The 60,948-nt window shown below is 37.3% G+C and overlaps 5 protein-coding genes across 9 annotated transcripts; 4 read left to right on the top strand and 1 right to left on the bottom strand.

The window, feature by feature from the left end:
• Window positions 1–6,265: 6,265 nt before the first annotated feature.
• Window positions 6,266–8,266, top strand: LOC113313883 (histone deacetylase 8-like). Its single transcript, XM_026562663.1, has 3 exons — window positions 6,266–6,622; window positions 6,800–7,383; window positions 7,837–8,266. Exons 1-3 carry the CDS (start codon window positions 6,346–6,348, stop codon window positions 8,143–8,145), a joined length of 1,170 nt encoding a protein of 389 aa, XP_026418448.1. The 5' UTR covers window positions 6,266–6,345; the 3' UTR covers window positions 8,146–8,266.
• Window positions 8,267–10,855: 2,589 nt separating this feature from the next.
• Window positions 10,856–13,432, top strand: LOC113312218. The gene is made up of 3 exons (XM_026560974.1): window positions 10,856–11,795; window positions 11,930–12,729; window positions 12,791–13,432. The coding sequence occupies exons 1-3, from the start codon at window positions 10,856–10,858 to the stop codon at window positions 13,430–13,432; spliced, it is 2,382 nt and encodes a 793-aa protein (XP_026416759.1).
• A 2-nt stretch (window positions 13,433–13,434) lies between these two features.
• On the top strand, window positions 13,435–15,991 carry LOC113312217. Its single transcript, XM_026560973.1, has 3 exons — window positions 13,435–14,163; window positions 14,282–15,621; window positions 15,742–15,991. Exons 1-3 carry the CDS (start codon window positions 13,435–13,437, stop codon window positions 15,989–15,991), a joined length of 2,319 nt encoding a protein of 772 aa, XP_026416758.1.
• A 1,261-nt stretch (window positions 15,992–17,252) lies between these two features.
• LOC113310479 (E3 ubiquitin-protein ligase DIS1-like) lies at window positions 17,253–22,056 on the bottom strand. The gene is made up of 4 exons (XM_026559169.1): window positions 20,477–22,056; window positions 18,758–18,992; window positions 18,007–18,393; window positions 17,253–17,822 (listed from the first exon to the last, which is right to left on the bottom strand). The coding sequence occupies exons 2-4, from the start codon at window positions 18,959–18,961 to the stop codon at window positions 17,502–17,504; spliced, it is 912 nt and encodes a 303-aa protein (XP_026414954.1). The 5' UTR covers window positions 18,962–18,992; window positions 20,477–22,056; the 3' UTR covers window positions 17,253–17,501.
• Window positions 22,057–37,313: 15,257 nt separating this feature from the next.
• Window positions 37,314–43,447, top strand: LOC113310262 (translation initiation factor eIF-2B subunit beta-like). Of its 5 annotated transcripts, none has more exons than XM_026558874.1 (11): window positions 37,314–37,436; window positions 37,703–37,764; window positions 37,870–38,024; window positions 38,412–38,699; window positions 39,192–39,321; window positions 39,791–39,898; window positions 40,020–40,122; window positions 40,219–40,344; window positions 42,190–42,380; window positions 42,974–43,096; window positions 43,189–43,447. In XM_026558874.1, the coding sequence occupies exons 2-10, from the start codon at window positions 37,712–37,714 to the stop codon at window positions 43,068–43,070; spliced, it is 1,251 nt and encodes a 416-aa protein (XP_026414659.1). In that variant the 5' UTR covers window positions 37,314–37,436; window positions 37,703–37,711; the 3' UTR covers window positions 43,071–43,096; window positions 43,189–43,447. The 5 variants fall into 5 exon arrangements, with proteins under 5 accessions (XP_026414659.1, XP_026414658.1, XP_026414660.1 ...); XM_026558873.1 differs by having other exon boundaries at window positions 42,974–43,102; XM_026558875.1 differs by having other exon boundaries at window positions 39,195–39,321; window positions 42,974–43,447.
• The last annotated feature ends 17,501 nt before the right edge of the window (window positions 43,448–60,948 follow it).

Raw genomic sequence — 60,948 nt, 5'->3', positions numbered from 1 at the left:
GAGGCAAAGAAAACCTGGTAGACATGCACCAGCATCAACCTCCGTATCCTCCTGATGTGCAAAGAGTTCCTCTCCCGAGAGGATACTCTTCCCCTCATTTTTCACTCTATGATGGCACTGCATATCCAACTGGTGTGACATGGTCACTGCTTTCTACAAGAAATATTTCTTCGTGTCTGAGCAAATCACTTTCTCAGACTTGGGGAGGATGTTCCAACGAAACAATGAACATCCAAATGATTATGTCATGAGGTTCAGAATTCAGGCACTGGATTGTCACGATCCAAATATGAATGAACAACGATTGGTGGAATTATGCATTAATAGGATGGTACCTGTCTATCGTGCTATGCTGGAGAATCTGCGCTTTCAGGCATCCTCTGAACTTTGTGAAGCTGCTAAACCTTCAGCTACAATAGCACTTGCCCTGCTAGAAAGAACCAGGACTGCCAGGAGTGAAGAGCCTCATGATATTCGTGGAAGCATACATATCACCAACAGGCAATACAACCTTCAGCCTTCTGTAAGAAGTTTCACTGAAGCAGCAAGAGGAAAATCACCGAGGTACAACATCTTGCGCGTCCAAAACCGCCAACTCTAACTTCAGTACCACATGCACGACTGTCACAATGATAAAACAACGTCCAAGATATACCATATCTGGCTCGACGGCAACAACATCGGTGAGAGACGCTTTTAGAATCTCGTCTCCCGTGGAAGAAGTGGTTGCATTACCGAAGGAGGTTTCACCTGGGACTTAAGAGGTACATACGGACTCTCCATGTCAAGAGCTTCATCATATTTACACAATCTGTTAGTTAAGTTATTCGCATGAGGGAACTTCCCTACTCCTCAAAGACACGATCCAAAGATGATAAACGCAAAGGAGTGTGGCTGGGGACTGATCAGTACTACCCATCTCAAAGATGCTGAATTTAGAGAGACACAAACACGCTATCATTATGATTCCAAGATGTCCAAAGACGAGGACATACTCAAGAGAGCAGACGTATTGTCAAAGACCAGCGATATTCCCGGACGTCTATGAAACGCAACGTAGACGCAAAGACAGCCTCATGATCAGTAACTCGTACGATCCTCATCAACATAGGGTCCAACTCCAACTCTCATCCAAATTATTTCCTCAGAAACCCAGCGTGACAACATCTATCAAGTCGAAGCTCAGTGGATACTCGTGGGCAGGAGATTGTCTCCCTCTTTTCCATTCCATGAGGAAACATCAAGGAAGCTATCGGCTCCATCATTAGCTTCTCCCTCTAATAACGAGACAATATCTACCACTATATGAAGACTGCCAAGTTTGTTCCCGTAACTATCACGCCTCCCCCTGCCAATCTCTTGTGATCACATCTGCTTCCAAGAACCGTTGTTGCTCGTTTGTTGATACCAGCCCGAGCTTCACCATAGAAACAACCACTACGGACAAAGGTAATCCGAACTTCATCATATTTTATTTTCCCGTGGAGAAGTAATAGAGTCACGGAGGCGAGATGGCGATATCTTTATTATGGTAAACCCACCGACCATACAAGATAGAACCATGTAAATCACGCTTGGGGACTGAGGCTCAACACGGAATCCCTTCACTGTCAAGGACCTTTTCAACCCAGAAGAGACGGTCAACCAATAAGTCATAACCGTGACAAGGTTACCACTTTTCAAAGATGCAGCGTAAGAGTATCATCACCTCCCTGTTTGGGAGGCGCCTGACCGACAAGCAGTATTTGGTTCAACCATCCATAAGCACTGTTATCAATGAAGAATCAAAGAAGAAAGTCACGCCTCAGCAAGCCAGACCGACCGAATCATACCTTCCACAGAACTCAGTGACGCATACCCAAGGCATGCACGAAGTTGCGCATGAACAACCACATCGCCGATAAAGTCAGATTCGGTGTTTCTAGATTTCCAATTTCCTACGGGAGGGGTACATGGGCTGCCAAAAGTTTGGATAAAATACAAATCTATCAAGAGCGACTCCCGCCCATTGATCAACAAATGACGAATCTAAAAGATTGCCGCCTTCATCAATTCGTCAACCACCTTACCGGCAAATACAGTGGAAGTACGTCTTTCAAGGGAAAATAAGCTCGGGATAATTACATCTGGGGACTGCCAGCACATGATGCCTTCACGTCCCTCAACTGGTTTATTTATAATATCAGCATCATCACTGTTGAAGCTTTACGAGCCGCAGAAATTTCTCAACATGAAGACGTACATGTGCACCAAAGACTCCAAAAGTATAAGTCGGAGATATTTTCACATATCCAGCCACGCCATCGAATCTGAAGTGTAACTGGGGACTGCTCATCGCATCCCATTCCATACAACCATCCAAGATTCAGAAGACGGTTCAAAAGATGTCGCTTGGAATGAAGTCCTTAAATATATCCCAAAAAGCAGCCTGCCTCAACATTGAGACGGTTTTCTCAACCACCACCTCTTTTGACTGACATGATCCCTAGAGGAGTTTCTGTCCATTTCATTATGCAATTTTTGAATTTTGGAAATCATTTCACGGGCTGGGAAGCACTGAATCTGAAGGTGGCGCAATACCCAGTGACACTCCCAGTTTGCAATTACTTCTTCAGAAATCACGATGCACATGTCGTCAATTGAAGATAAGGCCTCTCTCATCCATTTAGCTAAAAATATGCGGCTTATTGGGTCTCTAGATTCGCGACACAACGTCTATCCTTCTACATACCTATCCGGCACGCCGCAAATCTTCAAGAAGCATGTAATCTGCAAGGGGAACATTAAACAAAAGAATGGGAGATCTCAGATTGCAAAATCATGTACACATGCTCTACTCTAACCTTACCGAGAGCGCTACATATAAAGTTTCGAGATATTGCGAGATCTTTCTAAGAATTTGGATTTCTTAGTCGGGAGATTTCATTCATTCATCCAACTGGGGACATAAAATCATAAAATCAGCATGAATGAGGGATTATTATTCGATCAAGCCTTGGCTCTAGCCGCATGAAACAAAGACTACTAAACATCAAAGAAGTGTCATCATCGCCAGGGCCAAGGGCGGCTTCACTAGAGTCCTCTCCAGGAGCTGCTTCAACATCCTCTCGAGCCGCTTCAACACCCTTTTCGGAAGCTACATCAACGTTCTCTTGGGGAGCTGCTTCAACATATTTTTCAAAAATTACTTCAGCAGCCTTTTAAGGATATTCCTCATGATAGGGCTCGTCCGCATCAGAGTCGAGGATTATGATGTCGTCATGAATAGTTTGAGATCCCAACCAACCGTATGCCTAATCTACCTGGGGCCAACCGACATCATGCTAGGGTAACGCTCACATGGACGCCTCTTGAACGTGACATGTTCCAAGGAAAGGCCGACCCATCTCTCCTGTTAACATCTAACTTTGTCTCATAAGTTTTATCTTTATTTGTCACCATCTAGTGCTTACCCCGCAACAATGTCACTGTTACGTACTAAGAAGGGGACTTAATGTTGATGGTGGTTTTTAGTTCAAGGGCTAAAATCGTAAATCCTATATTTAATGTGCTGTCATCCTATAAAGGAACAGAAGCCATTTAAAATCAATGAGTGTTTAAGCCTCTTCGCTCACATATGTATTGAGCAATTCAATATATTTGTATATATGAAATTTACTCAGAATGGTGCGTGCAATAACATTCCCAAATATTCTGTGAATTTTATCTTCCACCGGCATTATTCGCTAATGCATTTCCTGCCTAGTATTTTCTTATGCAATGTTCCCATCCGAACTCTCAATATTGGCATGACATGACGATTAATGTTCACTCGCAGTGGAGTAGCTTGAATCTCCCAAAGTGTTAGTATTGAGACCTGCATGAAAACACTCACGTAGGCCACACCACTCTCTATAAAGAGATCAGCGTGTTTACACACTTTTTAATCAAAAGTTAGCGCGATCGAACGCGTTTATATTCCTTAAGGAAAATATAGACTGTCCATATCAGTCTTAAAAAACGATTTGGCCACATAATTCAACAGGCCTAGCCTACTTCCAACGGAACTAGGTGATCATCATGATGACCACCGACAGGCCCACTAACATCCCGACCAAACGGATTCCATCTAGTACACCCGCAAGCACTTCAAACATTAACCCTAATATGGGTGTTCGTGCTACATCATGACCGTCCAACTTAGCCAGCCTAATTGGACGGCTGAGATATTCCTTGGAATGATCAAAGAGGCGTCAGCATACCCATTGGCGTCCCAACTTCTCCCTTGGTCAATCCAAAGCCCTAATTTGGGTTGCGACAACATACAACTATTTCAAATCATCACATCCATCCAACTTAGCCAGCCAAGTTGGACGACCTAGATCGTGTCCCGCACGATCAAAGAGATACCAATGCGTTCACCGCCGCCCCAATTTCATTCTCGGTCGATCGACTTTCTTATGAGAAGTCAATGACACATCAAAACGTTCGATCGAACTAGGGTGGACGCGGCCATTTTAAAACCCTAATTTATATTTGCGGCAGTATGCTACTGTCGCGAATCGATCATGACCACCCATCTTCGCCAGCCGAATCGAGTGGCTTAGATCTAATTTTAGATGGCCCAGGAGATGTCAGCGTGCTCACAAGCGGCCCGTCTTTTCACATGGCTGATCGGCCTGTTCAAATCAGCGCCCAGCACTTTGATTCGATTAGCCAAACTAGGGTTGGCAGCACGGCTTCCAAACCCTAAATCAACGAGAGCAAGTAGCTTCCGCAAAACCATCTCGTCCGTCCAACTTCGCTAGCTTGGTCGGACGGCTTAGATCAGATACTAGATGATCGATGGGGTGCCTCTATGATCACCGGTCACCCCCTCCCGTAAGGAGCAATCGTCCGAGATATAGCTCGCCCGTGCGATCCCAAACGATCGCCCAAAGATGGCCCTTCGCGCTGCTCCAACAACAGTCATTAACTACCGCAAATAGTCTCGGCCACTCAACTTGGCTAGCCGATTTGAGCGATCCAGATCTAATTTAGATCAACCGGCAGGATTTTAGAATGGCTATCATCCTCCAGTCGCCTACAGGGAGTGATCGACCAAGCAGTAGCTCACCCCTAGAGCTACCAAATGATCGCCCAAAGGTGCCGGTCACGCTCTTCTTTTTAAGACGATCGACTCGCGACTAATTTAGACAAGCTCTAAAACAACGATGCTCTATGCGCGTCGATTATTTTGAGTTGCTTGCTTAAAAGCGATGTTTTACGTGCATCGAATACATACGATATTTTATGAATATCGGCTTCACAAATAACTTAGTTATTTGACCTAATAGCGCCACGTGCTATTCTGTGACTTGCAAACTGGGGGAATCTCATTGGGGTATCGGTCTGTCGGTTTACAGCGTGCGGCGTGCAACGCGCCCACTACGAGAAAGTGTCAGGAAAGGACGGGCGGTTAACAACGATGGGAGTAGTGGGTGAAGGTGTGACTAGTCTTCCCTCATAATGGAAACGTGATGATCACCACCTCTTACACAACCCCACTACTCCACTACTTAATCTCCTCCACTTCCTACGAGATCAGGGTGCGCTCAATGACTTGTATAAATAGGTTTTCAATCTATTTCGACAATAAGAACACAAGTGTTATCAACACAAGTATCCAGAAATCATATTCTGATACAAGTCATAAAACAACAACACTTTCATAATTCAAAATTCTGATCTCAAACACCTTCTTCGCTTCCCTCCCTAAGATCAACCCTTCTCCTTCACTTTGTAACCGAATTGAATCTGGAACGACCATTTTTTGGTTTAGGCCAGAGTCTTACAGATTGATCTCTCGAATTTAAAGTACTCCCGTGCAGTGCATTTGTTTAGGGTTTGAATTCGTTTCTCATCAACACACCCAAATTTACAAAAAACAGCAGAATCAGTTTTTACCCCAAAACACCTATTTTATTTTAATACAAATTGTAGCAATAAAAACTACCTTAAATTGTTTGGAGGATTATAAATATGAAATATATAAAAAAAAAACTAAAAGATATATAATTTATGATGTATAAAGTTTATAAGGAATTTAATTTTTGGATCAATATTCTCGTAAAAGGAATGATGGATATATTTATTACCTTAATTGTACAAATTTATATACTCCGTATAGTTTAGATCGGGTCAACATACCTTTCACACTCAACGGCATCTAAAATATCTGTGCAACGAGTCGATTTACCGATCCGATTCAAAAAAAATCATGACAAAAGCATGTCTCTTGAAAGGTAGGTAGGTATAACTGCTGTATCCAAATCTCTCTAAATCCTTACTGAGTTCTCAGATTCACAAGTCCAAAACAATACAACAATGGCCTTAACTCACCCTAATTCATCTTCTTCAGTATCTGAAGTAAAGATCGATGTATTCTGGCATGAAGGAATGCTCAAACATGACACTGGAACTGGTGTTTTTGATACTTTACATGATCCAGGTTTCCTTGAAATCTTAGAGAAACATCCAGAAAACTCAGATAGAGTTAAAAACATGGTTTCCATCCTTAAAAAAGGTCCAATTTCTCCTTACATCTCTTGGCATCAAGGAAGAGCTGCTCTCATACCTGAACTCTATTCTTTTCATACTCCAGGTATTTAATGCTTCAAATTGGATCCGGTTAAAATTTCATTTCTGATTCATACGTTAATTTTAGTGTAAACCCATTGATGTCTCGGTAGTTTAACCACACTTAGGCTGATAACAAATGCCCAAAATTTGACCTTATCTGAGCTTATTTTGAGGTTTTGTTTACATATTGAAATTTCAGATTATATAAATGAGCTAGTAGAAATTGATAAAGCGGGTGGAAAGAAACAGCTCTGCTCAGGAACTATATTAAACCCTGGTTCATGGGATGCTGCTCTTCTTGCTGCTGGTACAACCTTAAAAGCGATGCAGAACATAATGGATGGTCATGGAAAGATTTCGTATTCATTAGTAAGACCTCCGGGTCATCATGCTCAGCCTACTCGAGCAGATGGTTATTGTTTTCTTAATAATGCTGGTTTAGCCGTGAATTTGGCTTTAAATTCTGGTTGTAAAAGCGTTGTGGTGATTGATATTGATGTTCATTACGGGAACGGAACAGCGGAAGGGTTTTATGCATGGGAAAATGTTCTGACTATATCACTCCATATGAATCATGGGACGTGGGGTTCGTCCCATCCGCAGAATGGATCTATTGATGAGCTTGGTGAAGGGAATGGGTTTGGGTTTAATTTGAATATACCTCTGCCTAATGGATCAGGGGATAAGGGTTATCAGTATGCAATGAATGAATTGGTTGTTCCAGCTGTTGAAAAGTTTGAGCCGTGCATGGTGGTGTTGGTTGTTGGACAGGATTCGAGTGCTGTGAGTATTTTCCTTCACTCTTTTGTCATTGATTTGCATAACATAGCAAGTTAGTTAAATCCGCTATTCCTATAAGGGGCTGAACTATTCTAACACTTGCTTTTTGGGTCACTATGTGAGATATATCTTAGAAGAGTTAAAATCATCAATTTCTAACTCTTGGTACAGTAGCATTTGTCTGCAGACTGCACATGGGCTTACTAGCTACGATCCCTAACATCTCTTTCGTGTTGAATTGATATTACTTGATGTTCATTTTCATTTACTCAAATTATCATAGACAGTTATATTTGCAAATTGTTCTTTTGTATCTATTCTTGACCATATATGGGAATTTCTAGCATTCCATATGAGTGCTTAATATTGTATCTTGTCAGTCACAATTAGGCTTATTTGCTCATGTCAAATGAAGGTTCATCCAATCTGAATGAATACTCTTGTTTTCTGTTACAGTTTGATCCAAATGGAAGGCAGTGTTTGACAATGGATGGGTATCGAGAAATTGGGCGAACAGTCAAGAAGCTAGCTGATAAACACAGCAGTGGACGAGTACTAATTGTCCAAGAAGGTGGATACCATCTAACCTATTCGGCCTACTGTCTTCATGCAACATTAGAAGGCTTTCGTAGTTGTCCTGATCCTCTATTATCTGATCCCATTGCTTATTATCCTGAAGATGAAGCATTAACAGTTAAAGTTGTTGATTCGATCAAGAAATACTGGGTAAACAATGTCCCATTCTTGAAACAAGATCGAGTTTAGCATGCGGTTGGTCTTACCTTATCAAGAGATGAAGCTGTTATTATGTGAACTGTAATTGTAAGAATGATAATCTCTTCAATAGAAAATTATGTTGGCACTGTCTGTTTTTCTTTTTGCACTACCTTGGTGTTTCCAAATTGATTACTAGTTAAAACGAGTTTTGAGGGGGTATAAGACCAAACCTCCAAAAGAGAAGATAGAAAAAAGAAAAACTTCTAGCAAAATCTAAAAGTGGGAAAGTGTAATAATATGAAACCCTACATGTCAACCATTGATGAGATCTAAAGAAAAAAAGATGCAATTGTTTTGGAATTTGTGGGAATGGGAATCTCATGTAAAGATGGCCCATGTTCAAATGATCAAGAAAAGGAGCGTTGAACGCACAAATTTTGCTGTATCCCTTTCACTAAAGTAAAGGTGGTGATCATTAGGTAGTACTTAGAGCTGGCAAACGGGCGGGCCGGGGCTTGCCCGTTACGGGTTCCACAGGTTCGGGTTAATACGGGTTGAAACCCGCGGGTTGAAATTCTTCACGGGTTGTCATTTCTTCAACCCGTGCCCGTAACGGGTTGAACCCCGGGTTCACGGGTTAGCCCGCCCGTTTCAGAACTGAAGATAAGGAACTCACATTGTTGCAGGTGAAGAAACAAGAACAAATTTTCTAAAACACTATAAGAATATGGGATTGAATTTCCTGTATCAAATTCACAAAACCCATCTATGAATTCATGAAAGAAGAAGAACCCAGAAATTAAAAATAGAAGATGATGAAGTAGTACTAGTACTAACATTGTTACAGGAAAAGAAACAAGAACATGTGGTAAGTAGAGGCTTGTATATTTATTTCTTTATAGAGCGCGTGTTAAGCATCCAGTGTTCCGGGAATGTGCTGTCCGTGTATGGGTTGTTTTCGAGCAACTAGAATCTTGATTCTGTTTTGTTTTTTTTTGGTATCAGCTGAAATAAGGTAGTCCGTATTTTACCTACAGCCTGTTATGCACTGTTAAGCAAAGTAGACTTTTGGCAGTAGTAATAAACTGTATGGCCTAATGTTGTAGGGAGAGCGAGAGTTTCAAGATTCTTCTGGGTTTTTTACACCCTTCATTTGTCAAAATTCATTTATCTGTCACTGTCTCAGTTGGAAGCAACATGATTGGAAATGGTGCTGTCAGAATTCCATCAGAGTCAACAAATAAATGGAAACGTAGAGCTCTGTTAAATCCATCTCATTGTGCTCATCTTTTACATGAAGGCACTGGAAATTCACGCGTGTAATCCTTCAACCGTCCACCAAACGAATCCATCATAACTTGTTATATGAATATGTTGTCTGTGACGTTTCAGAGTCTCTCTATGAATGTGGTCTTATTTCGGGAATTAAACAACCGAAGGTACAACCCGATGCAGGCACTGAATATCTTATTTTTGATTGCTAATTTTGATTCTGAATAAGGCGTATGCGTTCTTCTTGCATACCCATCAGGTGCAGAAGGAAATCATGCCTTTGTTAGATGAAGTACGTTGATCTTGATACTGGTTCCTTCGTGTTTTGTATTTGTCCGATGTAAGTAAGTTTCATTCTGTACAATACCTATAAGTAAGTTTTCAAGTGATAGGATTCATTCATCCGTGTCTTTTATAGGTGAAGATAGCTCAGTCACGGGTTTACGGGTTGAACCCGCGGATTCACGGGCCGGGACGGGTTAACCCGTTTACTCACAAGCCGACATTTCTCCAACCCGAACCCGGCTTGTTTCAAAACAAGCCGAGCCGGGTTCGGGTTTTCACGGGCCGGGCACGGGTTAACCCGCGGGTTTTGGCTTGTTTGCCAGCTCTAGTAGTACTCCCTACGTCCCACTATTAAGTGACCCAGTGTATACTAAATTTAGTTATACACTAGGTCACTTAATAGTGGGACAGAGGTAGTATCATTTTGTTGCACGCTGAACTCTGTGGGGATTATGGTGACCATGTGTTCAATTATGAAATGTGGAAGCTTGTTACGTACCATTTTTGCACCTGTTATTCAAATGAATAACACTTGTTTGTTCTGGAGCATACGAAAATGTAGGATCAGTGTTGTTTCATTGACGCTCAGTTCTCTTGTATTTACTTTGTTTATTTGTTGTCCACCAAAAAATACATATATACATATGAGCAACTGTAGAACTGTAATATTATTACCACATTTGGAGGTTTGTCAAAGTCAAACTGAGACGGCCAAAGTCAAGGGCGATTTGGGGATGATTTCCAAGTTAGGGTTTCTGAGTTTTTTCTTCGCATCTCCTCTGGCGAGATGCAGTCTTCTTCTCCGGCATCAAATCCTCTAGTGGTTTCCTCCATACCCCTAGAGGTACCTAGTTTGGAGGTATCTAAAGTTGTTACTGATTCTGGGAATAATCAATTTTCAGATCCTATTATTCCTCCAGGGTTTGAAAACGGCCCTTCTTCTGGTTCTACAGTTTCAAGAGCTGGGTGGTCTTCTTTGTTTGATAAACAGATGGAGCCAGTTATTTCTGCTAACATGGATTTTTATTCGTTTCCTGTAATTGATGGAAAGAAAGCTATGGATATTCCATATAAAGTTTTTGATGAAGATATTAGATTGTGTGAAGACAAAGTAATTGGAGCTTCTGTTGGATGAAGATTACCCTTCAATTGGGTATGTAATGTTGTTAATCGAGCTTGGAAACCTAAAGGTAACATTCAAATGACTATTCATGGGGAGAGTATGTTTATCTTTGATTTTCAATGCGCTGAAGATAGAGTTCGTGCATTAGAAATGGGTTTTATGTTTATTTCAAATCGATTATTCATTATTAAACCTTGGTCTAGAACAGTAGAACAAGATATTGCTGAATTGAAATCACTTCCAGTTTGGATGAATTTTAGGAATGACCCATTATTCATGTGGAACAAGAAGGGGCTGAGTATGATAGCTAACTTTCTAGGAAAACCTCTAATGATGGACACACAAACTTTGAATAAGACTAGAATGAATTATGCAAGAATATGTGTGGAAGTAGATATCACTTGTGAATTTCTTGATTCATTCACATTTACTCTAGGAGGTAAGGATAAAGTTGAGATTAAAATGGAGTATTCTTGGAAACCCCCAAAATGTACTGAATGTGCATTATTTGGTCATCGTTCTTTAAACTGTCCAAAACATGTGAAGTCTTCACCAAAAGTTGTTCAAAAATGGGTGCAAAAAAAAGTTACTACAAATATTGATGAAGAAGGGTGGATTACAAAATCCAAAACAGGAACACAAAATTCTGAAAAGGTTACTGAAGTTATAAATAAGGAAGTTTCACAGACTACAATGGATACTGACTCTGTTGTCCCAGCACAAGAATTTACTACAGTTCTACAGGAGATAAGTGCTAGAAAAGACAATAATGTTAATGAATTTATTGCTTCTAATCCATTTTTCATATTGGATAAATGTATGGAGAATTCTCATGAGTTACCAACTGAGCATAACAAAGAAAACTTCCAAGCATTGATACAAGCTGCTCAACAAAAATCAAAAGAAATTGAAGCCTCTAGTTCTGGTTCAAGGGCACATTTTCAAAGGAGAGAGGGATTACCACCACCAGCAATTAATTTATTTCCCAAGGTTGCAGATTTGAAGAAATATGCTAGAGGTAACTTTTCTTTGCCTAAAATAAAATGAGTTTCAACATGGGATGTTGGAACATCAGAGGTCCAAATGATCCTCTGAAGCAGATATAAGTAAAAAATTTAATAAGATTGAATAAGTTGTCCATGATTGGTTTAGTAGAAACTCATGTTCAAGCTCACAATAAAACTAGAATTAGAAATAATATCAACCCTTCTTGGTGTTACTTGGATAATGATAGTGTGAATAGTGTTGGTAGAATTTGGATAGCTTGGGATCCTAAAGATGTTCAAGTTTCAGTTTTGAGTTCTACTTCACAAGCTGTTTTTCTTGATATTTCTTTCTCTTCAATGATAAATTTTGTGGTGACCTTTATTTATGGAGAAAATTATTATGTCACGAGATCTTCTCTCTGGGATGCTATTATAAGTTTTGCTTCTTTCAATACAAAACCTTGGGTGCTAATGGGAGATTTTAACTCTCTGCTTTTCCCTTCTGAAAAAGTGGGGGGTGCTCTTGTTTTTCCTTATCATTATCAAGATTTTTCAAATTGTGTTCAGCAAGCTAAAATTATGGATCTTCAATACTCTGGTTGCTTCTATACATGGACAAATTATCAACAGGATGGTACCATTATCAGGTCAAAGTTGGATAGAGCAATGGTTAATATGGATTGGATTCTACAATTCCAAATATCAAAAGTTGAATTTTTACTTCCAGGTATTTCAGATCAATCTCCTTGTATTATCACTGTTGCTGATAGAAGAAAACATGGTCCTCCCCCTTTCAGATTATATAATTTTCTAACTGAGGAAAAAGAGTTTATGGAAGTGGTTAGAAGGGCTTGGAACATTGAAGTTAGAGGTAACCCAATGATTAAATTTGTTACTAAGATGAAGAGAGTTAAACATGATATTCTTGAATGGAAAAAGCTAAGGTTTAAGAATATGTCTGAGCAAGTGTTACAAGCTAAAGGAAAAATGGACTTTGTCCAACTTCTTCTGCAATCTTATCCTCTAGATCATGACTGGAAAAAGAAAAAGAATGTATGTAGCTGAATATGTAAAATTGGCAAAGTATGAAGAAGCAGCTGCTAAACAACAATCCAGAATAAAGTGGCTAAATTTGGGAGATTCAAATACTTCTTTTTTCCATAATTCTCTCAAAGAAAGAAGATCTAGAAATAGTATTATATCTTTATATGATAGAGATAATGTTAAGCTGGTTGAAGATCAGGAGATTGCTAAGGAATGTATCTCATTCCATTCTGAGTTGTTTGGTAGTGATTTACCTGAAGATGTTTCTACTCAGTCCGTGTTCAACTTCAACTTAAATGCATGTATTCAACAGGATGATGTTGCTGATTTGATAAAGCCTGTCACAAGAGAAGAAATTGTTGCTGCTCTGCACTCTATTGGTTCAAGTAAGGCACCTGGACCTGATGGCTTTACTAACCACTTTTTAAAATCTTGCTGGCCCTTGGTGGGAGATGATTTTTTTGCAGCTATTCAAAACTTTTTTCATAAATTAAAGCTCCTAAAAGAAGTTAATAGTACTTTCATTACCCTAATTGCTAAGAAGAAAAACCCTTCTACTGTGCTAGACTACATACCTATATCTTGTTGTAATGTGATTTATGCATTACTAAGATTTTGTCCTTAAGAATGAAGAAGATTTTGGAAGGTCTAATTAGCAAGAATCAATCAGCTTTCATATCTGGAAGATCTATACAAGATAACATCATGGTGGCTCATGAATTAGTAAGGAATTATCACAGGTCCAAAGGTACTCCAAGGTGTTCTTTAAAAATTGATATCAGCAAGGCTTATGATACTGTTAAATGGGATGCAATTTTCTACATTCTACAACAGTTGGGATTTCCTGCTATCTTTATTAACTGGATTGCTCTATGTATTAAAACAACTAAATTCTCTATTCTTATAAATGGTTCTCCCTATGGGTTTTTTGGAGCACAGAGAGGTTTGAGACAAGGCTGCCCAATATCTCATTACCTGTTTGTGTTAGAAATGGAGATGTTGAGTGCTACTCTGCTTAAAAAACTCCAGTTGCAGAAGTTTGGTTTTCACCCAAGATGTAAGTTAACTAGTTTAACTCACATGTGCTTTGCTGATGATGTGCTAATTTTTTTCAAAGGAACTACTGCTGCTGCCTCAACTTTAAAAGTTGCTCTTTATGAATTTAGCTCCTACTCAGGTCTTGTAATTAATAATCAGAAAACATCTTTGTTTTGTTCTGCTGTGGATGATACTACTCTGCTCCAAATTACTCAAATTCTTGATTGCACAGTGGGAGAATTTCCTGTTAAGTATTTAGGTGTTCCTCTTTTATCAACAAAACTTTCTTATAAAGATTGCTTACTACTTCTTGAAAGAGTTGATCAGAGGATTCATTTTTGAAACCTATTTGGCTTACCCTGGTAGAGCCTTACTCATAAAGTCAGTTCTTTGTCGAATGCTCTTTTTCTGGTTTTCTTGTTTTGTTTTGCCTAAGAGAGTTATAAAGGAGCTGAATACTAAGTTTAAAAGATTCTTATGGGCTGGCCCTGACCTAAAGAAGAGTTACAATCCTATTAAATGGAGCTATGCTTGTCATGCTTATGAAGAAGGAGGTTTAGGCATTAAAGATCTTGAGTATACTAATGTTGCAGCTAATATAAGGCACATCTGGGATTTAGTATCTGGTAAAGACACAATTTGGACTTCTTGGGTTAAAAGTAACCTCATCAAAGATAAATACTTCTGGTCTATGAAGATTCCTCAGGATCCTTCTTGGTGTTGGAGAATAATTTTGGATCATAGAGAGCTAGCAAAGAAACATATTGGAGTTCTCTTGGGTAATGAAGTCTCTACCAGCTTCTTATATGAGAATTGGCACTTAAAAGGGAGTTTGGTTTATTGGGTGGAGCCACATATTTTAGAAACTATTGGTGCTAATGATAATTCAAAAGTGGTTGATTTCATATCTACAGCAGGTTGGGTGTTTCCAGACTTTATGGAAGATGATACTAAAGAAGTAGTGAAGGACATATCACTAACTGAGTTTAATCTTGCTGAGGATGATCAAATTTTTTGGAAATCAAGTGCAACAGGTAACTTATCTATGAAAGATACTTATTATGCTATAACTGATCATATGCCTAAACCTGTTTGGGAGAATCTAGTTTGGTTTAAGAATCACATTCCAAGACACTCTTTTATCACTTGGTTAGTTCTCTTAAAAATATTAAAAACTAGAAGTAAGTTATGTAAATGGGGAACTATCTCAGATTCTTCTTGTATTTTATGTGGGGTTGTTGAGGAGTCTGAAGATCACTTGCTTCATGAATGTCAATTCTCATCTGTCATCTGGAAGGGCCTTATCCTTAAAATGGGTATTATTAAGAGTCTTGAGAGCTCTTGGGATGCAGAAATTAACTGGTGTGCTCAAGCATTTACAGGCTCTAACTGTGTAGTCATGATTAAAAAACTGGTGCTTAACAACTTTGTTTATCGTATATGGACAAAGCGTAATAATAGAATCTTTAGAGCTCTAAATGGGTCTCAAGATCAAGTTAGCTTACTCATTATACAAGATGTAAGATTTAAAATGCTAGCCATGCAACGTAAGGAGAATGATACTTTATCTGCTAGAGATTTCATGAGAAGATGGAATATAGACTGTACTTTTGTTCTTCCGGAGATTATCTTCTGCACCTGGTTGTATCCTCAGAATGATGAAGTTATGATAAACACTGATGGATCAAAGACTGTCACAGCTGGAGGTTTTGGAGCCATAATTAGAGATCATGAAGCTGCAGTAATAGGAGCTGCTAGTGGAGAGGGCCCAGTCAGGTCTGTGCTAGCTCATGAATTATAGGGAGTTGAACTTGGTTTAAGTCTAGCTCTGCAGAAGCAGAAGTTTAATATTCACTTAGGAATTGACTCAATAGCTGTCTATAATCTTCTTACTAGTTCTGAGCCTAAGCCACCTTGGAAGGTGCTTAAAATTTGGAGAAGAATTATGGTTCTGAAACAAAAGTTTGCAAGATGGAGGATTACTTTTTGTTATAAAGAAGCTAATCAAGCTGTTGATTACTTAGCTGTTCTACATTTGGGCAATCTTTGGACAGAAATCCGTCATGAAGAGTTTATTGCGGATTTCAGAGAAATCTTGGCTGCAGATAAGGCACAAAAAGTTTATCAGAGAAAGAAGAAGAAGTGAAACTAGTTTTCTGTTGCACTGTTTGTTTTCTTTTGCTCGTAGTAGTTTAGTTTTGTTTTTCTCTTTTGGGCCTTGAGCCCGCCGATTGTGTCAAACAAAAATAAAATAAAACTGTAAACCTATTTTGAGGCATACTGAATTTTTTTGAGGCATACTAAATAATGCCAAAACAGGGTCAGTAAATAAAAAACAACATCATCCCTTATCCACCCTTTTTGATAATGGCATAACTACCCTTACATAATTGGTGTTAATGATTATGATTAGATTTGATTAGCTAGGAATTTTAAGGATTGATTAAAATTAAATTATTAGTGGTGAATTAGTAGATAAATCAAATTTATGTGAGAGAGTTGGGATTTTGAGAGGAAGAAGAAGAAGTGAAAAAAAAACTTGGGTTTTGAATTTTGAGATTTTAGTGATTAGAAGTGACCACAATGTGTGATTCAAATCATATGTAGACTTCTATACGAGGTTTAATTTCTTTTTATAAGTTGAATCTGTCAAAAAATTGAATTTTTAAAACCCAGATCTACTGAACAGATGAACAGTTTGGCTGATAACTTTTCAGCCGAACTTCACTCTGTAACTGATGAATTTTGGTTCGGCTGATTCGAACGAAGTCTAGCAAAGTCGAATTAGCCGAACATAGTGTTTCTCTAAATCATACACTAGGTTCGGCTCAAAATTGATACTCCAAGATCAGCCGAACTGATCTTCGGAAAACCTAATTTCATCTTTGAAATCATATTATATCCATCAAACAAACTAAAATCAATCAAAAACAAGATGGGTTTGTTACACATACATTCTAAAATACATCTAAGAGCAATTGAGATTTGGATTTCGCACTCCAACATCGCTCACTTCGATTCGTGTTTGCTTTGCTTGATCAATTCCTTGATTGAATTGGAGTCCAAGATGTTTGAGTTTAAAGTTTATTTTGATTTTAGGTTTTTGAGGATAAGGGCACTCTAGTAATTTAAATTGTTTAAGGATATACAGGTAATTGTGCTACCTTTAGACACCCCTTATCAACCCACCCTAGATGGTATAATGAATGAGTATGCCTCAAAGAAAATGAGTATGCCTCAAACCAGATTTCAACTGTAACCAACAAATTCCCACGAATGAGGAACAGAACTGGAGCACTGCTGGTTTACGGTCAACAGATCGGGGGTTCGCAAAGGAGAAAGAAAGAGAATTCATTCACATGATCATTCCGCATCGTACGGGGCAGCAGTAGCCATGACAAATTAAGAATAGAAGCCTGTAGTAGATTTCAGGTGTATATATTTCACCTCATATTAGAGAACGAGGAATATGCCAATATATGGGATATTTAATGAAGTGTTTCTGATCATGCATTTGATGAAATGGACAAGCAAAGAGAGTTTGCTTTTTCTCCAATCCATAACAAAAAACAGAAAACACATGAAAAGGTGGGAGAAGTAACCGCTACAAAAGAAGATCTAATCTGGCACAAAAGAGCGAGAAGGAAAAGAAACCCTCACTGCTCTTTCCAGATCCTGCCGGTAACCCGAAGCTTCAGTTCCTTCCTGTCTCCTCCTGAGAAGAACAAAGCCATGTTCCGTTGGATTATTAGTCCGTCAAAACTATCGCGAACTTTCCTGTGACTATCCCTTATGCTCCTTGGCACCCCTTGCCACACCATTTTTCTGCCATTTGCTCCCACTTCTAGACTGTAGGTGTAGTTCTTCGCCTCATGTTCATCACCCATAAACCGTAAGAACGCCACATAAACAGGAGCCATCCCTAATTGGAATGCTTCAAAATGTAGGCAGAAGTATTCTCCAAAGCAACTGAAAACCTAGAGACACCAAAACAATTCTAAGGTTTATGCATATCCAAGAAAGATAAACATGGCAAATAAAAAACAAATCAATACAAAATTGAGAGATATCAAAAAGTTGAGAAATTTGAACTGTATCCTAGTGTGAAACAAAACCAATCACGGACTAGATAGCAATTAGCAAGAAATAGTAAATACATACCGTGAGCATCCAGGTGGCGTTTTCAACTTCATGTGGATTAGATTTGACATAGCGATGATTGAAGGTGCTTCCGTTATGCATGTCAACTTTATGATCGTCTTTAAGGTGGGTCACAAGAAAAGGAATACTGCCCATAACAGTACACTCGGAACCAGCATACGGACAATTATAGGGTCTGTATGCACACTGTAATTCATGCTTTAGCTTGCTGTAGTATGGATAAATACCCAGGCATCCAAAATTCTGATATTTACATGGGAGATCGAGAGAAGCTGCCACCTTCTCCAACGCAAGACATCTTATGTTGCCAAGTTCATGCCTGCAAGTGGGGCAACGGTTATGCACCCTAGGTTTGCATCCAGAACACAATGTATGGCCATTTGAACACTGCAAACATAATAGCAAAATGGTTTTAGATTAAACTGATCGATTCATACTACACCCTTCGAGACCTCTACGTCATAATCACAATAGAAACTGGCAACTGCAATACCATTGGTACTTGTTGGCATTAGACAATTGCATGGATGTTGATACTGAGCTTGGTTAAACCCCCTACCTACCTGGATTGCCTATATCTATAAATGGGGAAATGGTGTTTAAGTGCTTATGTTAATTATACTTCTCAACCCATATTTGTATGTCTTCAGTACTGATAACTACAGTGACCTCTAGTCCAGAAGGAGTAAATAAGGTCCACCTGAGGATGGAATTGCAAGTTAAGTGGATTATTAGAACTTTATTAGCTTACCTGATGAATAGGAGGGTACATTGCATTTAAACATACAGGGCACTCCAATAGCTCACGGACACTGCTGGTAACAACCACGTTAGGTTTTAAACACTGTAGCGGAGTCACATTTTCATTGATTTCCACCATGTCTTCGATTTGGGGAGACTCAGCAACCTCGCGATTTGTCCGCATGTCATCAAAAAGAGCACCTCCAGTTGTCATTGGAAAATGGTTGTGCCAGTCGCCTGTTTTTCTGTTAACAAATGTATTAACCAAATCAGTAACACTTGATGTAATTCATGTAGAGAGAAATAGATAATAATATCCTTGCACGTTTTCCTTTGCAAGGTGCTACAAGAATGCATCGAGATAAATCACAGGCCAAAACTTTGGGATGATCCTCACGTCCTCAACTCTATAGTCCGTGAGAGCTAGACTAGATCTAACAAGACATTGACATTTGGATCTTGTTTGATCCCTTTGATTGGTGCAATCTTTTCTGATATTTGATCCCCTTTTCATGTCCAAAGTTTAATAATGAGATGATCTCAAAAAGGCATACCTTTATTGAACTTATAGTGGATTACCAGTAGCCTGTTATGAACTATGTAATAGCCGCACAATAAAAGACTAGGTTGACCTTCGATGCACCCAGCAAATGCAATGATTCCCAAAAAGGACTCATGATGGTTAAGACTTTAAGCAACAGCGGTTTGATACAAGCCCAATCTCAAGTTTTGGGTTTTTGACATACTTCACATGATCCAAGGGTCAGTTTATATGAGGACCATTGCATGCCGAGTATCATGCACAGTCACTCAAAATAGTGTCACTGATGATTTATGCTAGTTATCATACTCCACATTGTCCACATTCAAAGCTTATCGTATTAGCTGCTAAACTATTAGATAGTTCCAAAAAAGTGAACTCAAAGATAAATAGATATTGAATTGGAAGAACTAGTAATATAACTTATCTTCTTCTAATATGAGAAGTATTGACTAAAGATACTAATGATAACCAAGGTATTAACCCTCAGATATGATGATTTTCTGTTTCAGCAACTCCTAGTCATGTTGGATATATGTTTCCGCTCCCTCCAAATTCAGATGCTTAGAATTATCATCAACTTGCGAATTACCTAAACTCGCACTGGGAATTGTGCTCCTGGTAGAGAATTGGCAGTCCATGAAGTAAAATGATTTAACTAGGAAAATGCTAGACTAATTTAAAGAGCAGATGGATATGCCTGATGACAGTCTCAAATCGAGTTGCACTCTTCTTCAAATTAGTAAATCATCACTCTCTTCTAATTGACACTCTATAACAATACAAACTCTCTCACTACTCACTAGGTTTCCTCACACCAAATTTCCTTAATTCCATTACAGATCCTGGTAAAGTCTTCTATGAATAATAAAATCAAATATTCAACCACCACATTTACCACAAACACATAGATATTAATTTTCAGAAGGATCAAAACCCAAACATAGCAAATCTACAATATTAGTAATCAATGAACAAAGATACTCCTAAATACTACAAACAAATACCTTTAACCTAACAAAGAATGTGCACGCAAATCACAAATGTAAATGAAAAGTTCAAAATAAATTCAAATATTCACAGGAAAAGCAAAATTATCCAACAGATAAGAACAAAAACAAAATGAACTCATGATACTCAAAATAAACACAAATTAAATGAAAAAAAAAAATCCTTTAAAAGTAATACCTTGATGCAATGATGATTTAATCAGATACACATGAGAGAAGAGAATATACAGAAAAATCCGTAGAAATGGAATTCGGGTTTAAACCCTAAAACCTTAATAAATAAGTGAAAGTGGGTGAGAAAGGAATTTTGAATTAAAGCCCGTTAAAGAATTGAGAGGAGCGGTGAACACAATAATTAATAACTTGTTCTTGAAGAACGGGAGAAAGAAGGAAAGTTGTTGTTTTGGGTCTCTCTCACACTCACTGTCTCAGTGGTACTGAAAAAACCTATGTCCCTCCTCTCTCCGTGCATTTAAATTTTTACCAGTAAGTTTGAATGCTTTGAATTTTTTAGGGTTTGTTTGAATACTTCGAGGAAGAGAGAGAAACAAGTGTTAGAAACAGAGGCGCCAAACATGATTTGATTTGAGGGATTTTTCAGTGCACGTAGAACACCGGCGAATTTAAGCGGACGCCAGGAGTTACGGGGTCGGGGACAATTTCGAGATATCTGTAGCAAAATTCAAACTTGCCAGTGATAGTGCCCGTGCAGTTTTTTATTTTATGATAAAAGGAGACCTAAGTAAGCCTGCACACGATTCGGTTCGGTACGGTTATTGGTAAAACCGTTGACCTAACCGTAATATGATCGGTTTTCACTTCAAAAACCGTCACCGAACTGTTCATAACTCGGTTCGATTATAAACCGAACAGAGTTGAATCGGTTATTTTCTTGTTTTCTACAGTTTTTAACCGATTCAAATTCTGTTCTTCCTTATTGATTAAAAAAAAAATATTCTCATTTACTTAACATCTGTATATTACAAAATCCATTTTTGGGATTAGATCTTCATATATACATCTATTAGTTACAAATCCCTTTGAAGATTCGTGTGAATTTATACAAATTCGTAGACTTTCTATTCAAAATTTCATCAGCAACATCTAAAAGTTTAAACCCTAATAAATCTAACAAAAACAACTTGATGATATGTGTGAATACAAAATTAGAACATACATAGCATCTTGTTGTTTCTCATCTTTGATTAAACCCCAACCCAATCCTTGCACAAAAAGCAGAAAACAACACTAAAATCATCAAAAAGTTGATCAAAGAAAAACTAAAGATGAAAACGAGATTAATAATAAAACCCATTAGAAAACACAGTAAGATAATTGAAAAAAAATTAGAAAATTAGGAATCCCAACCAACACAGAGAAATCTATTTAAAGAATTTCAGTTCCATTTTAATTTCTATCTCCTCAAGAAAACAAAATAACCCTAAAATTTTGATATACCCATCAACCCCTATAAACACCTAATTATTCTTCAATCCTTCACCAATCGAGAGATGGTGGTGTTGATGTCAGCTTGTGGCGCTGGCGATGATGGTGTGGCCGGTGTCGGTGATGATGGTGTTGCAGGTACTGTTGGTGTAGTTTGAAATGGAGAAGAGAGAAAGAGAAGAAGATGTAATCAAAGAAGAAGAAAAGAGTGATTATGGTGGTCCTGATCTTCTTGGAGGGTGATGGTGATGAGTGGTTGTGCAGCTGTGAGTTAGAGGCAAGCAGAAGAGAAGAACAAAAGAAGAGATTAAGAGGAGAGTGAAAATTCTTAGGGTTCAACTAGGGTTATATAGTATAGATGGAGGGTTCAGATTAGAGGAAATCAATGGTTACTATCAATCGGTTATTATGGTCGGTTCGGTGCGGTTTTGTGCTAAAACCATGGACAAAACCGTAGATCCTACGGTTATCACTTCTAAAACCTTAACCGACTTTTAGATGAACGATTTCGGCGCGGTTTCGGTGCGGTTTTGCGGTTTCGATGCGGTCTTGTGCAATCCTAGACCTAAGAGCAATTCCTATGGCAATGGCCAAACTCAAATATTTGTTGAGTCACGTGGATGGCCAAACTGGGTTTTCCACTATGGTAAAGCATTGGGCTTTGAAGAAACAGGCGCGCGACAGAACGAAAGACTCATGCGTTTGCAGGCAAAACGCGGGCGTTGGAAGGCCCGACGCTGGCGCTCGGTGTGCTGACGCGGGCGCTCGATGTTCTGACGCGGGCGTTAGAAACAAAGTCTCTAACGGTCGACTCTCCAACGCCTATATTTTCAACGGTCGAATTTCAACCCTTATAAATTCGTTGTATTGATTTCATTTTCAGTCACACCGCTACCATTTCCTTCTTCTAAAACTCTTCTGAATCAAATTTTTTTATACAATATGAACATATTGAGAAGAGCGGTGAGTAATATAAAGAAGAAAAGAGATCGGAACAATGAATCGGCACCGTTGCCTCACACAAGTGTAGATTTTACTCAAAATCGAGAAGCAGAGTTTGTTGCGCCAAATATAGTTGTTGCTCCATTATTAGTCCCAGGTCATGTGTCGGGGCATCGTGAACGGTGTGATGAGTATTATACTATGAGAGGAGGATTTTCAGAATTAAATTTTGTTTATGTTGGTCTACCGTCTGCAGTCCGAGAAAGGGTTGACAGATATCCTTGGCGTGCGCTTTATCGAATTAATCCTATAAAACATAACAAAAAAAATTCGAAAACAGTGGTAGAAAGGTGGTGGCTGACGACGCACACATTCCATTTTTTGGATTTCGAAATTGGTAAGTTTTTTTAACTTAAGTTAAATTAAATTTTCTAAATAATATTAAATAATCAAAAGAATATCATAGTTGATATTATACTTGTAATAGGAATTACTCCCCTTGATTTGTATTTCATTGTTGGGATTCCAAGTGGAAAGGGAGACCCGCCACCATTCAACCAAGACGAATGGATGTCAAATAGAAAATGGGAGTTGTTTTGTCCCTCGTTTTTGGAAACAAACATGCATCAAGATTATAAAAATTTAAAAGGAGGTGGGATTAGATGTGCGGCCTTGAAGATTTTCCTAACCAAAGTCAGAGACCCTGAACATGTAGATGACTATGATGAACTCGAAAGGATGTTTATCTTATGGGTACTGGGTCAGGCATTCTTTCCAAACTCAACTTATGTTGCTCATGCTGGTTGGCTTGAAGCGTTAGAAGATCTCGACAAAGCACCAGATTATGGTTGGGAATCTGCAATTTTAGCAGAATTGTACTGTGCGTTGGATAAAGCGCCATGGGGGATAAAAACTTCACTGGTTTCTGGAGCATCATAGAGGTAAATATCAAAATTATTATTTTTAAATTTATTATTATTACTAAATTTAAATGATTTTTAAATAATTTTTATGAATAAATGTAGATTATTTAATATACTAAAATTATGGAGTAATTTGCAGTATTGGTGGTATACCTACTTCCGTGTTGGTAAACCAATCCTAAAAGACGGGACAATTAGATTTCCAATGTTGGACATGTATATGAAGGACAACTTAGACAAGAACACTGGCAGTGACGTCTTGGGTTCCAGTTTTGTTTACAGGTTACATCAGATGACTCGGAGCCACAAAAACGTAGTTGTTCGCCCTTACGATGGTTTACCTCAGTATAGTGATGATGTTGGAGTATGTATTGTTGATTATTCTAAGCGTAGAGTTGTTTTTTCAGTCCGGAATCGAAACGAGGGGTTTGGTATATGGGAGAAAGAGTGCAGTACCAAATACAAGGTATATTTGCAATTGCAATTAACCCGGTACAACAGATGCAAACCTATGCATCATATTTTTATCGTCTGAGAAGAACCGGTTGGGAGAGGTATGAACTAAATACACAATTGGATATTAGTGAAGCGCAGTATGTCAACTGGTACACGTCAATTACGAAGCCTGTGATTGGGACACAAAACATGCACGTCTATGGGTTTGATTTCCCAGGGTTATCAAACTTGTCCCATAATCCAAGTATCGTTCCTACCCAACCACCTCCAGAAGAGCCAAGCTTTATGACTTATCCCAGAACATGTGCAAGTTCTTCATCATCCTCGTTAAATATGCCCGAAATTCGGTGGGAGCTGCAAAGTATTACTTCACAAGGTGAGCCAATCACGATCCCCATTGTTTCCCAAGGTATGAACCGTGATTATCCTTACTCCAATGTCCCTGCCAGTGAGGAAGAGTTGCGGATTTAACTCAATGATTTACATTGGAAGAATCAGCAAGTAGAGGCGATGCACTTGGAACAAGTACGAAAATGGCATACAGACACAATGTATGGATTGACTCCAACTGTAAGTCCAAATGATGGGCATCGACCACATTCTTCCGATTCCACCAGGAGCAACAGATCATCATGGCACGAAAGTGAAGAAAACAACAAATCAGGTTGGCACGAAAGTGAAGAAACATTGGTGCGAGATACACAATAATGTGGTGCGAGAAACATAACACAATACTGCTTCACCATAAATTGTGCCTTTATCTCAACCTCAGGCATATCGGCTTGAACCTAGGCGCATTTCATCATCATTCTCGCCCTACAACCCGAATGTGCCCTACAACCCAAGTGAATGCTACACACCAACACCACCACCACAACAAACCTCCTTTATGCTTGGAGGACCGAGTACGCAGAGTGCTTACCAATCGCCTAATTTTGTTCAGCCAGGTCAGCCAGGCCTATCAGGTCTATCCCCATTTGGAAATTACAAACTATGTTGGCTTTGGGTCATTTCCCAGTTCTATCCCCAGGACTTTCTGAATTATTGGCTCCAGAAAATAACAATGGGGGAGCTAGAGATGAGCGACGTTAGATAGATTATTGTAATTTTTAATTCTTCTACACTTGTAGTTTTCGTTTTAAAAGTACGTCAGTCTTTAATTAAATAAAATTACATATGTTTAAAAGTAAAAGCGTTTTACATTGGCTTCACTAAGTTACGACTTACGACGCACTACACATTACATTAGCTTCACTAATGAGAAGAAGTACTTGGTGGAACAACAATACCAAGGAAGGGGTTGAAACTGTTCAACACCTTAAGGATTTCAAAACATTTGTCTAAAGGAAAAGCCATATTTTTCCATCTTCGCCATTCAGCCAATGATCTTGTCACCATCTCAGCATTAGTTTCACCTCTCAGTCGATATCGATTTACGTGTATGGTTAAAGCTACAAACTCATTTACTTCTTTATTAATTGTACCAAAACGATGTTATATGTCAGATATAGAACAACGACTCGGATTACGAGTGTCACTGCAGAACCCATCGTGAATAACCGCCCAGAAATTCACCCATGGATAGTTTGTCGAAGCAAGCTGAGTAGAAAAAAACATAGTTTCTGCAAATAGATTCATCTTCTTCTTTAGCATACAGAACTCGCCGGGGCCGAGACATGTTCAATCAAGAATTGAGAGTGAAGAGAAGAAGAATGTGTAGAATGTGTGAATTTAGAGTTAAAATGAGGAGTATTTATAGAATTCAAAAAATATAGCCGTTGGATCACCAGATTTTTCATCCGTTCGGATGTAGCCGTTGGCGACATTGGGTCAGACGCTGACGTTTTTGGTAATGATTCTGGCGCTGTAAGTAAGAACGCGTTCGTAGAGAAAACACGGGCATCAACAAGAATATCGCCAGCGTTAGTAGGGATGACGCGCGTCCTTACAACAGACGCGCGCCGGATGTTCCGACTCGATGTTCAAATGAATAGATTTGTTCATTTGAACATCCATTTTTCATGTTTGTTCATTCCATAGTGGGAGCAAAATGAACAAACTCTGAGTTTGTTCATCCCATGAGAACTGCTCTAAGACCCATATTGAACAAAAATTGGAAAGCAGTACAAAGGCGTCTAAAGGATATCGAGGTGGGGATAAAGTGAAAAGAAAAGAATGGTGAAAATACTTCTGAACCAAATAATCGATGACAAAAGTATGCAACCAATGGAGTTTGCAAACAAAGGGGATATTTAGTTTTTAGTATCCAACTTTACGATCAAAATTGCATTTGGATCCCCTAAAGTTTAATATTAGAGTTTGGTAATCAGGATCATTGTTGACTGAATCCAACAATCCATGTGAACAAGTAGAAATAGTTTATACATGTGTTTTGTCTGAGTGCCAAAAAGGGATCTTTATATGTTGTAGCTAGCAATAAAAAGTAAACATTGAATAAAATATCCTGGCTAAATTGGGGCCTATGCCAATTAGTTTGGGCCTATACTACAAGACAAAAAAAGTCATTAAAAGATGAAACTACCAATTTACTCTTTATCAAATACTAATACTACAAATGTGTCCCCACCAAATCCTAATAATAAAACTAAAAACTTAAAAACTAAAATCAAAATCAAAATTAAAATCAAAATCATAAAACTAAAAACTTAAATCAAAATCAAAATCAAATTCATTTCCATCTCCATCTTCATCTCCAACCGATTCTTCTTCTCTTCTTCTCCCCTAATACGAACCATCTTCGATTGTCATAGAAGCAAATGAATGGCACGAATCAAGTACTTTTTTAGCAACCCAATCCCCTAGATTAGGTTTTAGCAACATGCAATCACTTAAAATTCGTTTTTTTTTTTTTTTTTTTTTGAAATCAAAGTGTTCTGGGTTTATTAGAATCGGTTTACGTCAATGTACTTATGAACCGATTTTATTTAAAAACGGATTTTGTTCATGCCCACAAAGACCGATTGTACTGAATGTGTATTCTGGTTGGAAATATTGCACCAGAATCGGTCTATGTTAATGTCCACATAGCCCGATTCTGGTATGAAACAGAACCGTTTTTTTCTGTATATTTTTTTTGTTAGAATCGGATTACATGTATGTCCACATAACCCGATTGTACAACCTTTGATTTCTTAACTGCTATGCCCACAATAGGATTATTTAATGGTCCACATAAACCGATTGTTATTGATGTTCCCCAAAATCGGTAGATATGGTACACCTACATAAACCGATTATGGGTTTATGTGATGAACATCAACTATAATCGGTTTATGCTGATGCACATATCAACCGATTCATTAACCATGTTTGAATTTTTGTACAAATCTTGAAATTTTTTTCTTTATGTTATAGATCATGAAATTTGAAATTGAATGCAAAAAGAATGAGGTCATTTCGACATCGGACGAAGAAGTTATGAGCGAAACAGTCGAAGAAATGCACAAATTAACAACCGGTTTATGTGAGAATTAACATAAACCGATTCTGGCAAAAAAAAAATCACAGAAAAACTCATGAATTTTACAATCGGGTCTATGTTCTAAGCATTATAAACCGATTCTTACGAACGGTTTATGTGAGCATGAATATCCACCGATTCTGGACGAGTTTTTTCAAAAAAATAAAAAAAAATCACGTTTTGATGAAGAATCAAAATTAGTTAATTTCTAGTTTAATTTGATTAAACATCAATTAATCACCTGATTAACGTTAATTAATCAAGGGGTAAATTAACCATTTTAAAAAATAATTGGATAAGGGGTGTTCTTTTTTACCTTTCAATGACCTTTTTTTTGTCCTGTAGTGTAGGCCCAAATTAATTGGCGTAGACCCCAATTTAGCCAGGTAAAAGATTTGGAGAAAGTTAACATTATTTTTTATCACATCCAGGGATGTAGATGCTGGCTTCACACCATTGAGCAATATTAACAGGTTATCATGAAAGTATTATTATGATTATGATTCTCCCTATCCATGTTGTTGTGTCCGTGGGTTATTATATTATCCTTTTTACCAATGTAATTGTTGAACATCACAATCGAAATACCTTCAATAGTATCACACATGGAGTGCATTACAAAGAAAAATGGAAGAGTACTATGAGAAGTTGGGAATAGTCAACATTGAATGTTGGTGATTCAGACAATTATGAAATTTAATTGTTTTTCTTTAAATATGTAATTTTAAAGAAGGAAGGTCCCTTAACGCTTTTATTCTCACACTATCTCGCACTTTGGGCCGTATTTTATGAATAAAAACGAAATGATATCGGATTTGAAGCTGATATTTTAGGGATGTATTGTTCTTACAAAGCTTTACATATCTATCGAGAATGAGTGCATTCTGAAACATATAACACCACCATCTACTGATCTTAATTTCAATGGTAAAAAGTTTGTTGATTTTCAACATCTAGTTTTCAAAATATTAGATAGTGGTGTTATACGTTTCAGAGTATGCTCATTTTTGTGGGAACATGGAGCTTTGTAAGAGGAACATATCCCCTGTGTATTAGCCTCAAATCCGTTATTGTTTGGTTTTTATTCACAAAAATGACGCATATATTATGATAGTGTGTGAATAAAAGTGTGAAGGGATCGTCCCTCGGTTCCAAATTGGATAACTTTATTGTTAATGTATGTGATTTTCTCTTGCTAATGATATTCCGATTTCATAGGATAATTTTATCCCAAATTTATGTTTTAATCTTACTTAGTGTGAACTTGGTGAAGCATGATAATCGAAAAAATTCCTACAAAAATGCGAAAATAGAATAATGAGGATCCAAGGCGCTCCAACGTGATCCATTGGATCTGACATCTCTTAGACAATTGTGGGCGTCGTACATGGGGTAACTTGATAGCTCCACCTTATATCCAGAAATCCAACAATTTCAGAACTTCTTCCATATGACGTGGGAAGTCTAGGAATGTTGGGTTTGGTCTTTTACGTTGTTGTGGATGTTGGGGTGGAGCCCTAATGTGGGGCTTATCTTTAGGTCGGTGTTGGAATCAGGGCTAAAGCTGGAGTCGAGGATGATGCAGGATGTTTAGTATGTGATGCTTGTTGAGGCGTAACCTTCTCATTGGCTCATTTGTCAGCAACAACACCTATGGACGGTTGGGATGAGTATTGTTTGTTGACGTCTGATTCCGTAGGTATCTCCACGATTTTCCTCTCTGGCAGGCCTTGCTTTCTCCAATAATTATGGAGCAGTCGTGGCTGATCGCTTGACGGTCTCACGAAGCTCAAAGAAGGTTTAAAAACGTAAAATTTCCGGTAAGGGGCGATAAACATAAATCATACCATTAATACAAAGCTCCACCAATTGTAGCTCAGTCACATTCGGGTCATGGCAATCGAGAACCCGAGTTCTGAACCGCTTCATGTAGTCGTTGGGTAATCGATTTTTCTCTACAATATTCTTCCTAACTCTAAAAGAGTGATTTTTTCGGAAAAGAAGAAATACTTTTCTGTAAAAGCCATTGACCATATGGGACCAACTAAGATGTCGTTAATTTGGAGCAATATTTTCATACCAGGTGTAGGCTCTCCCGGTAAGAAACTTGCAGGGGATTAGTCCACGAGTGAGTTGGGGGGAGTTTGATGTATTTTGGATCTTGGGGATTTTGAGGGAGTGTAAGAAAGTATAGGGAGTTTGGGAGAGTTTGGTGTTTTGAGTGTAGGGAGTTTGATATACTCTCCCAAAATCTCTACTCTTTTGGGAGATTTGGAGTGAGGCAAAAATACACTGTAAACTCCCTAGAACTCCCCAAAGAAACCCAACTCCCTAGAATTCTAATTTTTACCACTAGCAGGGAGTTTAAGAGTTTCTTTAAAACTCCCCCACGACTAACGGGGTTTTCTAGGGAGTTTGGGAGACTCTTCTAGACTCTCCCACGACTAACGGGGATTTTGAGAGACTCTTTCAAACTCCCCCCAGACTAACGGGAAAAAACTCAACTACACCAAACTCCCCCGATTCCCTTGAGGACTAACACCCTTCAACACCTGATTATAGCTAGTCATTCTCTCCTAATGATTCCAAAAATCCAGAAACATGCTTTCGATCGTTTCCCGTCCTATCATACATTGACAAGGGACGGGATGACTATCCTCTTACATCCTTGTGATGTGTGTTGGAGGATTCTGATTTTTTTTTTTATAAAAATTTTCTTGGTCATATTATTCTTGTTTCGTAATGATAATAGTTTTTCCTCATATGTCCTCATGATTTAATAGTGATTTTTATACTCTGGTTTAGAGATCAGCATTATTAGTGAAGAGAATTTGTTAGTATTTTGAAAATATTTCATTTGATATTGACGCTTTATCTTCCAAGACGTGTAATTCTGTCGTAAATGGTCTTGAAACCATAAAAATTAGTAGTAAAATATTTTAATATTCTAATATATGTCTTAGTAGTGGAATCCAAAACTCTGGGTTTCTTTTGTTATTAATTTATTTAGTTATAGTATTTTTCAACTTATTCCTTTTGTCATAGTTTTTATTAAAAATTAAGAGTAACAATAATTTAGTCTCTATGGACGACTCATATTTACACACTATCCAATAGCCATGCACTTGCGGTACACGATTAAAATATCTCATCACTAGTTCAAGGTTAGCGCCAACTATTTATATGGTGCTAACCTTTCCATGATATTGCCCTAATGCCAGCTCCAGCTTGTCATACGATGCTAGCTTAGTGTTAGTGCCAACCCTCTTACGACGCTAGTCTAGTGCTATTGCCAACCGTAAAATAAAGTTAGCCTAATTATATCTCCAACTATCCTCATAAGCACTGACTACCGTGACACTAGTACCAACTAGTACTTCTCATTTTTGATAAGACATTGAATTTTTCGTCTCACTCATGTGTGTCTCGAGACTGAGTTACCTCCTCGATGTTATGGGTCGCGAATATTGTATAACCGAGCCTCTCAACTGAGATCATTTAACACACCACCGTTGATAATCTCGTATTCTTACTAAGTACCAGATTACTCAATGCCTGCTGATCGCATCATCAGAGCTCAATGCTCGTATCATATCAATACAACATGCTCTTAGACTTATTAATATATAATTAAGTAACTCATATACTTGTTATTATTTTCACCAGACTTGACGTTGGTCAATCTATTTGTAAAAATGTCAATAAGACATATATAGGGATGAGGCTTTGGTTGGTTGGAAATCGGGGATGTTTACCCAAGGAAGCATAACTGTTGCTATAAAACTTATCCAAGGACCCTTACTCAAGGAAGCGTAATTGTTTGTATATCCCTTCCCCGAGGAAGCATCATGATGCAAAGACATTGTTATGCTGCGATGCTTACTCAATGAAGCATCACTGATCCTTTGTAGCTTTCTCAAGGAAGCATCACTTAAAACTTGTTGGGAAAGCAAGTAGACTTGGTACATGTCCATTATATCCCCTTTTCTAGTTGCGTGGAAATATTAGTAACACATATACAGGGATGCAGTGTTGGTTGAAGGTGCATTACGTAAAGATGCATCCTTAAACTATAAAGCTTTCCTAGTAGAGCATACATGATACTAAAACATCGTTGTGCCGTGTTTCTTACCCGAGGAAGTATCAGTTATGTACAATCTCGTTAGTATCTTGTGATAAACCCTTTGACCTATACTGGTTACGCTTTGCTTGACTTTGGCCTTTGAACACGAGTTGGTTTTAGTTGCTAGTCCCGATGTTGATGACTACGCTCAGTGTTTGATCCCTTAAAGGTACGGAGAAGGGTACGTAAGAAGCCGCAATTAGTTGCATCATTAGTGGTCCAACACTTTGTCGCTCATATCATCTACTTCTAAAGTAATTGCGACATTTTAGCAACTCATACCATCTAGCTCAGCAATGCGAGGCAAGAGATGATTGTTGCCATACTTGATGCTTAGTTGCATTACGTTCCTTAGAAGCTCATATTCCGCATCAAGCCTTTCGATATGCACCAATTAAAAATTGAGATGGCCAGTGAAGGAAGCTAAACTGGTATGCAAGTTTTGGGATTTTGTATAGATCACTTGCATCACAAGGATGATGCAAGGTAAGGATGACATGAGCGTGAATGATGCATCCTTGATCCCTGGCACGAGTAAAGATCATTGCATGTTTCAGGTCAATGCTGAAGCGAAGTTAGGAAGTTGGAAAAACAAGCTTGCAACGATCTATGTGTTAATCCAAGGCATGCCTGGACAGGATTCAGAAGTCAATGATGCCTGTAACATGCATCAATTTTAGCCTTTATGGCCTTGTACCCTTTCTGAAAAAGGGTAAGTTGGAACGGTGTGGAAGCTAAGTTTAAGGCATCATTCTTGCGAAACATGCTTGCAAAGGAAAATTAACGTGCATTTATCTGATGAGAGGTGAAAATTTGTAGCCCCGCCACTACGTTATGAGTGGCATATCGAGGAATTTCGGCATGCTGGGCATAACGCTGAAGGCAAGATTTTCCGATCCGTCACAGTTGGCACCAGAGCAAGTTCGGAGATAACACTAGGGACTATGCATTATGAACTTTTTAGCGAGTATTTTATAAGAAAGGGGTGTTGGTTAAAGGTGCATTACACGGAGATGCATCCTTAAGCTATAAAGCTTGACCGATGGAGCATATATGATGCTAAAACATTATCATACCGTGCTACTTACCCGACGAAGTATCAATTATGCACTATATCGTGCGTATCTTGTGATAGTCTTTTTGCACTATACAGACTAGTTTTACTTGGCTTTGGCATTGAAACAAGAGTTGGCTTTAGTTGCTAGTACCTAGGATCCCCGACGTTGATCCACGAAAGCTTCTTTTTCTTTCGAAACCCATTATCAAGAGTTCAGACTGACCACCCAATCGTCGCACATTGTTAATGCGACCGACGTTGATGAACCACGTTCCGTTCTTGATCCCTTCAAAGTACGAAGAAGGGTACGTAGGAAGCCGCAAGGAGTTGCAATATTAGTGGTCCAACAATTTTTTTTGCTAATATCATCTAATTGCGAGGTGATTGCAAAATTTTGGTAACTCATACCATCTGGCTCCGCAATGCAAGGAAAGAGATGATTATTGTCGTACTTGTTGGGTTGGTTGCACTAAATTCCTTGGATGCTCATATTGCCCATCAAGCCGTTCGATGTAGACATGTATCAATTGTGAATCATGGATGGCCAGGGAAAGAAGCTAAACCGGTATGCAAGTTCGGAGAGCTTGCATACGTCCCCTACATTACATGTATGATGCAAGCAAGGATGTCATGACCCTGACTGATGCACCCTTGACACGAGTAAAGATCAGTGTATGCTTTCAGCTTAATGTCGAAGATAATTAAGGAAGCTGGGAAAACATGATTGCAACAACCAATGCGAAAATCCAAGTAATGCCTAGACAAGACTCGGAAATCAGTGATGCATGTAATATGCATTAGTTTTAGCCTTTATGGCGTTGCACCCTTCGCAAAACAGGGGTAAGTTGGAGTGGTGTGCAATCTACATTTAAAACATCATGCTTGCAAAGGCAAATCAACGTGTATTTTCCTGGTGAAAAGTGAAGCTTTACAGCCCGATCAATGCGTTATGAGTGGCGAATCGAGAAGTTTTAACCTGCTCAACATAGTGTTGGGCAAGATTTTCCTTCTGTCACACTAATATTTTGATAATATGTTATCTTTGGAAAACTAAACAATCATATATTCCTATTAAAATTGAGCACAACAAGAAGCAAAAAAGAATTAGCTTAATTGTTACTAGTCAGAACACATGTGCGATGCAATGCTGTATTCAATTTGAAAACAATGATTTTTTTTACGTAAAATAAAAATTTAGTATTCTCATTTATACTCGTTATGTAGGTAATTCAAAGACCTTTTCAAATTTACCACAACACCGGTGTCACGGTGGGGAGATCCGACCGAGGAAAAACGAAATACCGTTGATCGCATAACGCGTTATACATCATCATTGAGTTAGCTGTCTAACTCAGCTGACTGATCTAGTTGGTCTGAGTTGGATTATCTCATCGACCGGTACTGTATTAACTCTTTGGGATGAAAATCCGACAAAGTCTTGTTTATATTCTAGGCATTCTCAGGCCGATTTCAGACCGATTTTAGCTCTATTGCCTGTAAAAAATCCTAGCATACATCTATTTCATTCACATTTCAATCATTCTTCTCATCAACAGTAACTCAAATCAGCTCCATCTCTTCTTCTTTGTTCATTTAGCACCATTAGCTTCAATTGCAATTATTTCAAACCATCCCCAAGTCATGAACTCCATCATCTGTTTCAGCTCAAGACCACCATACCCTGTAACAACATTTTCTCAATTTCATCCTTCTTCTCTGTTGAATTGGCTTCAAATCAAACCCAGAGACATCACCCATCAAGACTACTTCTCATGAACATCTCCATATTGTCTTCTTGGCTTCAATTCACCGCCAACTTCAGATTCGACTTAAACCCATAATCATATCCATTAAAACCCATCTGCTATCAATAACATCCACCGTCAATTCCAACTCGAACCCGCTCTGCAACATACTCACAATCATTATATATTTCTCTTCAGTTTCGATTCATCACTGTTATTAATGCCAGCAAAAAACCCTAATTTACCATTTCTTCCTTGACCATAATTCCATAACAGCTTTGTATTGAACAACAACGATATCTTCCCTTCTGATTTCCGGTTAGGTTTAATCAAATTAATATGAACATATGTAACATCGTCGTCCTCATTTGCGATTAGTTTTCTCCTCTAAACCTTGTTTGAAGAATCGAGAGAGAAATGAAGGTTTATGAGTGAAATCTGTTATATATATATATTTAGGTCCTTATAAATGTAGTTAATTAAAAATAAACCCTCACAATTTCTTATATACTATACCGGAATCCTTTATAGATGAATGACTTCCATCAAATTCCGTGTTTCAAATTCATCTTATCTAACGAACCATATCGAATCTACACACGATAATCATATTCAAAATGCTTATTAAATGAACAGCTTTCGTCGAATTCCGTGTTTTTAAGTTATCTGACCCAACGAACCATATTGAAACTGCATACATATTTACAATCTTTTTATCAAATTGCACATTTCTGTTAGATTTCATTTTACAAAAAAATGGCCGTAAAAGAGATTCTCTCCATTCGGGACCTTCCAATCGGTCGGGGCAATAAATATTATAAAAATTCGTCGTATATTTTGAAAGATACAAAGTTTTTAAAAAATTTGATCTATTTTTAAAACAGTGGTGTTTTTGTAAATATGTACATATTTATTTAATACATGATTTATTTAGTTTGTCAACTACCTCTATTGAAATTACATGATTTAATAAAGCTTGATAATTTAAATGAGGGGAACTTAATAATTTAGGGGTCTCCTATCAGTTAGATTGGTTTTATAAAGGAGAGCAGGGATCCCCTCACAATTTTAATATCACACTATCTCACACGTTGAACCTCATTTTTGCGATTTAAAATCAGACTGTAACGGATTTGAAGCCAATACTTTGGGTATGTGTTACCATCACATAACTCTATTTTCCTACCAAAAATGAGCGTATTCTGAAACGTATAATACCATCATCTACTACTTTGAAAATGAGCCGTTGACAATCTACGGATTTCTGGCCGTCGAAATTAAGACCGGTAGATCGTGAGGTTTTATAAAAATAAGGGAAAATTGGATACATGTCCCGTTTTCACTAATTCGTTTGGGGATCTATCCCATAACGGAAAAAATTAAGGAATCTATCCCACCCATCTAAATTTTCTGTTAAGTAGTCAATATGAACTATTGACCGGCCAAAATATCATCTAGACTCTCACAAATTGACGTGTATACCCTTACCATGAAGTTTCTGTCATCTTCATTTCTGGGAACCATTTTCCATGGCCATGGCAGAAACCACAATCCTCCCTGTTCATCTTCAATTAACAACTTAAACACGATTATATAATCTTCTCGTGATAAATCAATCATTGCTTGGACTTTAAACATGTAGTCACGGAAAATCCATGATTGATGATGATGGAATTAAACTAATATCATCTAGACCTAAACGTTCGAATTGGTGAAATCAACCATGATAAATCAGTACCCATCCATCCATTTACAAACAAAATCATTCATCAATTGCAAAAATTGAAAAAGACACAAATCATTTATAAAACCTCCCCAAAACTGTCATCTCCATAACCATCTTCACATTATATGTATACCTGATGATACAATTCCAGCAATCGAAAGTGTTTGTCTATCTTTTGGATTTGCTGCACGTCTTTCTTTATCCTTGTTCTCTGATATCTAATGTCCAACCGTGTGAATACTAATGTATGACTACATTTATCATTTCCGAAAGTATGATTTTGGTATGGGAAACTAGGGAGAGTCACTTGGATTAGGAAGAAGACAGAGACAAAAGGGAGTTTCGATATGAAATATAATGAATTAAGGGCTTAATTGTCTTTTATTCGCACGTGTGCAGTCACATATGTGCCATATATACTACTTAGCAGAAAATTTGGATGGTTAGGATAGATTTCTTTATTTTTTCCGTTATGGGATAGATCCCCAAACGAATTAGTGAAAACGGGACATATTCCCAATTTTCCCTAAAAATAACGTTAGAGAAACATATCCTCAAACTATTAACTTCAAATCCGTTACGGTTTGGTTTTTATGTAAGATAGTGTGATAATAAAAGAGCAAAGGATCGTTCTTATATAGAAATAAAAAAAAAAAACTTGTAAAACTGTGAGTTAGTGTGACAATTACCATCCTACCCGGTTAAAAATATACTCCCTCCGTCCCACTATTAAGTGATCTAGTTGAAGTTTGCACAAATTTTAAGGCAAGCAAGGAAAAAGAGATTTTAATCATTTTTTACAATTATATCCTTATGGATAATAATTAATAAAATTTTGAAATGATTTATCTCTCAAACTACACCACGGATGTTCGCAAACTTTATATCATTGAAAAGCATTTTAAAACACCTACATAACGAATATAAACATGCCTATCAAATTATGCATATTTCTTATATTTCTTATAATTAATTAAAAGGGTAATTTTAGAAATATCTCCTTGTTTAGTGATATAGATCACTTAATGATGGGACAAAATTAAAAACCAAATAGGTCACTTAATGGTGGGACGGAGGGAGTATAAAAAAAATGTAACTTATTCCTAATATTGTGATTTAGAATTTTCTCCTCTACTATTTTCCATGTTTTGCATTTATTAGGTCACTAGGGTTTATTTCTCCCCTTCTTCACGGTCTCTTTTATTCGACTTCCAATTGCAGAATTTCGTAATTCTCCAGGTTTGTAATTCAGCTCTCGTATTCCTATTCTACGCGTTTTCACAGATAGATGAAGTAGTAGTAGAGTTGTATATCAAGTACTGGTAATTTTTGTTTGGGTTGCTATTATGTATACATAGCTTTAAGACAAATCTCGTTAAACCCTATTTCTTTATAAGTCTAAATTTAGGGCACCTCTTATATCGTAATCCCGTAACATAAAAGTTCTTAATATCTTTTAGCTCGTTTCTTTTGGTTATTTGAAGTTCGATTTTGGTTTATATTAGGTGCGAAGGATGCCAGATACTCAAGCCCTTGTTAGTGAGTTTGTTTTGAAGCTTAAACGCCGGTATAGTATCTGTGAAATTCAATCATTTGTTCCTTTTTCTTAATATTATGATTGTCAATTTTGTGTTAATCAATTGATTTGGAGTTTGCATTAATGGGGTGGCAGTAAAGTCGAGGGTTCCCATGCTACGGCTAGACAGACAGCTGAACTGCTTCGCTCAGTGATATCTCAGCAGAGGATTCCACACACGAATCAAGCTGCACACCTGATTGAGGCTGTGAAGGTTGTCGGTGAGCAGCTAATATCTGCAAATCCTGTTGGTATGTACTCTGGAAATTGGTTCAAACCTTGAGCACTTTTGTACTTGATCACTGCCCTTTACCCGGTTCTTTCAGTTTCAATATCCTCTTGATTATCTAATTGTTAACTGATTGAATTACCTGGAGATCTCGAGTGTACATATTTATGCACATGGGTGTTGCCTCTTCTCACAGATTTGTGATAAACTACTATTCTGAAATAGAGTATTGTCTGGATGATTATTCCGAGTTCTGGCACAACATAACTAGATTACTATATTCCAGATGCATTATTCTGAATTCTGGCACAACATAACCTATTGTTTAAAGCACAGAGTTACAAATGCCTGGTGTGACGTTATACTGTTTAACTTGCATGCTAACAATTCTGCTTGGATGGGGTTTCAGAGCTTGCTGTTGGTAACATTGTGAGACGTGTCTTGCATATCATCAAAGAGGAAGATCTTTCTCTTGCAACCACTGCAGTTGGGGGCTTGGCTTTATCTGCTGACAGTGATGATGATGAGGATGCTGAGAGAGACGATCGCACACTACTGTCTGCTACAGCAGTTGCTGCAGCTTCCAGAAGCACTCTGCGTGCACCTGCGTTGCATACTCTTCTCGAGGATATACCTGATTCAGCAGCTGCTCCCCATACTCCTTCTTCAGGGGGTGAATCTGAAGGAAAAAGCAAATGTGAGCATTTCTGTTTAACTCAGTTAGGGTAAAATTCAAGTAAGGGCGCTAACATTAGATCCCAATACTATAGTAATTCTTTTTATTGTTGCCAATCAGTTATCTTTAAATTCATTAGGATTGGGATTTTTGATAGGTTTCTAACATTTGGCCTGTAATATGGTTAATCATTTCAGCATATATTATTCTTATTGTGTTTTTTCCTTTTGCTTATTCACAACCAAAAGTCTATCAGGACTCAATAGCTCATTAATGCGTCATATATGTCCCCCAAAGCTTTGTTATCCTCTAAATGTGTATGAACTATGAAGTATAATACATGAAACACTTAATGTTTACTCAATAGCTCATTAATGCGTCATATATGTCCCCCAAAGCTTTGTTATCCTCTAAATGTGTATGAACTATGAAGTATAATACATGAAACACTTAATGTTTACCGATAAGCATGTTTGTTTGTTACACATTGGTTCCTCTGTTTTCTCTTTTCAGCAGCTGATAAGAGTGTAAGGAGCCGGAAGCTAAAGCATGACGTTATCGAAGCTATTAATGAACTTCTTGAAGACATTGATACGTGCCATGAGCAGATTGCTGAACAAGCAGTGGAGCATATCCATCAAAAGTATTTTTCTTACCTCTATGTGTATTATCCTCACTTGCCGTGATGTTAACTGATTCTCATTGAGAAATGTTACTGGCATAATAGCTGTTTATGCATCACGAAATTCATGTCATATGGCCCACAACTATGACAAAACTTCTTTTGCTTATTCATCTGCCTCAGTCAAGTATTTTTCATCCCTCTCTTGCTCTTGGTTTACATCTTTCATCACGTTATATTAGTTCTAAATTCTAATGTTATAAAAGAGAAGCCAGTTCAACATTATAAGTTTACAGAAAGCCCGAGCTGACCACAGTTTTAGTCATTCAACTAAGTCTTGCCGGATATATATCTTCAGTTTAACTTTTTAAGTCCAAAAAGGCGTTTCTGTCTCTGTGCCCCCTCTGCATGATTAGTTATATTGTGATATCATATGCATCTAAATATTTCCCTGTTTTGCATTTTTAACCAATGCAACTCTACGTATCAGTGAGGTCATATTAACACTGGGCCGTTCGCGAACTGTGATGGAGTTTCTTTGTGCTGCAAAGGAGAAAAAACGTTCTTTCCGAGTATTTGTAGCGGAAGGTGCTCCAAGGTACAGGGGCAAGGACTTGCTTTATGTTGTTAATAAGCAATGAAATCTTCCGCTCATCCCAGAAAATTTGGATATTTTTTAGCACATTCTGATATTCTCTTACTGTGGTTGTATCCAACAGGTATCAGGGCCATGTTCTTGCAAAAGAGCTGGTTGCTAGAGGTTTACAAACCACAGTAATCACTGATTCCGCAGTTTTTGCGATGATTTCCCGAGTAAATATGGTATATAATGACTTTGACATTGTAGTTTCTCTCTCCAACTTTTATCTTTTAATTTGATGCCAATATTCCCTTTTGAATTTGAGTGGTTTGATATAGGTAATTGTTGGAGCCCATGCTATCATGGCCAATGGAGGGGTTATAGCACCTGTTGGGTTGAACATGGTTGCACTTGCCGCCCAAAGACATGCTGTCCCATTTGTCGTAGTTGCTGGCAGTCACAAGGTAAGTGGCTCCTATAACTCATGTTGATATCATCCCCTTCCACTGTATACTTAACAGAACGAGCCAAATAATAAATCACTTGCTGGTACTAACTGGACTTTCTACACCTACTTAGTGAGATAGCGGCTTTAGGATATTTGTTTGAGACGTGAGACCTTGCTTCGACGGGTAGGGCAAGGCGAAGGACATCTCGTACTATTTATGATAAAATCATAAAAATTAAAATCTTGACCATGTTTCTTGTCAGGGTTTTAAAAAGCGAAAGCGTGGGGCGAAGCACTCTCATACCAAAGCGTAAAGCGTTGCGAAAGCGTAAAGCGAAAGCGAGCTTTTTGAAATATATAAATAAGAAGTTATCAACCTAATAAAAGAAAACTACGAAGTTCAGACATAATGAAAGGGACAATTAGACTAACTAAGCATATGACATACTGATATTGCATATTCTACCCATGAGCTTTTTAAATATACTAGCCACGAATGTCTGCATCATTCATATCATCATGTAGATAGTCGTCATCATCATCATCATGCCCTATAAGTTAGGTTTATTAGTATTTAGTTAGAAAACGTGAAACAGGCCCTACTGGGATTCAAAGGCCGACTTTTCACTTCCTAATATAAACCAATTCATAAAGCGGCGCTTCTAGGTCCTGAAGCGCAAAAAGGCGCCCAAAAGCGCGCCCCACAAACGCCTTTTTAAGCCATGTCTCTTGTTATTTCAGTTTGTGTTTTGAGAAAAGACTATTATTTATGTATTTGACTTTCAAGCTTTCTCTTTGCACAATTTGTTTCCTTTCGACAATCAGCTCACTCTGTGGGTATAGACGAAAAGACCACACCTAAGCTCAAATATTTTTCTGAATGGCTGCACAGTTATACCGAGATCAAATAAATAAGTGTTCCGCAACAGTTGATTGTGTACTTGTAGCACGGTATTGTCGCTTTTTGGTATTCTATAAGAACGTATGTTTTGTGCAAATGTTGCAGTTGATCATTTTCTGCTGTTTTTGCCAACATTCTTTGACATGATTTTTCTTTTGAGTGAGAAAATCATCTGATCCAGGTTTAAGAAGAGTCCTAAAAGTATGAGTTTCTTTCTTCTTCTTGACCATAGGAACATTACTACACCAACCGTGCCAAATTTTGCTACGTCATTAAATGTCTAGACGCCTCCTTACAATCAGTGACGGGCCCAGAAACTTGATTTAAGGGAAACTTTATGCTAGAAAAAGAAAAGCCCTTTAATCAGTTAACTTTGATTGAAGTAGTGCACACACACATATACATTTACAGTTTGAATGGAGGATTGATGGTATGAATAGAGAGTATAAGCACTAATTGTAGTCCTATTTAGTTAGTAATCCATACATATTGCGCTCAAGGATGTACTCTAATCATTACCCTACCAACATTGTTAAAAAAATTACTTAAATGCAGTCAACTGACCCCGCTTGTCGCTACTTTGGTCTGTCCTGCTGACGTTTGATGTATTTATCAATGGTTTTACCAGTGACATGTTGCTTTTCACGAGGCTGTATTCTGTTCCATTGCTTCATAAGTTGACTTATGTAAGTGAATTTGAGTCGTTAATTACATAAAGCGAACGCTTGTGATGAACAAGGCTAACCTGTGCTTCACTAGTGTTAACTGTTAAGAGTCAAAAGGCTAGGGATGAACAGGCTAAGGCTAGCCATAAATTTGCATGATATTATAGCTGCGCAAATTCTCCTCTGGAGATGAAGTATCATCCATCCACTTATTTATCTTTCTGGATTGAGATTTGGCTTGCTACTCTGATATTGCATTCTTTTTTCTAATAGCTATTTGATGTCTGTATGACAGTCGTGCCCTTTGTACCCTCACAATCCAGAGGTCTTACTGAATGATCTAAGATCACCATCTGAGTTGCTAGATTTTGGGGAGTTCTCAGATTGCATGGACTATGGAATAGGCAGTGGTGCTCCTCTTCATGTGGTCAACCCTGCATTTGATTATGTGCCACCAAAGCTTGTCAGTTTATTCATCACCGACATGTAAGCGCTCTCTCTTTTTTGTTCTATTTTGCCTATGTGTCTTCTTGTTGATTATGGAAATTGCCAACATGTTTATCGATGGAAAACAGCTCGTGGTTGTGTTGGCATTTTCTTTTCTTTCTCTAACATATTTTATGACGTAAAATTTTATGATGCTCATTAGGCATATATCTATTTGATGCTTGTTTAGTTCAAACCTAAAATTGTGAAAATGATTTCATAGATACTGATTTTTTCTGAAAAAAAACGTGCAGTAAACCGTTTTTTAGATTATAAAAACAGAGATTTTGGAGTTTACTCTTTTGGCTGTTGGGTATGTAAAAATCTATTCTACTTCTAGAAGGTAATCTCCAACGTCTTTTTATTCCGAGCAAATGTAGTTTTGCATCCAGGAGAAAGTACATTCATGGGATGCAATTTTTGTTAGTTCAGGAAAGAATTCAGCAAACCAACTAGCTTCCTGGAGATTAATCATCAACCATTTCTTTTAATCCACTTTCTATACTTATAAAGTAATAATTAGTAGTTTTTTTTTTCCTCTTTGTGATATTTTACAATTCTGAATCTAAAGTTTATCATTACTTGCTTCTCAGAGGAGGACATAACCCGTCATATATGTACCGTCTCATTGCCGACTATTACTCCGCTGATGACTTTGTGGTGCAAAGGAGGACAGCTTTAGGAAGTTAGATTGAAGTCTCTTTATCTTGGCCTGGGTAGGGGTAAGCTGCTTTCTACTGGTTCCAGTACTCGAGTCTCTCTCTATGTAGACATTATCAAATTTTCTGACATGTTGTTTGCATTTTAGGTAAACACAATGTAACGGACTGCGAAAGTACTAGAAAGTTGAATGTGAAATGAGTGTTGTGTCATTGTATGGTAGTGGGCATGGCCTTCATTTTCCCATAAGTATAGGTCCAAAAAAAATATATGGAAAACCAACAGAAAAAAACCACAGTGAAGCTTAAGTCATGCTGAAAAGAATGGTTGTTTCAGCCATTGCATCTAATATACATTGATTTTAAATCCTTCTTGCTGAAATTATTGAAGGAATCTTTCTCCAAAAATATAATAAGGTCCCATAAATTGTGATGGCTTCATGAGAACACTGAAATGCTTTTGCATAACACTAAAAGAGTCACGATTGATACAGGGATACCAACTCGGACCAAACAACCCTCGTTCAATTCCCACCCACACAAAATTCACGCCCATTTCCTAAATTATTCTACCACCACCATCGGCTCGACGACTCCACCACCATTTACTTCCATGCCATTTTTTGTAAAGAACTATCATGATCTTCTTGGTGATAACATGATATGAGAGGGACAAATTGACTCAATAACAGGGTACCGGGAAACTTCTGAATGAGAAATATACTGCATGGTAAACAAAGCTTTTGATGAATACATAAAATAGGATTTTCATAAATAAATAACGGGGATGGAATTAGGATTCTAGAGATTTCTTCACCGAACTAATTTTTACTGCTATGGTTTAATATTGGTACAATCTGTAGCGAGTAATAAGGGGCTTTTATCAAGATCATTTTTGTTGTTAGATTCCGATGCATACATTTCCTAACCTGACATATGAAATTTCCCTTGTAGAAATCATAGATTGGAAAGTTAGTAATTCATCCTATTAATACCAAAACAACCTACTGTATTGTTGCACATCCACAATCTCTTGTCAGTGCACAAGTTTCGACTCATTTTCTTTCTAGTATATACCAAACGATTTATGAGTGATGATCTGCAGTACATTCACCACACAACACAATATGATTTTGCTGCTCCTGCAGTCCTGCTATTATCAATCTTCGTGGTGGCGGTATTCTTTTTTGGGGGTGGATTGGAATTTAAAGCCGGGTGGGTGTTCTGAGAAGGGTAATTTGGTCTTAATTTGAAATATATATTGACCGGGTTCTAGCTAACGAGTTGACTACGATTTTTGCTTTCCTCGAATCACCTTTTGCTCTCCCTTTAACAAAAATCCAAAATAATTCCTTTAAACGCTCATTCTTGTAGAATGTGTGGATAAAAAAATATAGCATCCATAATTTTTAGCTTAGGACGAAAACTGTAAAACTCTTATCTATTTTTGTGCCTTCATTCTGCAAAGAATTTGAGCAACGTATTAAAAACCTAGTGAATGCCTATGCCTCTTTTGCTACATGTATGTGACTACGAACTTTGCTTGGCTGAGTTCATAAAGTATACGTATGAATGTACAAATTATGTTTACTGCTCAGTACCGGTATTTACGAAATTATTAGAATAATATTCGCGCATGTTGCAATATTCCAGATATTCTGTAATTTTATTGTATTAAAACTCAAGCTCCAAGTTGAATTGTTTACCACCGTAGAGCATGTTGAGTATTTATGTAATGTTATATTCCCAGCTGAACTCTTAGTACTGACATGATACTCGTGTTCATTCTCTGCTGAGTAGCATGAATTTCCTGAACTTTCCGAATTAAGATATGCATAAAGGTGCCTTATCAAAGCACGTGCCAACAAGACCAGCACCACGCTACTAGCAAAATTTAATGATTTTGCACTAACGTGCAAAACTCAATTAATTTACTCAATTTTGTATCAATACACAAAATTCAATTATTTGACCTAAATTTGTGTCAACTCACAAAATTTGATTTTTTGCCCTAAAACTGGAGCATGCATAATATGTCACTTCCTATTGGTCGGAATTAGGCCCAGTAAAATTAGGAGTAAGTTGATCATGGAGCTGGTGGGTGCAAAACCCTAAAAATAACCAAATTTGGATTTAGATGAGATCAGTCAGTCACGAAAAAGGACCGGCCGCGCCACTTGGCCGACCAATCAAGCATCCCACGGCCGACCGAGCATGTTCCATGTTGGCTGCCGCATGCTCCCATTCTTAACCGACCAATCTGATCGCCCCGCTTTAAATAGCCGGCCAAAGTAAGCTAGTCGAGCTGCTTATTCGAAATTGGATCTTGCCCGCCCAAGTCAGTCGCAAAGTCATAACGACCATCCAACTATGCTGGCCAATCCAACATGCTTCATGCCTTCCATGGTCGACGAGCATGTCCCCTGTTGACCACCGCACACTCCTCTTCTTAACCAACCAACCCGATCACTCATAGCCTACATGCTTCACTCCATATAGCAGGGTAAAGTAGGCTAGTTGAGCTGCTTGGTTTTATTAAGAAATTAGATCTTGGTCGTTCAAAACAGACGCAAAGCAGTTACAACCACCCATCCTGACTGGTAGGTTTGGCTATCTTAGGTCTTCTTATGGGCGGCTAGTAAGGAGCCATACTGACTACCTGTCGCTCGTCTATATTCTGGCCAATCGGATTGCTAGTAGCGTACATGCTCTTCTCCCAGTGATTGGCCAAAATGGGCTAGTCGAGCTCGTTAACTTTATTGAAGAATTGGATCCGGACCGCCCGAGTCAGTCGCGAAGCAATCACGACTATCCAACTTGGACGGTCAGTTGAGCTAGCTCAACTTCTTCTTTACATAAACGATCAAGCTTCATAATGATCACTACTCGCCCCTCTACCTTTTCAGCCAATAGGAACGCTCCTAGCCTACATGATCAGCTCCCAATAGCTAGCCAAAGTAAGCTAGTCGAGTTACTTCAAAAATCCTAATTAGGTCAAATAGTCCGTCCATGACAGTCGCAGACTCATGTCGGTCGCTCGACTTCACTAGCTAATTGATCGATTTAGATTTAATTCCGTTCGACTTATGAGGTGCCATTACGGTTACCAGTCGGACCTCTTCCCAGTGGACCAACCACGTTGTCCATAGCTCACAGGGATGGTCATGCTTCTTAAATTTATATAAAAGCATTTAAGACTGACCGCGTAAGTCGCACACGTTAAATATTTTAAACATTAACTTTAAGGGTTTTGTGGAAAATTCAAATTGCTTTATTATCGGTTTTGTTCAAAAATCAAACAAATCGAAGAGCACCACATCTCTGGGTGCTTCTCCTGGAAATCCATGAGAGACTCGAATTGCTATTATCTCCATGTAACATAACTTAAATGTGATTGGTCAAAACTCGCATGTCCTACATGCACGTTCAACACCACATCTTTAAACAATCACGTCTTCTTATTCACCTCTCATAACTACTTTTCAGTCAAGGAGAGGTGTTAGCATAACTACGTTCCATACAACACAAGTTTTCGACCTAGTCATGCATGTCAGTCTAGTCATGCATGACAAGCTAGTCATGTAAGATGACTTCTTTCATATTTTACTCGAGATATCAACAATGTCACAAATGGGGGATGTTCATCAGGGCATTGGTCTGGCGGTCTACGGAAATGCTGTGTGCAATGCACCCATTATGAGAAAGTTCAGGAAAGGCGGATAGTTAACAAGAGTAGAAGAGTAGTGGATGTGAAACCGTCTAGTCTTCCATCCATGACAGGGACACGGTTTCATCACTTTCACACGATCTGCACCTTCTTACTCCTCTACAACTTCCACTTCCTAGGAGATCAGGGTGTACATGCATGATTACACATAAATATATTTTCTGATCTACTTCGTAAGTATCCAGAATACAGAGAACACATTGCTTACAACCTTCAAGCAGGTTCTACTTTATGATAGACGCTCACACACCTTCACCTCTCACAGAATCTGCCACTCTGATCTCAACACTTCCTATGCTTCCCTCCCTAAGACCAACCCTTCTCATTCCTTTGTGATTGAAGCAAGACTGGAACAACCATTTCTTGGTTTAGGACAGAATTGTACAAATTGATCTATCGAATAGATCTAAAGTACTCCTATGCAGTACATTTGTGTAGGGTTTAGGCTCGTTTTTCGTCAACCTACCCATTTTTACTTCTTTTTTTTTCTCTAGAATCAGTTTTTACCCTACTACACATAGTAACATATAATTGTAGGAAGATAAATCCCAGGTCGAGATATGAAGATGAAGATTTTGTTACGTACGAGACCTGAAGTTTGAGGTCCAATCATGTGCGGGACCTAAAGATCAAGACTCTATCACATGTGAGACCTGAAGTCTAACATCAAGTCTCATATGAAACCTATGTTTTGGAGTGAGAAGTCAAGATAGGACCCGAATTTATCAAATGCCAACCTGAGATTCGAGGATTGGAGTTGCGATGATGACCTAAGAGAGAAAATCAACTTCGGGTTATGGAGGTTACTTATCGAGAAAGCCGAATGAACCATGGCGTTATCATCACGTGGGCATAAGTGGCCCCTAATTAATTGCACCTTTAATATGAGAATTACGTTGTATTTATATCCAAAAAGGCTGATCTTGTAGACAAAACATTTGATCAATAAAATTTATACTTTCTATGATATCTCTCTCTCTCTTACAATTCTCTTTAGTGATTATTCTCTATCCGACTCAAAAGATAACTGAGAAACTATCATTGAATTGTGATTGATTTATGCACGAATATTGTAAATTGATTAAGTAAAGGTGATTAGTCTAACAAAATAAGTTGAATCAGATCATTGTGCAAGTACACAATAAAATCAAACTGAATTATGTGTCTTCATCGACGATAAAAACATGCTACATCATGATTTTGATTTCTATTTATATTAAGCTTTGAGTCATGATTTTGATGCATGTTTAACCTGTAATTTTGAAACAAAACGATTGCAGAAACAATGTTCACTAAGTTTTTGATGATTTTTTAGGGTTACAAGATTAATCTGGAAATTATTCAACCTAAAAACTTTGATTTATTAACCTTTATATCGTTTTCTTGCTTATAATACTTGAAATCTTATGGAAAATATGATGGTTTTGGTAAGATTTGAGTGAATTAATCAATTAGTGGTTTTCTTGATTAAAACCAGAGCGTCATCGATGAATTCTTATACCGATTATGATGAAACATCACCTTTTAACAATCCGATATCATTCATGCCGATTTACATGCATAAACACTATCATCACTGAATTCAGGGAAGTAATCTGATCTAATCATTCGTCGAATTCTTGGTATCAAATATTTACTGCAAGTTCATCAGTTCATCGTGTTGACTTTTATTGATCTTTTGTGTTGATACTTTAATCGACATAGATTTTCCATGTCATTTGACATATCAAATATGTAGATATAATTATCAATATTTGTTTTACTACCATTTGCATATGTTTTGGCAGAATTTCTTATTAATATTTATATATGATAACAAATAACTTACGTCATATTTTTTTTTCGGATCTGGCTTGTCTGGATCTGACTGAAATCACCTTACTCACAGGATATAATTCATTATTTTTTTTTTGAGTTAGACATGACTCAACAGATTCAAAAATATACGAGTCAGTGGCCTGGTCCCATGAGTCAGGGGCATTTTTCTGAGTCAGGTTGCGAGTCATATCTGACTAAAACTCAAAAACAAGCGGCCTGGCATCTAACTCGCGTCAAGGGGTTGAATCAGATCCAAATTGTGAGTCGGATGCAAAAAAACACACTATTAGTTTTTTAAATTTAAGGTTATTGATCCTTGTTTGTTTTTTATCTACTATAATGTTAAAATTACAATTAGCGTTAAATCTAAATGTCCTACGAAAATAGGCTTAGATCTAATTTCTCTTGTTAAGATATTTACTATTATTGTTAGACCTGTTATCTTATAATCATTTTTTTTTATAAAAATAACAATGTCATCATTGGTAGAAAGGAGAACCTTACCACCTCGACTAATATTATCTATGAGTACAACTACACCTATAATAAGTACACCAGATGTGTCAACACCAATTATCATACATGCAATACCTGCATCTTCTTCAGGTGTTTCAGGTCGTACTAACACATCATATGGATCTGGACCTGCAACATCTTCCTAACAGATTGTACCTCAGATTACTTCATCAACTGTTAAAGGCCCAGATAGTTTACCGATAACAGTCCTAATAGTATTGGCAACTACACCAAGGTAAATGAGGCAATTACCTAGACCTCCAACTCTAAATATTACATTAGTGGTACATATATCACACGATATGTTCTTACGGTTATTCAACACTTTAGCTGAAAAAGTCAATCAGATAACTCCACCTAAAACAATAATTTCAATCTTACAATTACATAACAACCTTCACATATTAACGTACCTCCACTACCTAAGACAAGCTTACCTAACTATCCTAAAGACCGATAAAGGTAACCGTTCAGAAATTACAGCCCAATGGCAAATCAATAACTGTTAACACCAAGACATGTAGTTTATGATGTTAAACCAATTGTCATAATGAACTCAGTTAATGAATTTTTGGACTCTAATATGGAGTGAATGTTCAAGGAACAAGAAGACATGTTTAAACTTCCGACCAATAAACAAAAACCTAACCCTTCAGTTCAAAGATAGACCATTGTCAAAAGAAGTAGGAGAACGTCGTCATCCTGAAAAATATTATCCACTTAACTTCGAAAGATACAATGGGGATATATATCTCAATGAACATATCTTTCACTATGAGCAAATGGTGGCACTATATCTGGAGAATAAATTGACCATGGAAGATTCTTTCCTAGCAGTTTGCAGAAAAATGCATTAACATGGGTCAGTTGTTTACCATCAAACTCAGTTCATAAATTCCAGGACATCAAAAACCTGTTTATCCAGAATTATTTCTGCAACATAAAATAAGGTGATGTACTTTAGGGTATTTTTTAAATGTTCCACCAAGATGATATGACCTTCACAGATTTTTTAAGAAGATTCAAAGCTGCAACATCACCAGATAAGCTACATGAAAAAAGTATTGTGTTCCTTTTAAGAAATGCTTTGCTTAAAAAACAAATCGGGGATTTTTTTACTGGCTCGGTACTTTCTTCTTTAGACCAAGTATATGGTAAGGCATGGAAGTGGGTTAGGAGAGAATATGAGAATTTTCTCTCACTTATTCTTTCAGATCACAAAGCATATTCAGTTGGCCAGTCTTCAAGTGGTAAGAGAACTCAGTTCCAAAAATCACCAGGGTAGCCCTCAAAGAGGAGAAAATTCAAGGAAGATACAAATATCAGATGGGAAAAAGATAGTCAATACATCATAAAGTTAAATATAACTCTTAAAGCTATATATTACAATACATGAAAAATAAGCCATACTTCCTAACTCCTAGAAGAATAAAGACTGAATGAAAAAGCAAAGATTATTGCGCATATCATGAAGCTATTGGACACCTATTTAATGATTGGAAAAAATTGATCAGGTTCATCGATAACATGGTCAAGGAAGGTCATCCGAAAGAATTTGTTGTGCATTGTCCAGGCCAGAATCCTAGATCTCCCGTAAAACATATAAAAGGATGTGTGGACATGATATATATTCAACACCTAAATTTGGAGATGAATCAAAGCTGGAACTAACTAACAGAAAGAGAAAATTATGTGTAAATATAACTTTTCTACGTCTAAGCTTTGAAGAGTTACTCTTACCACATGATGACAATAGGTTCGCTGCAAAAGACCTAGCTGAACTAATATTTTCACACTCTGATACTTTGGTAATGGATCTGATTGCTGATGGTTGGGATTGCAGAAAAATTATAACACATCAAGGATCTATATGTGACAACATTTATCTGCAAGTATCCGAGAAAATGAAGCTAACTAAGGAAGGTGCTTTACTCGCAAATAGTTTATTTATTATCGGTTTCAATGGTTCAAAATCTTATACAATTGGAGAGGTAACTCAGATAGTTGAGGCAGGTCGCATAAAAACAAATGTCATTTTCAAAGTAATCAATAAAAGGTAACCATACAATATAATATTGGGAAGAGACTGGCAACATGCAATGCAAGCGGTACCATCCACCTATCACCAAAAGTCAGAGTTCATAATAATTGAAGGTGAATATATAGTTCGTCGGGATCAAGAGGTGTTAAAAGAATTAACAATTTTATCTATAGTTCAACAAGAAGACTCACATGGTGAATTGAGAAGATAGTAGTTAAATTATCAGGTAAAAGAGCAAAACTTGAAAGACATATAACTGGGTTGAACAACCTAGCGTCCAATCCAAGACATGTCTTTAACATACATTCTGAAGCTAAAAAAGAGTTACTGGATGTACCAGAACGCGAGTTTAAAGAGGAGGTAGTAGAACTCCTAAAAGATATAAATCTTGGAACAATTGAGGAACCAAGAATTACCTACTGTTAGAGCATAGATCGGTTGAACCCACAAGCTTAAACTTGTTATCAATGTTAGGTAATCAAAACTATATCTTGATTTATAGTCTACTAAGTCAAGTTTTGGATAAGTTAGAATTGTAGTTGAGTATCAGAGATCACCATTGGAGACTGAACATCGACAAAATTTTTGGAGAACTTATGTATCAGGTATGTGAAGACTGGACCATTTTATTTTACTCACTATACCATCGTTTTATCTATTGATACTATGTCGTATGACTTATAGTAAAGTTATAAAGAAGAAGTTTCGAGTCAAGCTTTGATGGTATTTTCAATGATGTTGTAGTAAGATGATTCGTTCACTCAGATTTGTTGAGAATTTGTTTTAAGACTTAATAAAGAAAATAAGGAAAAATATATATACACAATTTGTCACAAGATGAAGAGACGCTGAGACGCGGGATTCCACTACTTTTCATATTGTTATGGTTCAGTCATTAACTCTAGACAATATAGCTCAAACAAAAGAAGTTGTGACTCTAGTTCTTTGCCAAAAATAGATTTCGTAAAATATTATTTGTAAGTTAAAAGCATGACGCATCTAAAGTATTTAGAACTAAGCATGCGACATCTAACAAAATAACAAATAATTAATAGAAATCATAAAGCAATTAAATCTATGCAAAAAGTCAATAAAAGAATTAATTCATTTACCACAATCATGAAAAATTGCTTCCTTTGTTGTCCCAGTGATTGGGTCTAGCTCCGCATGGTGAAAACACACTCAAAGGAATTTTTCATTGCTCAAAAAGGTGTTTACAAGGAGAAAAGGTATAAAACAGGTCCTTTGTAACAGTTATAATTGTTACAGATGCAACTGTTACAAAGAAACACTGTTACAAGAGGTGTTACTAACAGAACATAAGCGTGACTAATGGACTGTTGCAGACTTGAAATATACGACCTTAGAAAACGACTGTCCTTAACAGCTAATGTTCTTCATGTTCATCTTCTCTGCAGCAGCAAAAATTTCTCTCTGCAACTCGTGATTTGATCACTCTGTTGCTCTCTGTTCTAACCCCTAACTCTCCATATCCTTCTAGGATTCCCAACAACTTATTTATACCCATAGCGACTCCAAATCTCTCGAGAAAATGCAAAATATTTTTGATTATTCTCCATGCAAGGTACGGGTATTTTCTTTCTTTTTTTATCTCCTCACGCGCTCTGCTGGTATTTACATGTTCCAATTACTTTGATACACGACTATTGAATGAATTAAACTCCATCCAGACACATGCTACCACCAAGAATATCTCAACAAAATACCAAAAATATCTCTCGAGAATATTCTTTCACTGTTTCAACCAATCTCCACGTTGCAGCCATATTTGATTTATTCCAACACACATACCTTCCCTGTTTGAATGAAACAGGTCATTCTGCAACCAATTCCGACCAAAAATCCAATTAAATTTCAGCTAAATCACTTCCACAAATACACACAGATACAGTCAAACCCGTGAACCCTGTTTTCTTTGGATACAACTATCCATCCAACCTGGATTGATTCTAAGACCCTTACCGGCCATGTTTCACCTAATGGAGTTATCCCAAACAAGTATAGCCATTAAATCTCACTACAAAGCTTCGAATTCTCATACCCTAATTCTGGTCCGTGAAGAACAACTTTCCCGCCAAAACTGTGTTGCTTCAGATCCATGATTCTAGCAAACCCAGCCAAAGTTTATGAATTCCATCAATCATACCAACCCTGTTAAGATTTAACAGACTCACCCAAGAAGTTTCAGCGATTGAATCTCATTATTCACATCACAAACACAAACCCTAATTCTGTTCCATGAAGTTCAAAAATTCCCACCAATTTCAAATTCAAACGGAGAAGAAGATGGGTTCCCCTTATCCGATCCTGGGGTGCGAATAACATCTGCCTTTTTGGGGTGACATGGGTTGCCCCTTAGTAATTGAGCTGCCACTTAACCAATAACGAGAGTCCGAATATCACGTGTCCTCCGGGTGCAAATAACAACTTTTCGAGTTGATTCTTAGACACAAAAATGCCTACAAACACATAAAATATCCCAAAAATGCCTACAAACACATAAAATATCAAAATTAGTACAAAATCGAGTGCCAACAATAAATAGTATTGAGATCAAATTAGACACAAAAATGTGTCTATCAAGCTTGTCTTGTGAAAAATCTCGAAATATGATTTAGAAATTAGATGATCAAATGTCATTAACAATATAAGTTCTATGAATTAATTTTTGGATCAATTGAAAATTGCCCATGCAAATGATTATATCACTTGAAAATGTTTCAAACATCATAGGAGAGAAATATGAACTTATTGATATTTCTACTCAGGGTAGGTTAGTGAACCTGTTCACAAACTATAGATATATGAGATACATAAATACATGAAGGATGGCGAACCAGTTCGCAAACCGCAAGTTCAATTGGGAACAGTTTACAAACCCGGTTGGCGAACCGTGGTGAAGTGAATTTTATAAGTTGGATAAATAGGCTAGCAATTGGCGAACCCGGTTAACGAACCGTAGCCAACTGAGTTCGGTAGTCTAGTAGGGTTGGCGAACCCGGTTCACGAAGCGTAACACCCTGACTCGTGAAAAATACTTATGGTTGGCAAACCGTTGTACCAACTGTCCCAACAATGTTTAGCAGATACTTAAAGACTTATTATTTTAATATGTTTAGCATTGCTATAACTCTCTTAAACACTTCTAAGACTTCATTGATCACTTATACACTTACGTGTGTGAATCGTGATTAATTTCTTAGGTGTTTAATTGATTATCAAGTAACTTTTACTTCTTTGGCTAAACTTGCTAAACCGAACAGTCATGATACACGGTTCTGTAGCCGAACCTATGCGTATACTCTTCTATTGTATTTTGAAGACCTAAAGTGTTTGCTGGATTCTCAAGTTATCTTAGCTTGAATTCTAAGCTAACCATGGTCTTTGAAAACTATAAATAGAGCATCTATGTCAACTGGGAAAATCAATCCATGATACTTTGTGTCCTAGTTGATTATAGAGTCGTCCTTTATTGACCTAGGTTTCCTCTGTGTAACGTTATTAGGTCCACGACTAAAAGACTTCGCTTTGGGGATTCATGAAGCCAGGTCCGACTATGTTTACCTCGATAGTTCGTGAATCTTGATCTTGCTTTTCTGTTATCGAGGTTTTCGTAATCTCTTTCAGGCAAGATAGATAATAATCACAAAGTTCCCTTCATCTCAGACTTTGTGATTCCTAAAGATAGATATCTAAAAACTGATCTTAGTTGATCTTTCAAATATTGTTCTTGAGAGGTGGTTAAGAATCTAGGTTACTCTTTGGGAGTCGTAAGTGTCATATTTGTGAGGTTTGCTAGCTTTTTCTATTGCAAACATAATTTCACACCTTGATATTTGATCTAAGAGAAAATCAAATAGGCTTATCTATTAAAGGAAGATTGGTATCAAAAGTCTTCACTTCGGCTAAAACAACTCTTAGGCTATAAGGGACGTCAGCTAAGAGAATCAAGTGCATAGAACCTTGCGAGTTTCAAGAGACGTAAGGAGCGCGACTGTAACTGAATTGCTTGGAGGGTGGGTTCGGTCTCAACTATATTCCAGTCCGAAGTATGATAGTAGGCTAGTGTTTGTAACGACTTTATACAGTGTGGTGTTCAATTTGTACGAGGTCCTGTTTTTTTTTTTGCTATTGTGATTTCCCCGTTAACAAAATTTCTGGTCTCTTGTGTTTTTCCTTTTCCGCATTATATTGTTTATCTTTAAAATTATATTTACATAGGTTAGTACGTATTCAATCTAAGTAGATACGTCCACTTAATTGTAATCGATTACCAGACTAGTTTCTTGTAGAATTTGTATCTTGAAAGATAAATAACAAGTTTAATCACTTAGAAGAATTCCGATTGAGTTATTTGGATACGACTAGATTGATTTTTGAGATCGTCCAAGTACTCTGCTTAACAATCAGGTTCACGGACCTTGATTCTATACATGTAATGATTGAGTAGAGGTTGAGAAATAACTCTATATACATATTTTCAAGGATCATTAAGTTGACCTTCTTGCTATATAATTTATTAAGTTTTGTCTATACAGGTTGTCGAACGAAAAAGTTGGGTGTATTTGGTATCCCATACGTTTTCACCTACATAGGTAAGGACCTATCACCTGAAGAAAAGCTAAACATGTTTGAACTACAAACAGAGCATGAACCTTTTTTACTGAAAAATATTAGTTATGCCAAGGACCGATCTACTTCCTGACGTTGATAGGATAATGGAAGTTGTCACAAGATACAAACGTCTAATTTTCATGGATGAATATTCTGGTTATAATCACATAAACATGATCACATAAAATGAATAACATATTACATTCATATATGATAGGGACACTATTTTTTCAAAGTTGTGATGTTCATCTTGAAGAGTGCATGTTGTACCTATCATACCACTCAAGTTGAAGTTGTTGGGTCTTTAATGAAGAAAATAATCGATATGAATTCTATTACCATATGATCCTAAATAAGCAATAAAAAATGTTACAAAAATCCGCAAGTACCAGCTAATAGGAGATGACATCTACATGAAAACTTACCTAGGACCTCTCCCCAGGTGTGTAGTTAAAAAGAAAAAAACATATATATTGGATGAGATACATTCAAGAGTTTGCGGTAATCACACAGGCAAAAGGTCCTAACAGATAAAGCCAAATCTCAGGGATATTTTTGGCCAAACATGATAGGTATACTGAGCTAGTAAAAAAGACATGTGACAAATGCCAGAGGTAATTCTTGTTAGACAATCGCTCGGTTGAACTCGCAAGTTTTGGTATCTCAAGCTTGTTGTCAAAATAGATGTACAAAACTATATCTTGATTTTTAGTCAACGAAAGCCAAGTCTCGGACTAGGATTAAAGCATTTTAATTGAGTATCATACATCATCGAATAACCCTTGAAGATTGAAGACTGAAAAACAAACAAAGACATTTACAAGAACTTCATCAACAAAGAGGGATGTGAAAACTGACATATCCTATTTACTCATGGTATTTACCATTCTATCTTACGATACTATGTTGTTTGAATTTAGTTGATTACTATTACAAAGAAAAAATTTCGAGTTCAAGATTGTCTTAGTTAAACTCTCTAAATATGATTCAAGCAATGGATGTTCGTAGATCCTTAGCAATCTTAGTTAGAACAATTTATTGTTCCCTAACTATTTTTGTTTCAAGTTCATCATTTAGAAATTTCCCAAGCAACAGTTCATACTGTCCATGGCTATTGAAAATGTTTCAAATTAATTATGAGAGACTTAGAACTACTTGGCACAAGGTACGCATACTTGTATGTAAACCCTGTCAGATTAAATTCCGCAGATTGTAGAGGTTTTCCTGGTTTGTGAAACCTTTACATATGAGTTACAGAATGAGGGATCGGTTTACAAACCCCCAGATATGACTTTGAGAACTGCCAAGGTTTGCAAACCCCCTTGGGCATGATTTTGCGAATTTCCAGTGGTTTGCAAACCTACACAGTTCCAATATTAACAAAAGTACGCGAACTATTCTGTACGACTATTGTTCGCTTTCGCTAAAACTCTCATACACACTTCTAAGATAACTTTATTCACAAAATCACTTTGGGCTTGTGGATTATTGTTTAGACTTGAGTGTTATTGAACACCGCTAGTGCTTGTAAGGTCAAAGGCTACTTAAGCCGCTATGGACCATCATTGTGCACGGTTCCAGAACCCTGGACCATAACGCATATTCTTTTGTGTAATTTCAAGGCGAAATTTTTGCATGCTTACATGAATTCCTAATAAGAATTTCATCTAAATTGAGAAAGTGTTTTCTTGGATCTCAATCTATCTTAGCTTGAATTCGAAGATAACTAGAGCCTTAAAAATCTATAAATAGAGAGACTATTGCAACCGTATTTCGCAATTCCTGACACACTTATGTCCTAATTGCAAAGCTAAAGTTGTCCTTTATAACCTAGCTTCCTCATAGAATTGTATTATTGGTTATGACTTTGAAGACTTCACTTAGGGATTTGTGAAGCCCGATCAGACTATCTTTTACCTGATAGTTCATGTATCCAGATCTTGTTTTTATTGATCCTTGAGGTTTTCTAAACATCAGATCGGGATCGAGATCAATAGAAATCACAAAGTTATCTTCGTTTCAGACTTTGTGATTCCTCGATATAGATAACTAAACTTTTTTTTTTGATTTTTTTATATTTTTCTTGAGTGATGGTCAGTAATCTAATCTTCTCAGGAACTGAGTGTAAGTGTTCCGGACTCGTGAGGTTTTTTCGAACCAAGAATGAAACATATCAACAGGGAAATCAAATAAGCTTGTCTGTTAGTGGTAAATAGGTATCAAAAGTGTCCATTGAGGTTGAAGAAACTCTTAGGCTGTATAGAATGTCAGTTAAGGGAATCAAGTGCGTAGAATCTTGCGAGGTTCAAGATACGTAAGGAACATGACTGCATCTGAATTGCATGGAGGGTTAAGTCGGTGTCAATAACATTCCAGCCTGAAGTCTGACAGTAGGATAATATTTGTAGCAGTCTAATATAGTGTGGTGTTCAAAGCTGGACTAGGTCCTAAGGTTTTTATGCAGGTGCAGTTTTCCTTGTTGACAAGATTTTTGGTGTCTTGTGTTTTTCCTTTTCCATATTATATTTTTTATCTCTATAATAGTTTAATTCCTTATTATTTGAGATCAAAATAAAAACTTGTTCTTGTTGAATTCATATCTTCAAAGATAGATTACAAGGTTCGTACTTGTTAGAAGTTCGGATCCTCTTAATTCAGACACGATTGATCTTGACTTGGATATTGATTTTTGAGATCATCCAAGAACTCTTCTACACGGTTGGGTATACAGACATTTGGTCTATACATATTTATTGTGGACGATAAAGACAAAAAATCCATGTACAATCTTCTTCTAAGGTTTTTATTTTTGACCTACTTGTGATTGTATTAGGTTTTGTCCATACAGGTTGCCGAACAAAAAAATTGGTGGTGTACTTGGTACCCTCACTTTTTCAATTTTCAATTTTGAATTCTAATTAATTTATGTTAATTTATCTTCATGAGCATGAAACAAAAATCTACAATAATGTTATCTGAAACTTTACCTAATCTGGAATATCAAAGCAATGATTCATAAGGTCCAAAATAATACTTTGTGACCTGAAATGTGTAGATATTATAATAACGTGCCAGCTAAAGTTTAACACAATGTTCTCAGCCCATGGCTATTTGTAACATGGGCCCTAGATATTATGAGACCATTTACAATGGTAAAATATCTTTAATCAATCTAAAAACTATATCTTGATCATAACTTCAACAATCAAGACCTGGAAACTAACACACCTGAAACAATCAGGCTCCAGGCGGAAGAAAATTTGTTGGTGGTTACAGACTATTTTTTCAAGTGGGTAGAGGCAAAAGCTTTAGTCAAAACCACTGAGAAAGATGTCAGAAATTTCATCTAGGAGTATATAATATGCAGATTTGGGATGCCAATAGCTGATAATGAACCTCAGTTCAAATCTCAAAATCTAGATCTGTTCTGTAAAGGAATGGACATACAACATAAATATTAAGTCTACCGGTTATTGTCTAAATTAAGTACATATATCTTTCATTTATCTAAAGGGTCGGGATCCTTTAACAAAAGGATTTGACAAAACCTTGTAACCTCTAGATTTTATATATCTAACGGTCCAAATCATGGATGACCTAGCATGCTAACTAATTGTATTCGTTTGGCTTAGACTAATTAACCCTAGATGCACAAAAACTAAAGAAAAACAATATCTTGAAGCATACTAGACTCTTTTTATGTTACATGGTAGATACAAATTTGGGGAAACATTTTTTTTCTCCAATTGATGTTACTGGTTCCTTTGATTCTTAAATTAAGCTTTATTGTTGCCGTGAAATGGGTAATAGTCTAATCCGAAATGTTGAGATGGATCCTGTTAGAGAATAGCTCGACCAAGCGTTGGTATGTCAAGTTTGGTTGTCAAATTTTAGTGAATCAAAACTCAATTAAAGAGTCGCTTGATTATATACTAGAGACAACTTCGTATAGGTGAGGCTAGAAAGATTAGGATTATGAGACATACAAGGATTACTCGAAGACTTGAAGAATGTGAAGAAGTAACAAGCTACATCGACGACATCATCCTTCCTCTTGAGGTTAGTAATATTTTGACTTGAACTGTTTCATTCCCAACGTATCTTTCAAGTCGTGCTATATTTAAAACATAACTGCGAAGCTGTGAATGATTATACTCTAGTAGACATAGTGTTAAGGAATTAGAATAAGAAGTATAACGCTTATCTTTTGAACTTCGTATATAAGACATCGACATAATCGTATGAATGCTATTGTGATTATGTGTATGGGTAAAGGTGAAGATTTCATTCTAGAAAACAATGTTTACATTTGTTTAAAGGAAGTACATTCATAAACTTGTTTTGTGAATCGAAAGGGAAATCGCTAGGCTTATTGGTATTGTTATTCATTGCATATCTTTGGATTACCAATATGTGTGAATTAGTAGAACCGACCATGACTTGTTATGTATCTTGGTAAAACTATTCACAGTGCCTGAATTATTTATTGGTATGACTTTTATTAGTGCAACCGATCCTAAGTAATCACCTAAGATGGTATGATCGATATTTGTAATTGATGTGACTGATCCTAGTAATTGGTGTAACCGATCCTAGTAATTGGTGTGACCGATCACAAAAGAGTGTAATCGATCCTTGTAATTGGTGTAACTGGTCCTGGTAATTGGTGTAACCGATCCTGGTAACTGGTGCGACCGATCACAACTAATACCATGAGTATATGGTAACCGGTCCTGGTAATTGATGTAACCAATCCTGGTAACTGATATAACCGGTCCCAGTAACCATATGGAGGTAGAACCGATCCTTGTGTTTGGTAGAACCGTAAACCCATGATTTGTGATTTGATGATTGATATTTGATCAATCATATATAGTTATTGGAAATCAGATGAACCAATTCTAAACTTGTTTGGAAGTGTGGCAAATCGGTTCCAAGATTGTAGATATGAAAAAGGATTTACAAAGATAAAGATGTTGACATACTTTGAACACGTATAGTAATTCTTATCTTTTATTGTTCAAAGATATTCCTTAACTAAAGGAGAATCCCAAACCGAAATAAATTAAGAATCTTTTAATTAAGGTTATTAGTTTTATATGCTTTTAATTACCATCAATTAAATGCATATCTCTGGAAAATAAAAATTGGTAATGTGCATTTACTAATTGG

The sequence above is a fragment of the Papaver somniferum genome, chromosome 9 (assembly GCF_003573695.1).
Source record: "Papaver somniferum cultivar HN1 chromosome 9, ASM357369v1, whole genome shotgun sequence".
Classification (NCBI taxonomy): Eukaryota; Viridiplantae; Streptophyta; class Magnoliopsida; order Ranunculales; family Papaveraceae; genus Papaver; species Papaver somniferum.
Note: the sequence above shows the minus strand (reverse complement) of the source record. Positions and strands in the feature narration are given on the sequence as shown.

Coding starts and splice junctions, on each gene's coding strand:
- LOC113313883 (XM_026562663.1), top strand. CDS start 6,346: ATGGCCTTAACTCACCCTAATTCATCTTCTTCAGTATCTGAAGTAAAG. Junction 6,623..6,799: donor CTATTCTTTTCATACTCCAG/GTATTTAATGCT, acceptor TTGAAATTTCAG/ATTATATAAATGAGCTAGTA. Junction 7,384..7,836: donor TTGGACAGGATTCGAGTGCT/GTGAGTATTTTC, acceptor TTTCTGTTACAG/TTTGATCCAAATGGAAGGCA.
- LOC113312218 (XM_026560974.1), top strand. CDS start 10,856: ATGACTATTCATGGGGAGAGTATGTTTATCTTTGATTTTCAATGCGCT. Junction 11,796..11,929: donor TTTGAAGAAATATGCTAGAG/GTAACTTTTCTT, acceptor TGATTGGTTTAG/TAGAAACTCATGTTCAAGCT. Junction 12,730..12,790: donor TTAAGAATATGTCTGAGCAA/GTGTTACAAGCT, acceptor CTTATCCTCTAG/ATCATGACTGGAAAAAGAAA.
- LOC113312217 (XM_026560973.1), top strand. CDS start 13,435: ATGAAGAAGATTTTGGAAGGTCTAATTAGCAAGAATCAATCAGCTTTC. Junction 14,164..14,281: donor GCTTACTACTTCTTGAAAGA/GTTGATCAGAGG, acceptor GTTTTGCCTAAG/AGAGTTATAAAGGAGCTGAA. Junction 15,622..15,741: donor AGTGGAGAGGGCCCAGTCAG/GTCTGTGCTAGC, acceptor TCTTCTTACTAG/TTCTGAGCCTAAGCCACCTT.
- LOC113310479 (XM_026559169.1), bottom strand. CDS start 18,961: ATGACAACTGGAGGTGCTCTTTTTGATGACATGCGGACAAATCGCGAG. Junction 18,394..18,757: donor TGTACCCTCCTATTCATCAG/GTAAGCTAATAA, acceptor TTATGTTTGCAG/TGTTCAAATGGCCATACATT. Junction 17,823..18,006: donor ACGCCACCTGGATGCTCACG/GTATGTATTTAC, acceptor TGGTGTCTCTAG/GTTTTCAGTTGCTTTGGAGA.
- LOC113310262 (XM_026558874.1), top strand. CDS start 37,712: ATGCCAGATACTCAAGCCCTTGTTAGTGAGTTTGTTTTGAAGCTTAAA. Junction 39,322..39,790: donor GTGGAGCATATCCATCAAAA/GTATTTTTCTTA, acceptor TCTACGTATCAG/TGAGGTCATATTAACACTGG. Junction 40,123..40,218: donor TGATTTCCCGAGTAAATATG/GTATATAATGAC, acceptor GGTTTGATATAG/GTAATTGTTGGAGCCCATGC.